The sequence below is a fragment of the Aedes albopictus genome, chromosome 3 (genome assembly GCF_035046485.1).
Source record: "Aedes albopictus strain Foshan chromosome 3, AalbF5, whole genome shotgun sequence".
Lineage (NCBI taxonomy): Eukaryota > Metazoa > Arthropoda > Insecta > Diptera > Culicidae > Aedes > Aedes albopictus.
In genome coordinates, this window is record NC_085138.1 from 47,876,672 (window position 1) to 47,948,760 (window position 72,089).

At 39.0% G+C, this 72,089-nt stretch overlaps 3 protein-coding genes and 1 long non-coding RNA gene across 6 annotated transcripts; 2 read left to right on the forward strand and 2 right to left on the reverse strand.

The window, feature by feature from the left end:
* The first annotated feature begins 1,220 nt into the window (after positions 1-1,220).
* Positions 1,221-33,311, forward strand: LOC109405857 (glycine receptor subunit alpha-3). Of its 2 annotated transcripts, none has more exons than XM_019678916.3 (6): positions 1,221-1,741; positions 18,185-18,267; positions 18,316-18,791; positions 18,852-19,087; positions 32,502-32,867; positions 32,930-33,311. In XM_019678916.3, exons 2-6 carry the CDS (start codon positions 18,188-18,190, stop codon positions 33,137-33,139), a joined length of 1,368 nt encoding a protein of 455 aa, XP_019534461.1. In that variant the 5' UTR covers positions 1,221-1,741; positions 18,185-18,187; the 3' UTR covers positions 33,140-33,311. The 2 variants fall into 2 exon arrangements, with proteins under 2 accessions (XP_019534461.1, XP_029725558.1); XM_029869698.2 differs by having other exon boundaries at positions 1,226-1,741; positions 18,337-18,791; positions 32,930-33,310.
* A 9,023-nt stretch (positions 33,312-42,334) lies between these two features.
* Positions 42,335-46,154, forward strand: LOC109405847 (ribosomal protein S6 kinase delta-1). 2 transcript variants are annotated; one of them, XM_062858604.1, is made up of 7 exons: positions 42,335-42,593; positions 42,658-43,187; positions 43,245-43,492; positions 43,557-44,244; positions 44,309-45,365; positions 45,424-45,751; positions 45,819-46,154. In XM_062858604.1, exons 3-7 carry the CDS (start codon positions 43,394-43,396, stop codon positions 45,924-45,926), a joined length of 2,280 nt encoding a protein of 759 aa, XP_062714588.1. In that variant the 5' UTR covers positions 42,335-42,593; positions 42,658-43,187; positions 43,245-43,393; the 3' UTR covers positions 45,927-46,154. The 2 variants fall into 2 exon arrangements, with proteins under 2 accessions (XP_062714588.1, XP_062714587.1); XM_062858603.1 differs by having other exon boundaries at positions 42,658-43,492.
* A 1-nt stretch (position 46,155) lies between these two features.
* Positions 46,156-57,651, reverse strand: LOC109405848 (small ribosomal subunit protein uS3). The gene is made up of 3 exons (XM_019678909.3): positions 57,493-57,651; positions 56,829-57,025; positions 46,156-46,750 (listed from the first exon to the last, which is right to left on the reverse strand). Exons 1-3 carry the CDS (start codon positions 57,520-57,522, stop codon positions 46,246-46,248), a joined length of 732 nt encoding a protein of 243 aa, XP_019534454.1. The 5' UTR covers positions 57,523-57,651; the 3' UTR covers positions 46,156-46,245.
* Positions 49,623-56,822, reverse strand: LOC134291170 (uncharacterized). The gene is made up of 2 exons (XR_009998947.1): positions 54,741-56,822; positions 49,623-54,489 (listed from the first exon to the last, which is right to left on the reverse strand). It is a non-coding gene; the product is annotated as an uncharacterized LOC134291170 (long non-coding RNA).
* Positions 57,652-72,089: the final 14,438 nt, after the last annotated feature.

Consider the following 72,089-nt stretch of genomic DNA (forward strand, 5'->3'; position numbering starts at 1 on the left):
TTTCAAATTAAATGCTTTATTATTTTTATCCCCAGTCGACCAGTCGAAGAGGGGTGGGACAAAAAGTGAAATAAATATTTGTAACGGCCTAATGCAGTTTTTTTTTTCAAATGCAGGCAATCAATGCATTTGCATAACAACTCAATGAAAATGAGAGCGATACTAATTTAGATACATTGTTTTTACTATTTGAATACCGGTTTTGCCACAGTAGTGTCAAATAATAGGCTTTTAAAGTCTTCCGCTAAGCATATTTTAGCTTTTAAAATGTTTTTTTTTTCAAGCTCCAAGGGTACGATACCTCCTAAAAATTTGGGAACACTGTGTTAACCTAAGAGTCTTCGTCGCTAGTAAAAAAAGAGGTGAGTTAGTGAACGGGTAGGTTGGCGATTAAGTTAAATGAATGAGTCAATAAGTGAGAAAGTTTATGAGTAAATTAGACAGTAAGGTTATCAATAAATAAATAAATTGGGAAGTTTGTTAGTTAATGAATAAGTGTGTTAATAAATGAGCTAAAACGCGAATAATAAAAACTCATTTTTGTAATTTTGATGCAAAGTGGTTATTTAACTTTGTACACTTCACACTTTCACAGTACCCCAATTTTTAGTTTGGCAAAGCTTTAAATCCCACCCTGTCCAGTTGATGACCATCGACAACCAGCATAAACTTCATCATTATCAAATTTGCAGGTGGCAGTTCGTTTCCTGCACCAATTTTTGTAACAAGTCCTTTCCTTTACAAACCACCCTTCAGAAAAAATGAGCTCCTGTTGTTCCTCTGCGGATTTTTCAAACCAAACCAAACCAACCAAACCGTCTCTCTGTGTCATCATCGTCATAATTTTTTTTTTCCGAACCCACAACCAACAACGGCAGTTACTATTCCTGATAGACCGTCGTCACGTGGTCTATCAGTTGGTCCATTTTTTCGCTATTGATGTCCCACTTGAACGATGCATTGAAACTGTACCTATTTATGGGCCATACTCAGGCCGTTTCTCCACTTATCCCATCTCATTATCCTCACTGTCGAGTTCTACAGGAAAAGAAAAGCTCGCGAGTCGCGGTTACGACAAGGAGCAGTTGAAGGTGGGGTGACAAAGAACGTTCTTGGATTGCCTTGCCTCCACCCATCGAAACCCCCACTTCGAGAGGTTGGATTGGGTGGCGGTGGTGGTGGTGGGTTTGCTTCTTTGAGCCATCATCAACAGCAGCAGTGGCACTCCGGGAACAACAATGAGGATCAAGGACGCGTCGCATCAACCTCAGCATCATCATCGTCTTCGTCGTTGTCGTCGTCATCGGGAAGCCGCTACCGGCAACGCATTTGGCCACCGAAGATGCGCAACCAGAATCTATTTAAACCCACTCGGTGCCGCCCAGCTGCTTAGTTATAATTTTAAACTCGCGCGCGTCGGATCGGGAACAACGGGAACACAAGACACGAACCTTGTTTGGAGCAATATGGAAGAAGCGGTGTGAGTTTTTGTGTTTGGAAAAGTTCAGTGGAGTAGTGGCGCACAAGAAGGATATTTAGGAATTATAATGAGCTGCAACACTAATTGGAATTGAGAAATTTTAGTGAGGATGTTCAAAAATTACTGAAGGGTAATTTATACATGACAGTGGATAAATCAATGAATGCTCGAAGCATTAGTTAGTGGAACACATTACAGCCCTTAGTCTGGATTAACTGGCATATCAATTGTTCAAATATCAACGGGAAAATTTAACAATTTGTAAGTAACTGTCACATGACGTTGAAAAAATCCATAATTGTGCAAATCGAGATACTGTCATATGTCAAGACTCGAAATACCGTGATAAAAAAACTCATGGAATACCGTGACCAGAAAAAAAGTGGGAACTCCTTATTTTTAACATCTGGTTCTCAGCCTATGAACCGATTTTCTATTATTACCCAACTTCTGTACTTGATTTTATACAAAATTCATGTTTTAAGACTGCTCAATAACCTGGGACACGGTTATATGGAACAAATTAGAAATGGGAAAACTCTCGTCCCTGTATACTTCCAGTTCCATTTTGCCCCCATATTAAATGTGCAAAATTTCAGCTCGATCAAAGACACTATAAGGACTGTTCAATTTATAAAACGGACAACTTTCTTGTGCGATATCTTTTTTATTTTTCAATAAAATCTTTATCAGTTTTTTGCATAACTTTCTATAGCTATTCTCAAATGTAGGAAAAATGTAACATTAAGCAAAATGTTCTTTATTGTGTAACTGAAACGGTTTTCTTGAAGCATCAATAAAAACTCATTACTCAAAATTCGACATAACTTTCCAGATACTTAACATGCACATTTTCATGAAGTTTTCAATGCATTGGAATCTTATACTATCCTACTAAAGGTAAAGCTGAATAGTTGGTCAGTAACAATGCACCAAGCAGTTTCCAGCTTGATATAGTGAGTTGCCTTGTTTTCATAGAAATTATTGAAAAATGTTCATTTAAGTCCTGTGTTGCAATAGCATCACGGATTCGACTAAAAAATTGTCCAGAGTAGTAGAATATTGTGCTCTGAATGATACAGAAGAAAAATTGACTTTTTATTGCATTTTTCATCAAAATTTTAATCCATAAAGATGGTCTTATTAAAAAACTACATACTTTTTGCTCCATTGATGCAGATTTTCGACTCTAGCGAATCTTGTTGTTATTTATTTTCAACAAAGTTGGTCCTATGCTATTGTACACCTTATTTAATAATAGTCGGATGCAAAGTTTTTATTTCCAACATCATTGTTATGCAAAATTTGCATTAGGTTGCATTGTTATTTGGAAGAACCTTCAAAGAATGAAACTGTTTTGATTACTGTGTCTGTAATAGTTCACAGTAACCAAACCAGCAATGCTATTAAGAAGCAGTTTTCTGCATTTAAAACCACATCATTCCCACTTTCGACTGGATGCATAAAAAAATTGATTATTTAATATTTTCATGCCCTTTTTGCTTTACAATTGAATTTTAGTCAAAAAATCGAATCTCACTTGAGACTTTGATAACTCAAAACTTAATTTTCCAATTGAGTTTAAATTTTGCCAGAATGTTTATTATTCATGCTGCTACAGCATGGCACATACTTTTCTAGTATTAAAAACGATATATCATATGTGAACAGTGATTTTATATATATTTTCAATTTTCAGCAATCGAAAAATTCACCTCATTTAACACGTGGCCGATTTTCTATAAAATAGAACAAGTTTTATTCGATTCAAAAATGATTACTATAATGAAAAATGATGTACTGAACAACGAAGCAAGGGTGGTTAAATTTGAACAACGCGTCTTCTTTTTATAGCCTTGTAAAGTTGTCCGTTTTATAAATTGAACAGTCCTTATTTTAGCGCCCGCTTTTTCAAATTTCCATGCGAATTAGTATGGGGAAAATTTCCTTCTGCAAAGAAAAACCGCTAGGAATCACCCCTAGATCCCTAAATATAAGTCGATGAATGATTTCTGTAGAAAACTTCATGAGGAATCGAACCTTCGAAGATCGCAAACCGAAGCGACATTCGTGGAAAAAGTTGTTAAACCTCACCCGATCGATAAAATGACGAGATTTTATTATTTATTGTAATTCCTTACATTTTAAACAGCGTTGTCATGACATTCGGTTTTCAGTCAACAAATTTTTCCACATGCTTCCACATTGGGCTGCTTCTTATTTTTCAAAAGTTGTTGAAACCTGGAATTCGTAAGCTCTTCTGGATTCAAATGACACAAAAAGAGAAACCTCTGAGTTTGAGCCAAAAATATTGAGATTTAGAGGTCGCGCAATCACCTCAAAGTTGAATTTTCGAGCAATAAAAAGGTGTTTTCACTTCAAGTGCCATAACTTTCTCAATTTTCAACCGATTTTCCATTTTTTTATGAATTTCTCACAAATTAAATTTCAAATAAACTCGTAGAACATTTTTTTTCCAAAGTCACGCAAAATATGAGTTTTTAAAGATTTAATTTATTAAAAATTGCAAAAAATCGTCAATAACTCCAATGTTGCATGAAAAAAAAAACAAGTTTTAAGGCATGTTTTGGCAGTTTTTGGTAAAAAGTATCAAAATCAAAAGTATCAAATCATAAATGACTTCTTTGATGAATAGTTTGTTTGGGACAAAGATAGGCAACAGAAATATCTACAAAAGCAAGCTAAAAAAATTGAAATCGGTCAAATGGTTGAAAAGTTATAGGACTCTAATGTCAATTTTTTTTGTAAAAAAGAAGAAAAAAATAAATTAGATCTTTTTTGCGTGACTTTGGAAAAAAAAATGTTCTACGAGTTTATTCGAAATTTAATTTGTGAGAAATTCATAGAAAAAGATTGAAAATCGGTTGCAAATTGAGAAAGCTATTGCACTTGAAGTGAAACCACTTTTTTATTACTCGAAAATTCAACTTTGAGGTGATTGCACGTCCTCTAAATCGCAATATTTTTGGCTTAAGGCGAAACTGGAAGCATTTTCTCATTTTTTCGGTTTTTGATTTTTTATTAAATAACGAAGCAATATTTTCTAAATCGGTTTTCGTGCACATGTAGAGTATGGATCAAGGTATCTTCTGAATTTTTTTGAGGTGGAAAATGTTTTCCATTTTTGCAGAAACCATTTTTATGTGAAATTTTGTTCAAAAATGGTTTCTGCAAAAACGAAAAACATTTTCCACTACAAAAAAAATCAGACGATACCTTGATCCATACTCTACATGTGCACGAAAACCGATTTTGAAAATATTGCTTCGTTATTTAAAAAAAAATCAAAAACCAAAAAGTGAGGAAATGCTTCCAGTTTCGCCTTAAATTCAGAGGTTTTTCTTTTTCTGTCATCTGAATCCAGAAGAGCTTACGAATTCCAGGTTTCAACAACTTTTGAAAAATAAGCCGCAGCCTATTCCACATGCTGCTCGTGAAATGTCCAACAGCAATCATTCATCGATTTATTTTTAGGGATTAAGGGGCAACCTGTGGCGATTTTTCCTTGAAAAAGTGATTTTCCACATAGTAAATCGTATAAAAACTTAAAAGGGCTGGCGTTAAAATATAGTTTCTCCGATCGAGCTGAAATTTAGCACAGTTGATATGGGGCCAAAATGGAACTCAAAAAGTGTACAGGAATAAAATGTGTTTTTGTGTCTCACGCTACTGCTCAGTTATGCTCCAGAAGAGCGTGAGTAATGTTCTTTGAGCGTTCTGCCAAAAACGCTTTTTAAACTCATTAGAACTCCAACATTTCTACATTTTATCGGCTGAAAGCTTCTTTCAAAAAGATCCAGAGCAATTATTAATAGTTAAGACATTTTATTTCAATGGAATGAAACACCAGTCATTGCTCAAGAATTTCTTTCGATTTGAGTTTAGAATTTTTCACCAGTATTAAAAAAACTCACGGACACCGTCTTCAGTCAGAGGCTGCCCAAGTAACCAAAAGTTCAGATAAAAGGGTATTTTATAAGCTAAGCAGCTTGTTCGAGGTCGCTCATTAGCCTTCTAAGCAGCTTCATTTTTAAGTAATTTTGGAACTTGAAAGTTCACATAAGCATGCTGGATAGCCTTCTAAGCAGCTTCTGACAGAACTTTGTCAAAATTCATGCAGAAACAAAAATGTGTTTTTCAGAATCACACCCTGTTGGTGGGGGTTTGTGATTCACGTCTGGATATTGCTACTGATAATTATATTTTCGCATATGTCGCTGCTATTGTAGATTTGAACTGGATTCTCCTGCGTGATAGCCTACCGACTTACCGCTGCGCTGCTGAAGACACTTGACAAAGTCAAGCTAACTTCACTACTGTACAAATGTGCAAAACTAGCTGCCGACAGAAAATCGATTCAAGTTAGACTTTACCTGCTGTCCACTCAATCGTAGCTGTAGTACTGTGGTAGAGAATAGGGCTCTCACGCAGCGACTGTCGGTTCGAATCCGATGAGCGGCAATTTTTTTTTTGCTCAAGCTCAGAGATGTCCATATCCTCAGTGTGGGAAAGAGAAATAGAAAATACACCACTCACGCTGTGCATCTGAACAGGAGCCCTTCTCTTATATGTGGATCCACCACTGCGATTCGGATGCGCGCAAGCTTGGTGGGTAGAAATAAATCTCTTAGCTCCCTGAGCACTAGGCCACACAACAGTGCGGCGAGAGCGATTTCAAATTCTCTTCGGTGAAAGTGTAAAAAATCACCCGGGTGCGCGCTCCAGTGAGGTTTTTGCGCCAGAGTGCGCGCTGCGGTGAAACGCCGGAGAGCTCTCGCCCCGGCGTCACCATGGTGATAATTCGGTGACTGCTGGGTGAAAACACGGGAGAGCGCCGGAGAGCGATGCGCGCGAAAGAGTGAGCCACACTCGATCCAAGGCGGACGAGCAAGAGCACACACTAGCGCTTGGTCTACCTACCACCCAAAACAAGAGAAACTGGCTTCTTGGTGTGGTGAAAAATGTTCCTATCCCCAGTGTGGTCGATAAACTGACGCCGCAGTGAATCGCTACGGTGAAATGCCATCTCTGCTCAAGCTTAGTATTCATTGATTTGATAAATGCATGTTTGTCTTTTATTTGTGTACGCTTAAACAGTTGTTTTCTGTAAAAGAAATAAATTTAATCTTCATTGAAACACAATGCTACTGAACTGAACTTCTATGAACTTGAAAGTTCCGACAAAGTTCCGACATAGCATCTTAAGCAGCTTTAAAGTTCCGCGAAGTTCAGATAAAGTTCCGAATGGAACTTTCTGGCTGCTTAAGAGGCTAACAATTAGCCTTGCCGGAACTTGTGACCGAAGTTCCAGCAAGGCTCATCGTTAGCCTCTTAAGCAGCCAGAAAGTTCCGTTCGGAACTTTATCTGAACTTCGCGGAACTTGAAAGTGCATTTTGTCATGGGAAGCGGAACTTTTGGTTACTTGGGTGTACAGACTAAACGAAACGTAGTACTAGACAACGGACCCGACACACATTACGAGCACCAGTGGATAAAAATAAAAATAAAACATTTCTTGCGATAAGTTTCATCACTCGGAACGAGAACCGAACCCGTGCGTTTTTTGACATCCTGTTCTGTAGAGAAGTCCCCCACAATATACAAAATCTGAATTTCTTTTTTGTAAATTTTGGGTCGAAAGTATGTAAAAATGGATACTTTGAAACTAATATTCTGCCCAACAACAACTCAGCAGTGCGAGATTCGGACGTAGTCATAGGGTCGGCGCGCTACCGGGCAACCGGAGGGGCTTCGCGGATCTATTAGGACGCTCAAATTTTCAAATAAACTACACTAAAGCGGTTCGGAATTTACGGTGTATTTAGTTATCTGCGGTTCTGTAGTACAGATCTGGTTCACGGCACGTAAAAAGGAAAAAGTTCGTATTGAAGGACATTACAGGGTCAGTTATGATCCATCAGGATTTTCGAGGGCTTAGTTACCTGAATGCTGGGTAACTCTGCCACACCTCACTTCTAGTACAATTATTTCAAACACTCCACAGTTACTCTAGCACATCCGATCTTGACGCTTACCTGTTTCAAAGTGGACTATGGCCGCCCACCGAAAGTCCTTTGAACCCTTCAGCCATCTCCTGTGTTCCGAGACGCACTTAATCATCTGTGACTTGATTCACGCCATGTTTAGCCATGTGTAGATTTTGGTTTTCTAATCGCTGAAATTCGGTAACGTATCTGAATTCTCGACTAACATGGCACATATTTAAAACAGAGTTGAACTCTTGAATCAACGGTTACAATTCCATGAAAATCTGTTCTAGACATCAAGAAAAAAATAAAAATAGCTCAAGGCCCCACAATAGAACATTTCCCTCTTAGTACTAAATCAAAGAGGGCCCTTAGACCGTTCGCAATGCTGTTTTATTTTGTATGGCGAGTTTTAAAATTTTTAAAACTCGCCATACAAAATAAAACAGCATTGCGAACGGCCTTAGCTTTCAAAGCGATAGGGTAAGTGTACCAGTTATCGCCATAGTGGTTCCCTATTTGGCCATAGTGGGAACATAGACAAACAGACGTCTCACTCTACTCACTTCTCATCGTTGCCCTTTTTAACGGTTATTTCAAATATTTTGTAGTTCGCAAATCGTTCGGTCACGACGCTCGCATCGTTTTTGCTCCTGTTTGACGTTTGCTCACTACCGCCACCTACTGAGTGGTTTGCGTAACACAGCTTGGTTTGCATTGGGCGATTATGTTTTCGTAACGATGACTTTTATCGCAATTTGTTCCAAGTGATACGTCTGTTTGTCTGTGGTGGGAATTAAGAAAGATTTGAAGCTTTTCCCTATTATAAAAGTTTTAGTAGCAAGAATTTAAAAGTATCTTGTTATTAAATATCTTGAAATGAAGCAAAATTTTGAAATATCTCATATAAACACTGGCCAAATATGGAACTACTATGGCGATAACTGATACACTCAGCCTTTTAGAGTATGTTTTGACCGCAGACACCGTGACAAACACCACTGCATTTTTATTTTAGAGCATCTCCAGCTCAGAGACCATTTCAATTAAAATGAAAATGTTCTCTTGTATTTGTTTTGCAATATTCTTCATCTAATTTTTAAAAACGGCGCACTATGGGCCAGAAATCAAAATTTCGCAACAAAACTCAAAAAAGTTGTTTTTCTGAAATCAATCAATTTTCATATATGTATGATTGTAGGCTATGTTGGATTGTATACCGACTGAATTTTTGGATTTGTAACAAAATTATATCGTTTTTTGTATGGAGAAACTTCTTTTAAGCGAAAATTCTCGATTAACCAATATTAAGAAAAATGTGATGAAAGATTATTGATGAATATTAAGAAAAATACGATTTTAACCAATATTAAGAAAAATGTGCCCAACAAATATAACTCATACATTTCCTAACAGTGTTTTAGTCTTCAAGTTTAAATTAAAATCTTAAAATATTCATTCAAATTTTATGGTTTATTATTGTTTATATATGTGTTAAAAAAGTAGTAGTATTCGACCGTATTTGACATGCAACCGGTCTAGAAGGCTAGTTTAGACTCTTCTTTTCCAGATGCTACCGGACTTTTTTGCGGGAATTTGCGGGAAACTAAGATAGAGTGATTTTAGTGCATGGGTTTTTTTTCTCATCTGTAGAGCCTTTTAACCACTGCGTCCATTATTTAGGAATATTGTGGTATGACCCATATTTAATTTGGTGCTAGTCTAATATCCTGTCACAATAGTGCATGGGTTAATATTACAATGTTTTACGCTGTGCTTCAATAACAATCCACTCCAAGATCCACTTTTGCCATTACGATGCAATCTCTTTATGGCTTGCGAAACAATACACATAGCAACAAACAACTATTATTCTGGAAGGTTTCCTCAAGACTGTGATTGTAGGCTTTTAAATCAATACCACACACTTACTTAAAGCGCAAAGTTTCGGTATATCAATTCGTGTAGTCAATTATGATTTTAAATTATCTCAATTTATATATGGATGGATAAGTTTTGGGTGGAAAAATTCGCTAGTCAGGTGCTTCACTCGTCCAGCATTTGATAGTCATTATTTTTTTCCTTTTTCCTTCCTCCAGTCATTGACTATTCTTTCCAGTTTTACAATTCAGGGATCATTTGGCGTTGGAATCAATTGACCGTTTGGCCAATTGACCCTTTCGGCCAAACGGCGTTCGGCCAAGTGGCAATCAGCCAAATGACACTCGGTAAAATGACTAGGAGCCGGAATTTGAACAATTTGAACGGAATTTGAAAGTTATAAATTGCGCTCGTTCTTCGTACATATGTACAAGTGGGATGGATATATTTGCAATTAGGAGAAAGATCTGATTTTCCTTATAACAAGTACATAAAATGCCGTGCCATGCATGTAGGGGTCACGAGTTAAAATCTCACATGAACTGTAGACTTGTTCCTAATTTCACTTATAATATGTTAATCTGTACATATGTACGTTGAGTTAATTTAAAATTCTAATTGATCACATGGATTGCTATACCGTAACTTTGCACATTAAGTAAGAGTGTGGTCCTGATTTAAAAGCTTATAATCAAATTTATACCTCAAACAAAACCTTCCAGAATAATAGTTGTTTGTTGCTATTGTTTCGCAAGCCATAAAGTGATTGCGTCGTAATGGCAAGAGTGGATGATTATTGATGCACAGCGTAAAATATTGTAAAATTGAAGCATGCACTAAAATCACTCAAACTTGGTTTCCCGCAAAAAAAGTTCGATTGCATTTGAAAAATAAGAGTCAATACTAGCTTCCTAGACCGGCTGCATGTCGAATACGATCGAATACCCCTGCTTTTTTAACGCTTCGGTAAATAAACCGTAAAACTTGAGTAAATATAGTAAAATTTATTTTTAAAAGCATCGCAATTTGTGCATCAAATATGCAAAATGTACCAAATTTACCAAAAATCAAATTTTACTTAATATTGGTTAAAATCGATAATTTTCGATTATAAGAAGTTTCTTCATACAAAAAACACAGCCGGTACACAATCAATTTCTGGCCCATAGTGCGGCGTATGAAAAAAAAAACTTAATTATCTTCAAAAAGTTATAACACGAAAACGGTTTCTTGGATTGAAATTATTTCTTCGAAGATTACACTGAGAGTAATATTCATCGCGGATTTTTCTGCTACATTCAACCATACTTAAGTCACAACAAATTTTAAAAAATGAAAAAAATGATCGGAAACATTTTTTTTAATTTTACTGATTTTTTAAATTCGTTGTTACTTAGGTATGATTGGATGTACGAACATATTGTGCATAGTTTTTTTCACTGAATCCTGTACGTAGAATCTATCTTTGATATCAAAAATCATAAAAAAATGTGTTGCTTGTTTTAAAAATCGATAAAAAATTAAAATTACTGAAAAAAATGTTAGAAGCATTTGACCATCCTGAGTGACTAATATATGCGTACATGGTCATTTTTCACAAAATTGACCATAACTCAGGAAAAAAGTGCATTCCAAAAATTTCAGCGATCAAAGCTTATGAAATTAGCTTCTCAAAAATATTTTTTTGAAAATTTACCGCGAGTTCGGGCATAGTTTTTCCTTATTTTGTTTATAAATTTTCTCAACGGTGTAAAATTTTGTGGAAAACTTTGTCCACATCATATTTTTTTTTTGGTTTGTTGCTTTCATTTTCATGAAAAACTTTGTTTCTACGTTGCTCCGTTCTTGAGTTATGATTTTTCGAAGAAAAGGCTTATATGACACATTTGGACATTTCTCAACAAAATTGGCCATAACTCAAAAACGAAAAAAAAGTGCATTCCAAAAATTTAAAAGCATTTAAAGCATATTTTTTTGAAAATTTCCCACGAGTTCGGGCATTGTTTTTCCGGCTTTTCTTTACGAATTTTCTCAACTGTGGAAAATGTTTTTGAAACATTTTTCCAATCCACATTTTTTTGGATTTCTGAGAAATTTTGGTTTTATTTTCTAAAACAAAACTTTGTTTCTATGATACTTCGTTCTTGAGTTATGATTTTTCAAAGTGTGTCAGGGGAAAACAAAAAACTTCCACCTGAGTTTTCCGGAAAAAATATGTGACCCTGAATTTTTCTGCCTGAGAAAAAAGTTTCATGGAAATCTGAGACCCTTCGGCCCAATTTGTACGATAATAAAAAAAAAATCACAGCTATTTGAACATTTTTTTTGAAAAGTGAAAATTTTACCGGTCCGATCATTTTGTCTATTCCCTGTATGTCCCTAACCCCTCACAGGCTTCTTTCAGAGGAGTTTCACAAGATTTTTTTTCGATAATTCTGTTTTACCTCAAATGTATTCAAAGATACTGCAACATAACCGAGTTTTTACTTTTTTTTCTCACTTTTTCTTCTTAATGAACACGTGAAAGAGCGGGATAAAAGAGAGGACAACTGCACTCAGACATAAAAGTATACACGAAATTACTATTATTTATGCATTTTGTATCCGCATCTCTCTCACTCTCTTTCTATTTTCATGTTATCTGCCGTTTAGCGAAGTGATTTATCAACCCAGGCGAAGCAGCAGATAGCATGAAAACAAAAAGAGAATAAGAGAGATGCGGATACAAAATGCATAAATAATAGTAATTCCGGGTATACTTTTATTTCTGAGTGTGCCTGCTCTTCCATCCTTGTCTTTCGCCAGCAAAGAAGCAGAAGAAAAAGTCTTCATAAATTTCTGTTAGAGATTCTGATCTGGAATCTGACATCTATTATTTCATTAAATGTGTCATAGCTTCATACAAGAAATGCACAAAGTTTGTTCAAACATTCAACTGTAACGCATCCCCGAAGACCCTTCAAACCTTCAAATTCAATCTCAGTTCTAAAGTATAAAATTATACTATAACGGCAGCTGGTTCGAAAGTCCTTCTTCTTTCCAGACTGCCTTAACTCAAAACAGACAAAAACAAGTAGCTCATAAAATAGCTAGATCGTGATGGAAAATTTTATCGAATATAAATATTTTTCCACTGTTTTAAATTGCTCGGTTTTCGATGAAGCTCATTCCAGCCTATACTCCACCACTTTCTCCGAAAGCCAAGCATCGTTTTGTGTAAAGACATCCGCCAATTACAAAGCCTAGAAGAATGTCTTTCACGTCCACTACAGCGGTCTTCATCAGACAGCTTTTTGCCCGCCGATCCACAGACCATTGCGAATGAATACAGTAGCTATTTATGTACATATAGCGAAAGAGACAAGTACCAGCCATCATGACACACCCCCTCGATGTAATCGTTAATGCGGTGGGAAACATGCAGAAGATTATGTTGCCCTCATCGGCAGAAGTGGGCAAAAGAATAGCCCTATCATTAGAGAAGGAAACTGCGCTTTGTACCTACGTAGTACCTACCCACTAACCGCACCTTCCAGCTTCCAGCATCCAACAATCGTGGAAAAATGGTTTAAGATTTGACTCAGCAAAAACACTGAATCGGATACTTGACTTAGCATATAGAGGCTAACCATTCTATGTAGCTTCACCTTAACATGATAACATCGAAAGGATCGTAAGGGAAAGAAATATACAGAATGTACATAATATTTAATACAGTTGTATGAAAAAAAAAACAATTGTGGTTCATATGAATTTGAAATTAAGAAAATAACAATCTACCATGCGCCTCCATCGGTCCAATTTTGCCGGGTAATGGGTAGTACGCAATTGAATAGTAAATATTCGGAAAAAGGATAGAAAAAGAAACGCGAATGGGGGTGTAAGAGGTGTAAGTGACCTTTTTGTCGATTTTAGCTGAGTACCTATATCGAAACAATCTTAAAAGTTTGAGGAACTTTTCTTATTTTTCCGGTACATTTCTATAAATTATCGAACATTTTCACTTAATTAGGAATTTTTTTGCATACTCCCATGGAAAATTGTGGAGCCTCGTAGCCGTGCGACTAGGGTCATCAAGCTTCTAATCGCATCAGGCTGTGGGGTGAGGGTTCGATTCCCGCTCCGGGCGATGAAACTTTTGAGAATAGTGTCTTCTCCGTATCCACTGGTGCAAGCTCAGTGTACTGCTTAATTTCCATTCCTTAGAAAATCAATGTAGTGGAACTCAGAATATTGTAATTGCTTGATGGATTTGTAGTAAATAGAAAATAATTAAACCCGTTTTTTATTTCGGCACTAGAATAACCAATTTAAAGATAGTGGTCCAAAGAATCGGGTTTATCAATACAAAAAATTCTTAAAATTGTTTGGTGCCATTTGGTCGAACGCCATTTGGTCGAATGCCATTTGGTCGAATGCCGTTTGGCCGTTACTTAAGTGACCACGTCACTAATCTCCGTATCAGTATAACTCGAAAAAACTATCAAAAAGGTAGTACGCAGATCGCAAGAAATTTCTTAGGCAATCTCGATGCGTGTAAAATTCAGTCAAGAAATCGCTCAAGAAATGAGCAAGCGTAGTCGCCTATTTCGGATCCTAGTACGGAGCTGAAACGAAACGTCAAACCAAATTGGGCTTGCTGTGTTAGATTTCTTGACCACTGAACAAAAATTACTCGAACGACTCCGTTTGAAGTGCATACATCGCATAAATAATGATAAAACTTTGATAATTATTGTCAATTTCAACGCCAACTAATCCCTGAATGGCATAACTAGAAAGAATAGCCTATGATTAATGTCAAAAACATTCTCTGAATTCTTTTGGTCATAATTGGGCCAAACAGTATTCAGCCTAATGCCCCATTCGGCCAGATGGCATTCGGCCAAATGGTGCTTAGACCTCTGCGCAGACAAAATTTTGTACTGTGACGATGTGAGGGCCACTTTTGGTCGGTGGTAGTGTCTTCGGCGTCACGCCGGTGGTAGCTTTCGGTGACGGCAGTGTGGCGGTGTGAATTGGCGTGATCGAAATTTGATCATAAAGTTAACATTGACAAAGCAAAGTAGTTGTAATCTGAGCTTTTTCATGACCGTTGATCAATTTAAAAAAAATATAACATTTGAATACCCATTTTTTTTTCATTCCTATTCGGGTCCGTCACTGCGATCAGTTATTACTCTTGTTGTTACATTACCCGTATCCTAAGTGTAGTGCATATCCCATTACTTCATTATTATTGAAGAGCGGTTTACCGAGGTGAACCAGCCCTGGGCTGAAAATCTCGTTAATAAAGATTAAAAAAAATAAAAAGAGCGATCTTGGCAAAAATTTGGGTAGGTATCTGGAGCAATCCTTGAAGAAATCTCTAGCGGAGTGTTGGGAACCACTGCGCTGATCAGCAGTCTCTCCCTATACTGCTCACTCACCGAAGGCAACCAGTCCGCCTTTCGGTTGATGCACAAAGCAGACAATTAGATTTAGAAGTTTTGTAACCGCCGTGCTGTAAACGTGTCGCGTCTATTATGTAGTACTTTAAGTGTAAATAAAGTCTACGTTTTAATGTGTTCTTGTTTACTCCTGGGAGTTTAAATACACGACGATGTGTCACGATCACCCCGAGGCCCGAACTCCAGGACGTAACACGGAGTCACAGAAGTAATTTATGGAGAAATTATTTGGGAAAATTACTGAATACATTTTTAGAGAAATTCCATCAGGCGTTTCTGGAGGAATTCCAGGAAGAATTCTGGGAAGAATCCATGGTGAAATTCTTTGAGGAGTCACAAGCAGTATTTATGTAAGAATTTCAGAAGATGTCCCTGGAGCAGTTTTTTAAAATCTCCCAAGAGAAATTGCAGCAAAAATTTCTGGAAGACTCTCTAGATGAAGATCATGAAAAAATCCATGAAAAATCTCAGGATGATTCATTTGAGAGATTTTTGGAGGAATCCCAACAATCCTGGAGGAGCTTGAAAATGATTCCCCAGAGGAACGCCAGGACGGAATCCTGGAGAGTTCCAAGGAGATATATCTGCTGTATTTGCGGCGAACGTTCATAGAGCAATTGAAATCTTTGCAAAAATCCTCTTGGTATTTCTCCATTTATTTTGCTGTGATTTCTTCCTGGATATCTCCAATGATTTCTATAGATACATCCACAAATTTCTACATGAATTCCTTCTGGAGCTCCAACTAAGATTTTTCCAGTATTTGGGTATGGACGTCTCCCAGTAGAAACTCCTCGGATCTAATTTACTCATAAAAGAACTTTCAATCGCAGCAAGAAAAAATCCTGTGGGTTCCCCCAGAAATTTCCAGAGAGATCCCAGCAGCATTTCGGGAGAAACTCTAAGAGAAATCTCTGGAGAAATCGCAGGAGGAATTTTGGGAGATCCTTGGAGAAATCTCTAAAGAATCACGGAAGGAATTTCTGGAGGAATCTCAGCAGGTATTACTGGAGGATTGCATTGAGTGACTTCTTGAGAAGTTGCCAGATATATTTTTTAAGAAATTCCAACAGGCATTTTAAGAAGAATTTAGAGAAGAATTCCTGAAGGAATCATTGGAGAAATCTCTGGAGAAAGTATAGCGAAAATTTATGGGAGAACTTCTGGCGGAAACACAGCCTTGGAGGCATTTCTGAAGATATTCATGAACTATATTGACGACGACTGCATTGAAGACTTTCGAATAGTTTTTGGCGTTTCAGACTGAAATGCCAAAAACTATTCGAAAGATATTTATGAAGAAATCCTTCATGAGGAATTCCTGGCGAAATCCTCTTGCACGGGAACATTTTTCGTTCATTTGAAACATTAACATTTATGTTTATTAGGTAAACTGATAAAATGTTTAAAATCAAAATTTTAGTTTTTTTAAACTAACTCAATTATACATATATTGATTTGTACAATACCCAAGAATGACGAAGATTTCCTCCTGCGAAATTTTTTAATTCTTCGGAAGTTTCTAAAAATCTCTTAAAATAGCTTATGTGATCTACATGATGTTGGCATTGGAAGTGCCATAAGGAGAAGCGGATGACGAAAAATTAAACTAAATGCGAGAGAAAATTACGTTACTTGGGCGTTTAAATTTACGTCATATGTGCCGCTTGCATATGTGCATCCAACCCAAGTAACTTTGTGATGACCAATTAGTCTTGTAGAGGTTTTGAGAACCTTAATAAAGCCTTATACCTTTTATTTTGGTTAAATTATGGTTCTAAAAACCTTCCATAGTATATTTGACTAAAAAATGTTACTTGGGAAGTGACGCAAATTTACATGATTTTTTCTAAGTGTGTAGAGGTTTTTCCAACGATTTATCGAGGAATTCCTTTTGGGATGCTTTCTGAAATTACCAAAAAAAAAATGCTCCTGTGGCATTGTTATGGATTTCTCCACGGATTACTCTAGTAATCACAGAAAAAAATAGCCGGCATTTCTGGAGGAATTCATAGAGGAGGTGAAATTTTTGGATGTATCCCTGCAGATACTTCTAGAGGAGTTCTAGAAGTATGTATTTCATGGATACACTCTAGATGCCATTCCAATAAGAACTTTGGGAGGAATCGCTGCAAAATTTACTGGAGGAAAAACTTTGGGAAATTTTAAAGTTATCTTCGGAGGAAATTTATGGGGGAATCCAGAAGCTTCTCCTGTGATCCCTTCAAGAGTTTTTTCGAACATTCTCCCAGGTTCCAGCTGGGGCGTAATGTCAAGAATAAAGTAAAGATTTAAAAAGATAAACTTAAGTATACAAATGGCTTACGAATGTAAGCCCCAGGATACAGTATGTAGCAAGTTTCTTCGGAGATCACACTACATATGTCTTCTTCCCCGAAAGCGCCATAGTTCTCTCAATACCACTGGGAGTGGCCAATTCGGTCAAATAGTCCCTAAACAGCTTCCAGTATTTTCAACTTGTTAAGCTGTCAAGAGGTTTTTAAAGGAGAAAACTATGTAACTGAAAATAATAAAATTCAAAAGTTACCTTCCTTCTTGACATTTTATATAATATAAGAGATGAAACAGCCTATAGGCTGATAATCTCTATAATTTAATAATAATCCCTATAGGGCTGATAATCTCTATAATAAAGTAATAGTAGTAGTAGTAGTAGTAGTAGTAGTAGTAGTAGTAGTAGTAGTAGTAGTAGTAGTAGTAGTAGTAGTAGTAGTAGTAGTTCATATAATATTAACGAAAGCATAATAAATTAATGATTGCTACCCATTTCAATGTAATTGAACTAAACTAGTTTTTTAAACATCATGATTCATCCTTGGTAAACCGTAAACACATACTTCTATCTATGCCATTTTCGCATACCTTCCTCGTTCCCCATCTCACTGTTCTACATTCAAAATATCCTTGCATAATTCATCACGCTTGAAGGAAACACCCCTGTAAAGGGCGTTCCACTCTGAAATTCCCTCCTCACCCCGACACTCACTCTGACTCGACGTAGCCACCGATTTGATGAGCCGCCCTAATAGACTTCGAGAGCCTTTTGAATTATGACGTTAATCGCTGTTCGTCTTTTCCTATCCCCATTATTGTTTGCCTTCGACGTACTCATTATGTCTCACGTTATACGGTGCTACGTACACGGTTCTACGTTTTGCCACATCAGCAGTTTCTATATTTGACCTTTTGATCTCTAGGGGTGGTTGGGGACGGCTTGAGAATGAGCTCTTAAGAGCTACGCCATGTATCTCGATCTGCACATCTGCCAGGACCTTTATCCGTCTATCTAATTGAGTTTGCGAACCCCTTTCTCCATTTCTGTGCATCGATATCTCCCAATCAGGTCATGCTCTTAGATTATGGTATATCGCTATTGTTAACACTACTGACAGTATGTATCACAGGCATCGCCGGAGAGAGCTACCAGTAAGTCTTGAAGTAGAAAGCTGAACGAGTTTCTTGTAATAAATTTAGACCTTCTTCATCTCCCGGCAGAACCAGCCTCACCTTCAATGACATCCTTCCGGAAGACCCAAAGCTGTACGACAAAATGCGCCCGCCCAAGAAGGACGGTCAGCCCACAACGGTACTGTTCCACGTGACGGTCATGGGTCTTGACTCGATCGACGAGACGTCGATGACGTACGCGGCGGACATATTCTTCGCACAGACCTGGAAGGACCACCGGCTGAGGCTGCCGGAGAACATGACCTCCGAGTACCGGCTGCTGGAGGTCGAGTGGCTCAAGAACATGTGGCGGCCGGACTCGTTCTTCAAGAACGCCAAATCGGTCACGTTCCAAACGATGACCATCCCCAACCACTACATGTGGCTGTACAAGGACAAAACGATCCTGTACATGGTCAAGCTGACCCTGAGGCTGTCCTGTGCGATGAACTTTCTCATCTATCCACACGACACGCAGGAATGTAAGCTGCAGATGGAGAGCTGTGAGTAGTTTCGAGGTTGTACATTATGTTTAACGTAAATCTAAATTCCATACTTTACAGTATCTCACACAACGGACGACATGATCTTCCAATGGGACCCGGAAGTCCCCCTGGTGGTAGACGAGCACATCGAGTTGCCTCAGCTGGCACTGGTGAAGAACAACACGGCGGACTGTACCCAGGTCTACTCGACAGGGAACTTCACCTGCCTTGAGGTGATTTTTGTCCTGAAGCGACGTCTGGGCTACTACCTCTTCCATACGTACATTCCAACCTGTTTAATCGTCATCATGTCGGTAAGAGATTTAATTGGTTATAACGTTAAAATTTTATAGAAAATTTTAATCCAGATACGTATTTCGCATAGATTTACACCTATGTATAATATACATATCTTTATACCTATATACTAGGCCTGTCCACCTTTTCAAAAATGTTCTCTGATTCTCAAGTCCACCCCCACATTTTGATTGGCATCCTAAAAGAAGTAACTGGTCAAAATTTCAGCCAAATCAATTGAAATTTAGAGGTGCATCAAATCAATTTTGCGTTTTTCCCCTATTTTTGAACTTCAAAAAATCATAACTACACTACATCTTGTCAAACTTTAATTCTTTCGGCACAAATTGAAAGCTATACTTGTTTGCCACAACTTCTCCAAACAACGTGTGCCAATAAAATTGAAGGAAACATGTGTAATTATCACATTTGTAATCGGAAAAACCTTTGAAAGTTGATTTTTTGATAGATTTTGTTCTGGCATCATATTCTTTAATGTTTTTTGTTTATTTGCTTCTTTGATACCAATGCCCCCTAAAAGTGAGAAACGATTTCTATCTTTTCTATTTGTAAACTAAAATAATATGTTTGTTCAGAGAACTTGTAGACAGTTTTACTAGAAACAACTTTGCCGAACACACAAAATTTCTATCTTTTGATTTGTATGCACATTTGAGACGTTTTTTACGAAGCACCCCTAAAAATCAGTTTTTTGCTTACAACTTTTTCTATGCATTATTTTCACAATTCCCAAATGTTCTAGCCTTATGTTTTGCCTTATTAAAACGCGTAACTTTCGCGAAGAAAGTATATATCTATCTCTCTCATATTTATCATGTTATTGGAAATTTCACTTCAAAAAATGCTTATGTTTGACATACCCATTTGTAAACTTTCGCACGTTTTCGCAGGACAGGATTTTCACATTTGAAAATATGGAACGAGTTTTATCTATTGCAAATATAGCCAGTTTTAGCCTGATTTCGCCTGTATATTAAAATTCACATACTAGAAATGACTATCATTATAAAATGTGTCATTGTAAAATAATCAACATATCAAAAAATGTACTCAGTGCTTTTCTTACATGATTTTCCTACATGATCTAGCAAAAACGTTTTCACAGAATCACTTGGAACTGCATCAGATGACTTTCCCATAAAATTTAGGTTTTTTTTTTTCAGATAAACAGTGATTCTCAAAGTAACACGATAAGTCTCTTCCACAAAATAAACGATATTGTTAAATGCTCTTGCTAATGCTCATAAAATGTTTCGTGTTCATGTACACTTTGCGAAAATGTTAATTTTCAGAAGGTTCAAATAACAGCAACTGATTTTTTTTTACTTATTCGTTTATTTGGAAGGCTCGGGCGCCATATGGGCATAACTGAGCCGAAATCTTTTGTTTTTACAATGATTTTACATTTTACAATTTATTACTGCCTTAAAACTATGTTAGTTTGGGAAGCCAAAGTACTCGCGGCTGTTTCGAGGTTAAGGATTGAAGAAAAAAAAAATTGGGAAGGACGGATTTATGGGTTTAAAACTAAATTATTTGCTTTACTTACCTTACCGGTCAGGCTAAGGCCGGGGTGGCCTCTGCTGTACATAGTAGCCGCCTCCATTCCACTCGGTCCATGGCTGTATGTCTCCAGTTCCGCACTCTGCGTAGGGTCCGCAGATCGTCCTCCACTTGGTCGACCCACCTAGCTCGCTGCGCTCCACGTCTTCTTGTACCGGTCGGATGACTCTCGAGAACCATTTTAGTCGGGTTGCTATCCGACATCCTGATGACGTGACCCGCCCACCGTAGCCTCCCGATTTTCGCGGTATGGACGATGGTTGGTTCTCTCAGCAGCTGATGCAGCTCGTGGTTCATTCGCCTTCTCCAAGTCCCGTCTTCCATCTGCACTCCGCCGTAGATGGTGCGCAACACCTTCCGTTCGAAAACTCCAAGGGCGCGTTGGTCCTCTGCACGTAGGGTCCATGTTTCGTGCCCATAGAGGACCACCGGTCTAATCAGCGTTTTGTAGATGGTTAACTTCGTGTTACGGCGAACTTTATTCGATCGTAGAGTTCTGCGGAGTCCAAAGTAGGCACGACTTCCTGCCACAATGCGCCTCTGGATTTCTCTGCTGGTGTCGTTGTCGTCGGTCACCAGTGAGCCCAAGTACACGAATTCTTCAACCGCCTCGATTTCATCACCGTCGATATGAATTCGGGGTGGCGGGCGCGGTAATTCCTCCCTGGAGCCCTTTGCCATCATGTACTTTGTCTTCGACACATTAATGACTAATCCGATTCGCCTGGCTTCACTTTTTAGTCGGATGTACGTTTCCGCCATCGTCTCAAATTTACGAGCAATAATGTCAATATCATCGGCGAAACCAAGCAGCTGAACGGACTTCGTGAAAATCGTCCCACTCGTGTTTATCCCCGCTCTTCTTATTACACCCTCCAAAGCAATGTTGAACAGCAAGCACGAAAGACCATCACCTTGTCGCAACCCTCTGCGAGATTCGAAGGGACTCGAGAGTGTCCCTGATACTCGAACTACGCACATCACTCGATCCATCGTCGCCTTGATCAACCGTATCAGTTTATCCGGGAATCCGTATTCGTGCATAATCTGCCATAGCTGTTCTCGATCGATTGTATCATACGCCGATTTGAAATCGATGAACAAGTGATGTGTGGGTACGTTGTATTCGCGGCATTTCTGCAACACCTGGCGGATGGCGAACATCTGGTCCGTTGTAGCGCGTTCACCCATGAATCCAGCCTGATATTGCCCCACGAACTCTCTTGCAATCGGTGATAGACGGCGGCATAAAATTTGGGAGAGTACCTTGTAGGCAGCGCTCAGTAGTGTGATCGCGCGATAGTTCCCGCAATCCAACTTGTCGCCCTTTTTGTAGATGGGACACACGATACCTTCCATCCATTCCTCCGGTAATACTTCCTCCTCCCAAATCTTGGTCATGACCCAGTGTAGTGCTCTCACCAGTGCTTCTCCACCGTATTTTAGAAGCTCGCTTGGTAGTTGATCTGCTCCAGCGGCTTTGTTGTTTTTCAACCGGCCAACCTCCTCCTCAATCTCTTGAAGGTCAGGGGCCGGAAGTCTTTCGTCCTGTGCACATACTCCTAGATCTGTTACCACGCCACCTTCGGTACTTGCAACGTCGCCATTGAGGTGCTCATCGTAATGCTGCCGCCACCTCTCGACCACCTCACGCTCGCTCGTGAGAATATTCCCGTGATTATCTCGGCACATGTCGGCTTGTGGCACAAAGCCTCTGCGCGAGCGGTTCAGCTTCTCGTAGAACTTTCGTGTGTCCTTAGCGCGGTACAGCTCTTCCATCGCTTCGCGATCTCGTTCTTCCTGCTGGCGCTTCTTCATCCGGAAGACTGAGTTCTGCCTGTTCCGCGCCTGTTTGTAACGTGCCTCATTCGCTCTCGTACGGTGTTGCAGCATTCTCGCCCATGCTGCATTCTTCTCGTTTTTCAACTGTTCACATTCGCCGTCGTACCAGTCGTTTCTGTGATTCGGAGTCGCGAAGCCTAGTGCTGTAGCCGAGGTACTACCTATGGCGGATCGGATGTCCCTCCAGCCATCTTCAAGTGTAGCTGCGCCAAGCTGCTCTTCCGTAGGTAGGGCCACTGCTAACTGCTGCGCGTAGTCTTGAGCCACTTCTACGTTACGAAGTTGCTCGATGTTGAGCCGCGGCGTTCGACTTCGACGCGTGGTGATAACTGTCGAAAGTTTTGAGCGCATGCATACAGCGACTAAGTAGTGATCCGAATCTATATTCGCACTGCGGTGTGTGCGGACGTTGGTTATATCCGAGAAGAATTTCCCGTCGATTAGAACGTGGTCGATTTGGTTTTCTGTTTGATGGTCGGGTGATCTCCAGGTGGCTTTGTGGATATCTTTGCGGGGGAAGAAGGTGCTTCGGACTACCATACCACGGGAGGCTGCAAAGTTTACGCATCGCTGGCCGTTATCATTCGATACGGCGTGCAGGCTGTTTCGCCCGATTACCGGTCTGTACAATTCCTCCCTTCCTACCTGCGCGTTCATGTCGCCGACAACGATTTTCACGTCACGCGGCGAGCAACCATCGTATGTTTGCTCTAACTGCGCGTAGAACGCTTCTTTCTCGTCATCGGGTCTCCCTTCGTGTGGGCAGTGGACGTTGATGATGCTGTAGTTGAAGAAACGGCCCTTAACTCTCAACATGCACATCCTTGCGTTGATCGGCTGCCACCCGATAACACGTTGTCGCATCTTGCCCAACACTATAAATCCTGTTCCCAGTTCATTGGTGGTGCCACAGCTTTGGTAGAAGGTAGCCGCTCGATGCCCGCTTTTCCACACTTTCTGTCCAGTCCAACAAAGTTCCTGCAACGCCACGATGTCGAAGTTGCGGGGATGTAGTTCGTCGTAGATTATCCTGTCACATCCTGCGAAACCTAGTGACTTGCAATTCCATGTTCCAAGTTTCCAATCGTAGTCCTTATTTCGTCGCGTGGGTCTTTGCCGATTGTATCGAGTCGTATTTTCTCCTATGTTATTCGCAATGGGGATTTTTACGGGTGGCTTATTGGGCCTACGCCAACACTCCTGTCTCGCCGGAGGGCCATCGTGCCAGTTCTGTTTAACGTCCCAACCAACACTGGGACGACCACGCTGATGGGGCTACCACCTTGGATCTAGCTGGGCGTGGTGCAGCGTTTCTTACTCAGCCGCTGGATGCCAGAACAGACGCTGTTTGAGCCGCACCTCCTTGGTGAACAGACACTCGCTAACGACACTGCTAACTTATACTAAAACTTTGATGGGACAAATTGTCCATATCTGTAACGGGACCAAAAAGAAAGGACTTTATCGGTAGAAAACGACAAGAAGAGGACAAATGGAAGGGGGTGACGACAGAAGGGGCGAACAACAAAACCAAAAGGCGGTCAAACAAGGAACGTACTACATCAAACTCTGATATCAACACGTTTCAAAAACTGGTAAATCAGGTTCATGTATTCCAAATCAAGTACTGCCAACACTTCTCTAACGGGTTTCTGTTGTTTTCCTCGGACCCGGAGAATTTCATGCAGCTCAGATCTGACCTCACGATACTCATTGCATCCCCACACGACATGTTCGATATCTTGGTAAGCCACGCCACAGACACAGAGATTACTTTCTGAGAGCCCAACACGGAAGGTATGTGCGTTCAACAAATAGTGGTTGGACATCAACCGACACATTACACGAATGAAATCGCGGCTCAAATCCAATTCTTTGAACCATGGCTTCTTCGACACCTGTGGAATGATGGAGTGCAACCATCTACCCATCTCTCCATCTCTCCATTTGTGTTGCCAGTTGATCAAGGTCTCCTGACGGGCCAATGCAAAAAAATCGTCGAAGGCGATTTGACGCTCGTTACAGCAACTGATGTTTCGATTAAAATTGATTCTTAATTTGATTACTTGAAAAATAAAACTTATCTGTTAATATTAACACATATCATTGATTACTGTCATCATTGAATGTATTCCTTTAGTTACTGTATAGGTATATGTTTTTTCTGCCCGAGGAAGCACAATAGTCACGCAACAAAGGCATCAGGAATTACAGAGAGGATCATACACGTAAGTTTTCAAGAATCCAAACTAACTAATATTTGATCCCATAACAAGGAAAATTGGACTATTTCCGAAAAAAATAACTATAACATCATAAACGTAGGATGCCAAAAACCGTTTGCTCTAAACATATGACGAGATAGTAACTGAAAGCAATGTAATTAGCGATGACGTTAATCAATGATATGTGTTAATAATAACAGATAAGTTATATTTTCCAGGTAAACAAATTGAAAACCAATTTTAATCGAATAGGTATGTCAAACATAAGCATTTTTCAAAGTGAAATTTCCAATAACATCATAAATATCATAGATAGATATATACTTTCTTCACGAAAGTTATGCGTTTTCATAAGGCAAAACATTTGCTAGAACATTTGAAAATTGTTAAAAATGCATAGAAAAAGTTATAAGCAAAAAACTGATTTTCAGGGGTGCTTCATAAAAACGCCTCAAATGTGCATACAAATCAAAAGATAGAAATTTTGTGTGTTTGGCAAAGTTGTTTCTAGTAAAATTGTCTACAACTTCTCTGAACAAACATATTTGTTTAGTTTACAAATAAAAAAGATAGAAATCGTTTCTCTCTTTTAGGGGGATTTATCACAAAATTGATGTTTCCATAAATTAGCGCTTAATTTATAAAAAAAAAACTTTGCCGAAGACACCAAAGATCAAAAATCATGTTTTCATAGTCAAAACAATTTCGATCACGTTTTTATGCCATCTGCAACAGTGTGCGGAGGTCACAACATTTTCTAAAAAATATAATATAGGGTGACAATGGGTATTGTCGGCAGGTTTGTTCTCTTCGTCATGGATGGTTTTTGTCAGCCAAATTGCCTGAAACTTGGCCATGTAATTCAGCTTAGTGAGGAAGGATGTGAGACCAACTCTGAGTTCAATAGGTTTCAAAAAAAACCAAAGACGAAGAGAACAAAACGGCCGAGAATAGGTAATTTCCCCTATAACTAAATGCAGTGTCGGTAGAAAGTGGGTTTACTAAATTTTTTGAAGCAAACAAAAAATTATCTATTCTATATAAACTTTCATCGCCTTTTTATAAAACTAAACAAAAAATCCAGTTAAAAAAGATGATTTCCTCCACCAAAAGTTTCTTCATCCACTAATAAGGTGCAGCAACCAAAAATCGCGTACATGGAAAAATGATATAATAATATCTTCATCATTTTCTGTTCGACATTAGTTCTTTTTGGTGCAAAAAAATGGTGGTTTCTGTTAATTCACTTTTGCGGATTTTACTCGATTTTTTTGCAAAGCTAGTGCCCCACAAAATCCACCCCGCCCCTTGTTTGTGATGAATATTATGTGTAGGGTGCGTGTACCAATTATTTCACTACATAAGGAAAACTATTTGTACAAAAATAACGAGAAGACCAACGAATGTCATCAATATGTTAAAAGACAGCTTAGTTTCATAACTTTACAGGAAAAATATAGAAACGGAGCCAAAACTACTTTTAGTATTTATTACTGCGTTTTCCAATGATAGGAACCCTGTACTAGTCATGGATACATTTTTTAACTTCGGTTCCCTTTCGAACTATTTGCATGCATTCCTCATGTGGTTAACCATAAGTGGTACACTACCCAAGCAGAAGAAAATAGCTGTAGAATACTAAACTCAGGTATGGAAACCCGAATACCTACAACCTGAATGAAGTATTAAGGCGAAACTGGAAGCATTTCCTCATTTTTTTGGTTTTTGATTTTTAATAAAATAACGAAGCAATATTTTCAAAATCGGTTTTCGTACACATTTGTGCAATTTTGTTTAAAAATGGTTTCTGCAAAAACGAAAAGCTTTTTCCACCAGGAAAAAATTCAGGGGATACCTTGATCCATACTCTACATGCGTACGAAAACCGATTTTGAAAACATTGTTTCGTTATTTTATTAAAAACCAAAACCCAAAAAGTGAAGAGATGGATCCACTTTCGCCTTAAGAAGCCCTGCATAAGAGGTAAAATACCTAAAATAATAATTAGTGTATATTCTGCGCATAACACATGAATAATGACATCAGGTATTACAATACCTAAATAATAATAAGCGATTTTTCCATACAAATAGCGATTTTTCCATAATTGAATAATACCTCAAGTAGTCCTCAACACCAAATCAATAACTTGTTGAGGTATTTTATCAATACCGACAAAATACCAAAATAAGCTATTTTCAATACCTGGGTAACCGACCAATACCTTATCTTGGTATGATACCTGACTTTGGTGTGCTGCAGTTATGTGCCAGTTATTCATTCCTGCTCGGGTATGGGGGAAAAAGGGTGCAAGGGAGCCGAAATTTTAAGGAAAATGATTTATTTATATCATGATTTGAGCAAAATGTGGAGTTTAAATGAGTGTGACCATCTTTTGTGAACGTGATCTGTTGTTCACATTTTTTTTCTTGTTGATTTACATCATTGAAGGGTGAAAATCAACTATGGGGAATAATTGGTACTATAGCCATAATTGATACACTTACCCTATAAAAACTCGTTTTAGGTCAAAAACGCAGTAGCCAGGCAGTACAACGTATGCTGGGACAGCTAGTAGATCATGCAATTTGACGATTGTTTGGAGAAATTAAAGACATTTTAAAAAACTTTTTTTTTTCCTAAAACATGAAAATGAGTATTAGGGAACAGAAGTAATGTAAAAGTTCTTACATTTCACAGAAATATAAAAAAACAGTGAAAGCAGTGTCTGTAATATTTCTTGAACATCGTCGAAAAAGATTATCAGAGTTCTGAAGAAACAGGGAGTGCTTAATAAAATAATTGTAGCGAGTGACATCCTTGAAATTTTTTAAATGTTGAATATGCCTTAGTTAAAATATTACGAAACACCTCAGGAAAACGAACTTTTGTAAAGATGGAACTACTGTGCCATTAACCCTCTAATACCCAAATTTTTGATTTTGATCTAAATTTCATTTTTCGTCATCTAAAATCGATTTAAACATGTTTTGGAAGATGATTCTTCTAAATTCTCGATTTCGTGAATTTCAGTTTTCGATTTTTCTAATTTTTATTTTTGAACATCCCCACAGTTTTATATTTTTCCTGCAAGCCTATTTGAGGTACGGATTTCTTGAGATGAAAACATTTTGAGATTTTATGATTATTGTTAAAATATTTTTATTTTAAATTTTTTTCATAGAAAATTTTATTTTCCGTGTAATTTTAAGGAAAATAATTTTAGAGTGTATTCGATTCCCTTAAACTATAAAACTAAGATAGAATGATTTGGGGAAAATTAAAAATATGTTATTTGTAGCGATTCAATACAAAATAAACAATAACTTCTAAAGGATGACTAAAACATCAATTTTTCAATGATTTTTTTAAAATGTAAATACGCTTTAAATTATTCCAAAAACTATTTTGAGATATACAAAACAGTCCTAAATATCAGCCAAAAATATAAAAATTTTGGTTTTCCACGAAACAAAAATTACAAAAATGCTCAAACTATACCCCGTCTAAAGGTGGGGTTGGGTATTAGAGGGTTAAGTATAAACATTTTACCAATTTTAGAATTTGGATTATGCACCAATCTAACTCTTATTGCCAAAGAATGAAATTATATTGATTTAACGTACCATCCATCCCTGATAAAAATTTCCAATAAAATTATCATAAACTACCATTGAATTATGATAAATTTGACTGGTCAACAACAAATTATATAGTGTACGTATTTTCCTGCTGAAAATGCTGTATTGGAACCAGGCTTGACGGAAACTCCCTCGCGAGAAAATGAGGAAGCGATTTTGGCGATTTTCTGAGGAGTGAAAATAAAACTCAGAAATCACAACGCAAATCCTCAACAGCACCGAGCGCGAGCTTGCCGCGCAGCGAGGAGTTCGTCCAACACTCATAATTGCTTGTTGTGTTTCTCACGTCCACTCACACTCAAAAAGCTCTCGCGAGTTCCACTCCCATACAAAGAAACACTCTCGAGGCGAAAATCGCACTCAAAAACCCGAAATAATCATCGGCTCTTTTTTCGTTCCTCTCTTCCTCGCTCAGTTTTTATTGCCTCTCTGTTTGGGGTTCGTTCGCTCCCTCGCGACGAGGCAAAAGCAAAACACCGCTCTAGAGCATGTTGCAAAACTCTTTTGATTTCGAGGAGGATTATCAAGCCTGATTGGAACAACAATACATGCACAATAAAATCAATGGCACTAGAGATTTCAATAATACAAATACCATAAATTGAATGGTAGTTGACTTGAATTTGCTCCAGAAAATTAGGATTTTTTATGGTAAAGATACCGAACAACTATAGACACTATAGATTCCATAGACTCGCGGAGACGCGGAGACGAAGACAACTGTAGCTAAACGAACTGTCAAATTCACGGCAAAACACACCAAAAACGCATTTCTCAACCATGTCTCCGCGAGTCTATGGAATCTATAGTGTCTATAATAACAAGAACAACCCCCATATGCTATTGTAAAAGTCCCAAATCTTTTGCTCGGGAGCGTCGATAACCAACTACCTTCTGTGAAAATTCCATGCAAATTGACAGAAACATTCAAAAAATGTAAAAAACGAACATTGAAAATATGAAAAATTGCTACCCAAAGCTATCAGCGTGAGCTTTCAAACCAGTTGATCAAAATTGTTGATATTTTTCAAGAAGTATTTATATCTATCATAAGCGCATACAAAATTTCATCATTTGGGTTCTCTTGGCACCAAATAAAAGCTACAGCATCCTAGTAGATCGCTCAGACATTTTATTTCGATTGGACATTTGGTTACAGAGATATCTTTCGAAGAGTACTTAGGATTTATACAACTAAACCTTTTGAGATTTTTGACCAAGTGTATCATAATAAATATCTTAGCCGTCTGTCAACCGATTTCGGTTCTCCTGGCATCAAATGAAAGCTACAACATTCTAGTAGAACCCTATACAATTGCATTAGGATTGGACATTTGGTTACCGAGATTACTTGGGAGTAATACAGGTTAACTTTTTGAGAGATTTTTGACCAAGGATACCATAATAAATATCTCAGCCGTCTGTCAACCGATTTAGGTTTTCTAAGCACCAAATGAAAGCTACAATATCCTTGTATAAGGCCCTGAAATTTTATTTCTATTCGACATTTGATTACTGAGATATCTCACGAAGAGTATTTCAATAAATTCTTTTTTTATTATTATTATATTCACTTGTTATCTTGCATTAGTTTTTGACCAGTCTATGGGACAAGGTTGCGACCATTCATTTGCAAAAATTTACATTCATTTGCTATTATCTCAGTTCAGAAGCATGCTATCGAAAAACAATGTATGGATGAATTTAACCTTGTAATTTTATCTGAAAGTTTGCCGAATAACATTGGGGTCGCAAACGTACACCAAAGTCGTGAGCGAGCTGTGAAGGAAACTCTCCACGCGGTGAATGTAAATTACATTCACGCTGTGGAAAGTTGCCTTCACAGCTCGCTCACGACTTTGGTATGCGTGTGCGACCCCAATGTTATTCGGCAAACTTTCAGATAAAACTACAAGGTTAAATTCATCCATACATTGTTTTTCGATAGCATGCTTCTGAACTGAGATAATAGCAAATGAATGTAATTTTTTGCAAATGAATGGTTGCAACCTTGCTATGGGAAATCATTTTTCAATAAATAATGCTGACCTCATACAAAGTGTATATTTACTAGCAGGTTATTGTTTTCAACAAAATTATAAATAACAAATTACAAATACACAGGAATTTTATGAAAACTAACAATACTAACAATGCTATGCAGAACTTCATTTATTAAAATACGTTGCCACCTAAACAGGAGGTGTGAAATACATGCTTGTTGCAAGTTACCCCATCTGTGGGGTAACTTGCAACATATGACATGAAGCTAAGTTAGCTACCATTAAACTGCACTAATATTTTAGTTCTTGATCATACTATAAGTTTTTGAAGTAATGCATGAAAAATGCTTTGAAAAGATGTAAACTAACCAATTAAATTATTTTTTTTCCTTTAAGGGTTGGTAGTTATTATAAGCGAGAGTATATCGTTTCATAGCAGGTCTTACGTCCCTCAAATATAAAATATTTATGAATCTCATGACTCAGTACTAGTTACAAAATGTCAACAATGCTCAATGTAATTTGTTGGAAAGGTAAAGTGAGTCATCATTTTCAGTATGAAGTGGTGTTTGGCTACTTCTTATTCGATAAGTTTATCAAACTTTAATCGTTCAGCTAAGCTTACTATTAGGTACCCTAACTGCAAGCAAGGTCATCAACCGTTTTAACAGTGTAGCTGAACAATAAACAAAGAAACCAAACTGATTTTTTCACTAAAATGATCTTTGGTACACATAATTTTGATAACCGAAACGGTGAAGCATACTAGCTTTCAATATTATGAAAAAATAGTTCACATTTAATGTATGTCATAGTGTTGCAAGTTACACCGCTGTTGCAAGTAACCCCGTTTGACGGTATGTTAAATGAAATCTTTGGATTTGTGGGAAAAATGCAAGAACCGGACAGCCAAAATAACTAGCTAATGCCAAAACTGTTCAACTTAGTAGATATATCATTTTTGTCCTTTCTACACCATAACCATGAATACCAAGTACTTCGGAGCTAATTTATTCGACTGATTAAGAGATATTAGACAAAGTGTATATCGCTGATTTCACTAGTTTACAGCATTTTTGAACTCGGTAAGCTGATGATCATTTTTGGTGTAGAATCATGCCCTGAGTTCGAAAACGAGAAGGAAAAAAATTACAGTAGAGCGGAAATTTTTTCGACTTTCCATACAAGGTTGATGATTTGAAATCGATTTTTGTTCTATTTTCAAGCAAAGTCGCTCACTTCAAACATCTCATTCTCCATCTTCAACGCTCCGATTGAGCTGAAATTTTTACTGTAACTCGGCTACATATGATATGTCAAATAAACGTCGAGAAAGAATTTTTAAATTGTTTTTTTCTTACTGAAAAAAATACATTTCTTCAAAAATGTTTGGGAATTTTGCTAAAATTTAAGGAGATCGTCCCTAAAACATGCCAATATCTTGGAATTCATCAATCTGACGCAAAACCTGCATTCAGATGATCGAATGGTATTGTATTCAGCTTTTAATTTATGGAAAAAGATTTAAAATAGGTTGAACAAAACGCAATATATTTGAATTTCATATTTTGAAAAGTTGTAAAACTCGATATTGAGCTAAAACTCAAAAACTGTTCTACTTAAAATTTTTTGAAGGTCGGTTTCGAAATCAGCGCTAAATTGTGCTGTGCAAAAATTTTGGTCGTAGACAGAAGTTCACGACTTTCGTTTTATTTTGTAAACTAGTGTTTTCTTACCCATTTGTTAATCGATTCAAGATCTTTTGGCAGTTAACAAAAGATACAATATTCCAGAATATGTAAAGCTATTTTTTAAACATTCCATACATGATTCTAGGAGGTGTCTGGCATTTCTGGTAGTTTAGTCCATGGTCCATGATGCTATTTTGGAAACCAATCCACTAGATTCCAAATCCACAATATTTTCTAGAACTATTTATCAATTATAATTGTTTCTTGTATACACAAAATAAATATGTTAAATACAAATAATACAACAATAATTTTAATAAGTGTAAGAAGGGTTCTGTTCACCATAGGTGCAATAAATTGGGTTTTGGTATAGAAATAGTCGTTCAAAATCGTGATCAGAAAAAGGTTAGCAGATACTTACATTCCGTATTTTTTCCCCTTTCAGTGGGTCTCATTTTGGATCAAACCGGAAGCGGCCCCAGCCCGCGTAACGCTCGGAGTTACTTCGCTCCTAACCCTCTCGACGCAGCATGCCAAATCTCAAGCATCCCTCCCGCCGGTGTCCTACCTGAAAGCCGTGGACGCCTTCATGTCCGTCTGCACGGTGTTCGTGTTCATGGCCCTGATGGAGTACTGCCTGGTGAACATCGTCCTCGGAGACTCCGACCCTCCGAAGCCGAACCCGAAACCTCACCCCCCACCCAAGATGGATCGCTTTTTTGACTTCAATGCCCCGGGGAAAAACGGAAAACGTGGTAGCAAATCGTTGGAGAACAGCGAAACTACAACCGTGAACACGTTTCAGAGACAGGTAAAGATATTGACTTTTCGTAGGAACAACATGCATATTCATTCAATCTTCCAACATTACAGGAAAGTACCCTGCTGCTATCACCGGTTCCGCACATACAGACCATCCCTCCGCCACCATGTAAGCCGGCATCGGCCATTCCGAAGCTCACCCCGGCACAAATACGGCTGAGGCGTGCGATCAACATCGATCGGTTTTCGCGGGTTTTCTTCCCGCTGCTCTTCACGCTTCTGAACACCGCCTACTGGATCATGTTCTATGAATACATCTAAGAAACATCGCGCTTGTTAGTGGTATTTAAAACAAGAAAGTACCGTAGACGTATCAAACTGTTTCAATTATAGCAAAATCATTTCTCATGAAAATACAGCAATTTTAAGGTGAATATAGAACGAAGCCAAACCTTGAATTTTGGAAAGCACAAATCTGAGGAACCATACATCGCACCGAGCTGAAAAGTTGATCGATTGGTCACCCGCTGGTGGTGACCAATCGATCAACTTTTCAGCTTAGTGCGATACTTGGTTCTTCAGATTTGTGCTTTCGAAAATTCAAGGTGTGGCTTCGTTCTATATTCACCTTAAAGTTAGTTGATACATACATAATGCAGCAGAGATGTTCGTAGATCATAAACTAAGCTGTAAATTATTGACACACCATGCGCCTCCACGTGACGATTTCAAATATACTGATAGTTTGTAAGGTGATAAAACACAATTAAAAATAAATAGCCGGCAAATGGCACAAAGTAAACAACGATATCGATTCTTAAACACACTTGTCAATGAATCCACTCCACCAGGTTAAACTTAATACATTTAGATAAAAATGTACACGAACTAATACACAAAATATGTAAATGTTAAATTAGTCTGTAGTGAATATTTTACTGATCGTGATTGAAGCCTACAGCTGCTCTCGATGCTTAGCAATTCAAACATTCAAAATCTATATCAAGTTATACTGACGTTTCTTGTTAATTGTAAATCATAACTATGTATCGTGAATTTTGTAAATAGAACTACAGATCGGCCAATAAACACTTAATTGAAAATTCTCGAGTCGTCTATCTATTTGAACATTTCAGCGCGTAGTCTTTCTCAAATCGCCTCTCATGATGCCTGAAACGGGAGAAATTCTGAATAATTCTGAACAACTTTTTTAAAATAGGTATTTCGAATTTAAGGTGATACGGGACACCGGGTTAATTTTGCTATCTTCCGTCTCTTTCATCATCATTCCCCTCAAAAATTTGACAACACAATTCTTCAGTTCCAGTGGACTGATCTAACTGAAAACTTAGTCAAAGTTTGAAAGTAATGATTGATGATTCTGATGATGCCCCGTAAAGCCTTCATTGTTTTTCTTCAGCACATGCAACATTTTTGAAAAACTGATGCCAGATTACACTTCGGTGCAAGCGGGAGAAAACCCATGATTGATGATTGATGATTGATAATTGATGATTGATGATTGATGATTGATGATTGATGATTGATGATTGATGATTGATGATTGATGATTGATGATTGATGATTGATGATTGATGATTGATGATTGATGATTGATGATTGATGATTGATGATTGATGATTGATGATTGATGATTGATGATTGATGATTGATGATTGATGATTGATGATTGATGATTGATGATTGATGATTGATGATTGATGATTGATGATTGATGATTGATGATTGATGATTGATGATTGATGATTGATGATTGATGATTGATGATTGATGATTGATGATTGATGATTGATGATTGATGATTGATGATTGATGATTGATGATTGATGATTGATGATTGATGATTGATGATTGATGATTGATGATTGATGATTGATGATTGATGATTGATGATTGATGATTGATGATTGATGATTGATGATTGATGATTGATGATTGATGATTGATGATTGATGATTGATGATTGATGATTGATGATTGATGATTGATGATTGATGATTGATGATTGATGATTGATGATTGATGATTGATGATTGATGATTGATGATTGATGATTGATGATTGATGATTGATGATTGATGATTGATGATTGATGATTGATGATTGATGATTGATGGTTGATTGTTGAAGAGAACGCTCCAGACATCGCCATTAAGCACATCAAGCACATCCTTTGGAGATGGCCTAACTTTGATTGGATCGTTCTCATTTCGCCTTTTTGCCACCACACAAGACATCCATAGGCCAATATTGGCCGAACAACAGTTGTATTGATCCATTTGATATACTTGAGTTTTAGACCCCAAGTTGTACCAAAGGTTCGCCGGCATTGCCAAAAGGCCATACAAGCTTTCTTGATTCTGAACTCAATGTGAGGTGTCCAGGAAAGCTTGGAATAAAGAATGACTCCATTTACAGTCTGTTTATAACACAGTCCCGAAAAGAGTGAAACCAAATCTACCTATCGAACTGTCTAACTCCAACGCACTACCTGTTCAGTCACATCGATTTCAGAATCAAAGAGACGCAAAGGTCGAACGCCATTACGGTTTCCCAAAAAGAACAATACTGCATTAACATGTTTATAGGGTCTAACTTGTTTTGTAAACAAACTGTCGCTGTAGGGTCTATCTCGATCCACCCACGCATCTGGGGGCCGTTATCAGAAAAATCTATCTTCGCTCTTTCTGTTAAGGGTGTCGACATGCGTGGGTGGATCGAGATAGGCCCTACAGCGACAGAAACAATGTTTGTTTATAAAACGAGTTAGACCCTTTAGACATGTTAATGCAGATGTAGATGTTTTACTCGGATTAACCGAAAGGCCACATTGGCGACACCAATCCTCAACTACCTGAAGGGCGCATTGCATCAGGTCGAAAAGGGTGGTGACCCAACTAACATTTTTGCTGTATAATAGCTTCACGGAGAAAAATAATTAGTGAACACAACCAAATTTCAGTTTGATTCAACCGGAATTCAGCATTGAATTTGACACTAACGTAATAATAGGTTGATTTAACTATCTGCATTAGTTGAAACTAACGGCAACATCAAACAAGGCATTCCAGTTGCATTTAATAAACATCCGGTTGATTCTACCATCATGTTGATTATACGTTCTTTACGTTTCTCAAAACAAACCACAATGTTTGTTGATATAAACCAAATGGTCTGATTTGGATCAATTGGAATTTAGTTCAAAACAAACAAATGATGCAGTTCAAATCAATCGACACTTTGGTTGAAATTACATTAGGTAATAATCGATTCCATACTTTTATTTAAAAATCTAGGGGCAAGACACTGTGCAAACGAGAGCAACTCTGAGAATTTCTGAGTAACTCTCTTTGTCGATGATCGACGAAATTTGTTGAAAGACATCCCCAAAACTGCAATTTTCATTCAGCACACGCAACACTTTGCAGTTTGACATTGGTGCCAGATCACACTTTGGCATAAATGGGAGAAATTCTGAGGAACTGTGAGGAATTCTGAACAACACCTCGAACACAGATTTGCTCTCGTTAGATCTGTCCTGCCCCTAGTTAAAAATAATAACAAAAAATCGAAAAAGATATTTGTATTTTGGTTTAGTTATGAAAAATGTTTTCGAACATATATTTCTAGTGTGAACTTATGCTCAATTAACAAATTCTAAACTTAGGTTTACTCAATACTGTTTTTTATCATTTGCGGCTGCTTCTCTGATCCCTTGTTCCGAGCCCGGCTTATTCATCGTAGATGCAGGTCTTCCTGACTGCTGGCTGACGAAACCTCGGATATTTGTATCACCTTATAAGACCTAATGTTTGTCAGGACATGTCCGCTCTGACGAATGGCATCAGCGTTATCAACCGCAAGAGAATGTTCATAAAAGTCGATTGAGAAATTGTTCTTCTTCACGTCTAGCATCTTGTCCGTAATATCCTCATAAGATCCCGATATCGAAGGAAGGGCAATTCCATTTTGGATGTAGATAAATCACAAGACTTCCCTGCTCCACTGATGTTTTGCCAATTCAAATGCGTACTGTGCTTCGGCTGTGCTGGTGTTAAAAAAAAAACAATTTGCTATTCAATGTAGAACCTATCAAAAGATTAAAACTTACCAATTTGCCACTGAAACCCTTTTGTGCTTTCTATAAATAACATTGTTATTGTGATTTGAAAACGACTGTTACTTTCATTGAAAGAGGCTTAGCGAAATGAATTAAATAATCGATTCGGTAACGAACAGCAATGGCGATAACAGCAGAGCACAAAGCTGGCGGCGATGGCGGCATGTAATCTTTGTAACAAACCACAATGTTGGTTTGTTTTGAAACGAATTTCCGGTTGTTTTTTCTCTAACCGACCGGGTCGTTTATTTTAATCGGCACTTTTGGTTGAAGTGATCTAGAATTTTGGTTTCATTTATTGACGTCTGGTTGAAAATGAATAACCTGAAATCCGGTAAAAACAAACTATACTTTTTGGTTTGAAGTTACCGTACTTGTGTTTGTTTTGGAAAAAATACTTAGTAGTAGAAATAACTAATTCCGACGGTTATTTCAAATGACTGAAATTGGTTTAAATCAACAAAAAACAGTTTGTTAACAACTATTTTTCATGTTTGTACTTCAACAACCATGCTTGTTGTTTCAAACTAAAGCGTTCTTGCTCCGTGATGCGAGCTTTGTTGCAAGAGCGTTTGCTCCATAAGCTATTATGCAGCTACTTTTGTTAGTAAGGGATACACATACCAACTATGCTAGGTAGTCGTCGGCGAAATCATAAGTAGGAAAACCGCTATTATTGAGTTGCCTCAATAGGGTCCTAAAATTAAAGACGAAATCTCGCTTATATTGAATAATACGATCAAGCATGGTATTCTAATCGGAATTGTACTTTACTCGAACTTGAAAAACAAAGGAATAAATGAGAAAATTCGAAATAAGTAAAATGGTAAATAGTTCTACTTTGACACTTGAGGTCAACCTTGTGTGACGGAGCTCGACATTTTTCGCACTGGGAATTAAAAAAAATGTTCCTATCTGACATACACGGTGAAAAAAATCACTCAAACTATGTGTTATAAGCTAGGAACGAGACAAAAGACTAAAACAATAAAAATTATATATTTTCAACTACGGTTAATAAAAACGTCAAAAAATTAGTAAATATGTACTCTTGTACCATATATTGTGGTTTAAAACAAGAATCCAGATAGGACTTTAGGAGCCTATGGCGTATCTGCTACGAGATTCCTCAAAAGCGGTGACAAGACTCCCCCTTGGGGGGATCCACAAACACTCAATTTCCTAATCCCTGCTAGATGCAATGCCGAGAAGAGATATCGGTTTTTGAGCATTTGAATCCGATTGGGTTTTTAAATTTTGAAAAATGTACTGATATTTTGATTTTATACGAAAGAGCACCTTTTTCTCAGCCACTATGATTTTTTCAGATTTTTTAGAACTTTATTTTGGTGCCTAAACGCAATTTCAAAGAAATTTTTTTAAATCACCTTTTGACAGCTGGGCAACTGTTTGACAGCTCCGCCCAGTACAAAATGCAACGAGGAGTGATTCGACAAACCGCTCCCATACAAACTTCAAACTGATTTTAAAATAGGCATCAAAATTCATGAAAATTTGGATTTCGGCTCAGTTTGAAATGTAGATTTAGAACAAGATTCAGAATATGGAATTATCTCAACACCGCTAAATGAGAAAATTCGAAATAAGTAAAATGGTAAATAGTTCTACTTTGACACTTGAGGTCAACCTTGTGTGACGGAGCTCGACATTTTTCGCACTGGGAATTAAAAAAATGTTCCTATCTGACATACACAGTGAAAAAAATCACTCAAACTATGTGTTATAAGCTAGGGACGAGACAAAAGACTAAAAAAATAAAAATTATATATTTTCAACCACAGAGAATTTCAACTACGGTTAATAAAAACGTCAAAAAATGAGTAAATATGTACTCTTGTACCATATATTGTGGTTTAAAACAAGAATCCAGATAGGACTTTAGGAGCCTATAGCGTATCTGCTACGAGATTCCACAAAAGCGGTGACAAGACTCGAGTCCCCCTTGGGGGCATCCACAAACACTCAATTTCCTAATCCCTGCTAGATGCAACACGCTTAAACATTTCTGCACACCGCATGTGTAACCCTTACACACTTTGAGGCAACGCATGCAACATGGCCTGAATGTGTGAAAATTATGTGTAAGTCATACTCACAACGTGAGTTGATGACCAGTTACACATTTTTGTGCAGGCTGCTCGGTGCCAAACACTTGAGCGTTTGTCAACATTTCAACGAAAAAAAAAAATAAATAAAAAATAGATTGCGGTGTTTGCGACCTTGTGTTGTTTCCCAGCAGTGAGTATTAAACGATAAAATATTTGAAGAATATAATTATTTTATGATCTTTTCTTATATTTTGATTGAAAAGCGATAAAGGAGCATCCAACCAAATGTTCCGTGGAGGGGAAGAGACAGTTGCTCGGGTGAGCGAACTTCGGATCGACAACCTTTACCAGAAGAAAGCATCCTGCTCAGAATCACCTCGAGTTGGACACTGGACTGGAGTTTTTTTTAACCAAATTTGTTTGGTATCCATGTAGGTTATACACATTTTATAATTTAAAAAGTAGTAATAAACTCATGGGAAAATGATTGTTTTCTTTTACAAACTAAAATCAGAAAAATAAAATTTATTCGAATGTATAACATTCACGCATTTTCCAAGCAAGGGAAGCGTTTTCGCAATGTGTGACATTCACATCATTCTTCAAATCAGTCTGCAAACGCTTCAATGTGTGACAGTTACACAGACTGTTTTGATTCTCAGGCATCAACACAAACATGTGTAAGGCCACTTTGCACAGATTTAGTGTGGTCTGGAAAATATGCACAAATGAGTGATCCTTACACATTTTTGAGTGGACTGATCTGAGCGTGAACAAGATTCAGCATATGGAATTATCTAATAGAGTTAATAAACTATAGAGGACGAATGTCGCTGCTGTTCCCTTTGTTCTCGTTCGCAAACATCCCGGGTATCTATCTGTCAAACTGCATACTTTTTCGCTTTGACACTTATATCCCTCCCTATCTTCGCCAGCAAGAGATGTTGCGGCGGCGACGCCAGCGACATTCTCCCTCTATAGTTTATTGTTGAATGGTAGGTACATCCTTGGAGGTGCATCACACAGCTCAGTGGAGAGCTAGGTATCAACTGGTAGGTAAATGGAAATAAATTGTAAATATGTTATACCTAGATTGAATAAAGGAGAGGCACTGAGCTGGTAGCGATATCAGTCAGTGCCTGCCCAAGTAACCAAAAGTTCCGCTTCCCTTGACAAAATACACTTTCAAGTTCCGCGAAGTTCAGATGAAGTTCCAAATGGAACTTTCTGGCTGCTTAAGAGGCTAACGATGAGCCTTGCTGGAACTTCGGTCACAAGTTCCGGCAAGGCTCATTGTTAGCCTTTTAAGCAGCCAGAAAGTTCCATTCGGAACTTTATCTGAACTTCGCGGAACTTTAAAGCTGCTTAAGATGCTACTCGGAACTTTGTCGGAACTTTCAAGTTCATAGAAGTTCAGTTCAGTAGCATTGTGTTACAATGAAGATTAAATTTATTTCTTTTACAGAAAATAACTGTTTAAGCATAAACGAAAAAAAGACAAATATGAATTTATCAAATCAATGAATACTAAGTTTTAGCAAAAAAAAAAAAAAGAATTACCGCCCATCGGATTCGAACCGATAGTCGCTGCTTGAGAACCCTACGCTCTACCACAGTACTACAGTTGCGATTGAGTGAGCAGCAGGTAAAATCTAACTTGAATCGATTTTCTGTCGGCAGCTAGTTTTGCACATTTGTACAGTAGTGAAGTTAGCTTGACTTTGTCAAGTGTCTTCAGCAGCTCAGCGGTAAGTCGGCAGGCTATCACGCAGGAGGATCCAGTTCAAATCTACATAGCAGCGATATGTGCGAAAATATAATTATCAGAAGCAATTTCCAGATACATATAAATCATAAACCCACCACCAACAGGGGGTGGGGTTGTGATTCTGAAAAACACATTTTTGTTTTTGCATGAATTTTGTCAAAGTTCTATTGGAAGCTGCTTAGAAGGCTATCCAGCGTGCTTATGTGAACTTTCAAGTTCCAAAATTACTTAAAAATGAAGCTGCTTAGAAGGCTAATGAGCAACCTCGAACAAGCTGCTTAGCTTATAAAGTACCCTTTTATCTGAACTTTTGGTTACTTGGGTGGGTTTGGAGAACAAAGCCTCGCCTGTGTTTTTATTTCCAACAGGTTATGGGCCCAGGGACGCCCTGGTGGTGGTTCGGGAAGCGAGGAGACCGAGGTGCGGTATCCAAGATACGATGAGGAGGCCAATACCCGATGAGGTGTCAAGATGCGATGAGGCCTGGTGCCAATATTCGTTGAGACACCAAGATGCGGTGAGGGGACCAATACTCGATGAGGATTGATAGCCGTGTGGGACCTGCGCTGGAACCAAGAGGCAGAGGGTGCTGGCTGATCGATGGACGCTGGAGCTGGATGGCAGAAGGTACTTGAGGCGGAAGACGCTTCGAGCCAGGAGGAGCTTGGTAGCCTCTTAGTAGCAGACGTAGCTTGGAGCCAGGGCCTGGTAGCAGAGTCTGCTTGGAGCCAGGAGGAGTCTGGTAGCTCGGTTGCTAAGGAGGAGCTCGGTAGGCTGGAGGAGTACGTGGCCAGGTGAAGCTCGGGACGCGTCGGATCTGAGAGTGTGTGATGAGGAGGAGTGTTGAATGGTAGGTACATCCTTGGAGGTGCATCACACAGCTCAGTGGAGAGCTAGGTATCAACTGGTAGGTAAATGGAAATAAATTGTAAATATGTTATACCTAGATTGAATAAAGGAGAGGCACTGAGCTGGTAGCGATATCAGTCAGTGCCTGGGTTTGGAGAACAAAGCCTCGCCTGTGTTTTTATTTCCTATTAATTATCTCAACACCGCTAAAGAAGCCAATGTGCAATCATTGGAGATATTCTGGAGCTCGATTTGAATAGGTCGTATGTACATTTTTCGATATAAAATTCGATCAGTTTATTTAAGGTATTGTAGCAATATGGAAGATATTTTGGAGACTTTTAATGATGGAACGGAAAGCCTGTTTTGTGATGATTCTGCTGTATGTATCAACTTTGTTCAATTTCAACGGTTTTTGCTATAATAAGCGAATCCAACTGATCGAATTTTTAATCGACAAAAGCACATACGACCTTTTCAAATCGAGCTCCAGATATGTATCCCTAATCTGGATGTGTCGTCCCCCTTCATTCAAATCGATCACCGCAGAAATTTTTCACTCTCTGCCGGGTTGCCAAGACTTGAAATATTTGTCTACGTCAGAATCCAACTCCATGCTGAGCTGTCATAACAAAGTGCAACTGCACTTTGCGTTGTTGACATTTCAATGCAATTTGCATTGATTTCGCGACATCAAAACACACGCTTAAACATTTCTGCACACCGCATGTGTAACCCTTACACACTTTGAGGCAACGCATGCAAAATGGCCTGAATGTGTGAAAATTATGTGTAAGTCATACTCACAACGTGAGTTGATGACCAGTTACACATTTTTGTGCAGGCTGCTCGGTGCCAAACGCTTGAGCGTTTGTCAACATTTCAACGAAAAAAAAAATAAAAAAAAAATAGATTGCGGTGTTTGCGAACTTGCGTTGTTTCCCAGCAGTGAGTATTAAACGATAAAATATTTGAAGTATATAATTATTTTATGATCTTTTCTTAAATTTAGATTGAAAAGCGATGAAGGAGCATCCAACCAAATGTTCCGTGGAGAGGAGGAGACAGTTGCTCGGGTGAGCGAACTTCGGATCGACAACCATTGCCGGAAGAAAGCATCCTGCTCAGAAACACCTCGAGTTGGACACTGGATTGGTTTTTTTTAACAAAATTTGCTTGGTATCCATGTAGGTTATACACATTTATAATTTAAAAAGTAGTAATAAACTCATGTGAAAATGATTGTTTTCTTTTTCAAACTAAAATCAGAAAAATAATAAAATTTGTTCGAATGTGTAACATTCACGCATTTTCCAAGCAAGGGAAGCGTTTTCGCAATGTGTGACATTCACACATTCTTCAAATCAGTCTGCAAACGCTTCAATGTGTGACAGCTACACAGACTGTTTTAATTCTCAGGCATCAACACAAAAATGTGTAAGGCCACTTTGCACAGATTTAGTGTGGTCTGGAAAATATGCACAAATGAGTGATCCTTACACATTTTTGAGTGGACCGATCTGAGCGTGCAGATTTGCAGAGGTATTTTTTATGCAAAATTATTCAAAATATTGTAACAATTTATGGCGAATTTTGTAGAATTTTTTGAGTGAAACTAGTGAAAAAGTGTAGCTCAATGTATTCAGCAAGGGAAGTGTGTTGCTGAGCTTCGCTTTGGTGTGTAATTAAGGTGCAATAGAATTTTCGTCCCGCCCTCCTCCGCAACGTCAGAGGAATTTTCGGTGCAAATGGAGCCGAGTAAAAAACCGCAGGACTGGGTCCACAAGTTTAACATCTCCGAAACGCGGAAGCATAAAGGCTATACTATCTACAGGATTAGTTCTATCGTGAGTTGTATTGGAAGTTAGGGTGTTTGCTGTTAATGTGTTAATTTGAATTTTTTGCTTCAAGGTTTTTCCACGATTTCTTCCGGAGGCCTTGTCCACCGTTACGCTGTGGAAGCGCTTCAGCGACGTCAAAACATTGTACAAAGAGCTCGTCCGGAGACACCGGGAGCGGCACCTGTCCGGGACGGTTCCCCAGCTGACGGAAAAGACCTACTTCAAGCGGTTTGATCCACGAGTCATCGAGGAGCGCAAACGGTACATACTGGATTTGCTGGAATTCGCTGGAGCGGAACCGATCCTGTACCAGTCGTATGCATTTGTGAAATTCTTCGAACGTGGCATTTCGCCGGAGGGATCACCGTTGAAGGGTGGCAATATAGCGGCCATTTGCGAGGATCTGGCCATTCCGGTGCCGAAAGAGTTTGAGCTGATCGATCCGAGGAGATGCGGGGAGGATGGAAGTGGCGATGGCGAGAGCGAGGAAGGACGAGACGACGTCAGTAGCAGTGCGGGGGAATCGGTGCTGACCGGCAATGTTTCGATGGGGGGATCGATGTTTTCACAGGAGGAAATCGGTGGTACGAATGGGGATGATGGTGATGAGGTGGACGAAGTGGATGCCTCGATGGATTACATTGTTGAAGCAGCGATGGTGTTTAGCAGAGCGGTGCAAGCGGAAGCCAACGGGTGCTATAAGGAGGCGTTCGATAGATACAAGGCCGGGATCGATAAACTGCTGAGTGGAGCTAAAGGTGAGCAGAAAACGGGGTTTGGGGGACCGGGTCAAGGATTATAAGTTTTTTTTTTTTGTTTCAGACGACACGAATCCCACGAGGAAGAAGATTGCCAAAGAGAAGACCTGCAAGTACGTGTCCCGAGCCGAAGAGATCTACGAGCGGTTCCTCCTGTATCAGGAGGACGACCAGGTGCTTCAGTTGAGTCAAATTTCCTTGGATGACCCCAGTTCGCCGATACTGTTGCTAGAGCGACCCCTAAACTACTTGTCGCGTTACAAGGTGGTACGGGTGCTGGACGGACGCGTCATGCAAGTTCAGGATGTCACCGATAAGAAGTTCTACATTATGAAGGGAATACGGAAACCACCCGGCTTTTGCCATGCGATGTTCTTTCCTAGCGATGTTCCTTACATGGTGCCTCTGGTGGCTTACTTCCAATCGGAGTCCAGTGTCTTCCTTCTACTGAAGCTGATTTGTGGCGGGAAGTTGTGGGACTTCATATCTAGCTATCGGAAGAAGGACGATTTCGAGTTTGAAGAATCTCCATCTCCACTTGGAATCGAACAGAGCGAAACCGAAGCGGACACGAAAGTTCAAGAACTTTCCAACCAGTCCGATTCGAGTCAAGGGGTGGGGTACGATTCCGGGTTTATTGATCTCGTTAACGATTATAATGGTAAAAATGCGACAGCGGGAGATAAGACTGAACCAAAGGTGCTGGATGAGGAAGCCCTTGAAGCGTGGGATGAGGTAGATGACCGCCGATTGGAGCCGGAAGGCCAGGAGAGCACCCAGGAGTACATTCCATCGTTCGATGTTCTCTCGAGGGACATGGACGTTCAAGATCTGGTCAGCTGCAGCCAGCAGCTGTTAAAGTCAGTTTCACAGACTTTGGCACAATCTCACAATGAACCGAATCCGGACGAACTAGATCCGGTCTTGGAGGAACGCCAGGAAGTGCGTGCTGAGGTCCCGAAGAGACCTCACATTGAAACTAGTCAATTAGAATTAAGGATCACTGAAGACGAAAATGGGACAACGGGATTCGATCCCATCCCCGAGGGATGCATAAAACAGTGGATCAGTGAGCTGGTCATTGCCGTGGATAATCTGCACTTTAATGGAATCACTTGCAGGTGAGTGTCTAAAACCTGTAAAATACCGGATGGAAATCATGTTGCTCTCCTCTTGCAGCGATCTCACCATGGAAAACCTCCTGCTCGGCTCGGAGGGTCAACTGATGCTGACGTACTTCTACCGGAGGGAACAATTCCCCAGCACCGGTGGCAATGCACTCGCGACGACCGAACTGCGCCAAGAAGCGGTCCAGCGGTTGTACGTTGCACCGGAGCGCCCACTGCAGGCCAAATCCGACTTTTGGTCGGTGGGGGTAATTCTGTTCGAGATGCTGACGCGCAAGAGTTTCCTGTCTTGCCATCCGGCGGGCGTTCTGTGCTACCATGACATCCAGTATCCGGAAGGGGTGGAAATATCGGATGAAGCCAGGGAGTTGCTCGAAGGGGTGAGTGATCGATTCACGTAAGATCTCCATTCCCCTGTGAACAAACAACTACTTTCTCTCATTCAAGCTCTTACAACCTCTCCCGGAGAACCGATTCGACTTCAAGGAGATAATCGCCAGCGCATTCTTCCACACAATAGACTGGAGCGAGGTGAAACGACGAGGCCAGATCTGATCTGCTGTGGCTGCAATAATTCAAGACGACGTACTACAACTACTATCCGTATAGACACGAAGTGGAGTTCAACCGAGACAGACTATACCTAAATACTATGGAACAAAGTTTAGTGCATTAGAGTGTTGTTCAACGTGTTAGTATAAACCTACTTATACGGAAATTTCGAATATTTTTTGTGTTTATCGAATGTACCTATAGACGGAAATAAATGTTGACACCAGGCGAGTTAAGCTTATTTTTTAGTTTTTTATCTCACATTTTCCAGTATATTTCCTCCCCTTCAAGTAATATATTGTAGACGATTACAATTAAGCGCTTAGCTAGCCACTGGCTCCACGACCTCGGCCAATTCCATCGTTGGCTTGTTCTTGGGTTCGCTGCGCGGTGTGCTGTACATGATTTCGTCCTTTGGCTCCACCACGGACACATTATCCGGCAGGGGCTTCTTGGGGCCAATCTTGCCATTGGGGTCCCATGGCAACATGATCTTGACCTTGATGCCGAGCACTCCCTGGCGCAGCAGGACGTGACGGGTGGCCGTATCGACGTACTCGTTGCACGGATCTCCGGAATGGATCATCAGACCGTCGACGAACTTCATCGACTTGGCACGCTGACCACGCAGCTTGCCGGACACGACGACCTCGCAACCCTTGGCGCCGGATTCCATGATGAAACGCAGCACACCGTAGCAGGCACGACGGACGGCCAGACCTCCGATCAGCTTGTAGCGGAGAGATTCAGCCTGGGCGATGGCGCACAGACCACGGGTGGCGACCTTCTCGGCGTACAGCTCGACGGTTCCCGGGGCAAATCCGAATCTGGAAAATAGAAGAAAACACGATCGGTTATTAATTCTGTTGATGAATCAGTCGATTATATTTGTATTCGAGTAATAACTGTGGTTGTCTGTTTATGATCCAAGGATGGAAACACTCACTTGTAATGTAAAGAGTTACACTCACTTGTTGTTTCAGCAGCTCAGAAGCTTGCTATCAAAAACAGTTTGTAGAACACATTTAGCTTAAGATCCCAGTACACATGATCAAATAGTTGTCCAAAAAGAAACCAATGCTCAAACATCTTTCCGAGGTTCCTCCGTAAGCCCTTTGTGAAAGTCTTCGAATGTTTCTGGGGTTGCTTCAGGAGTTCCTCCTGAAATTCCACTGAGAGCTCTATCTACGATTCTTTCAAGGGTATATTCAGAATTCCTACCTAGAAGCTGTTACGTTTGTAATATAGTTGATACGTTGTAAAATAGTTTTAACTTCACAACTATTTACAAACGTAACAAAGCTTATTTTGAGAATCCTAAAGAGATCCCCCCTGGGATTTTTCCAGGAATTCCTTCCGTGTTTTCTCTAGAATTTTTTTCCAAGACTCATCCAGGAGTTCCTCTAGGTCTCCTCAGGGATCTTCTTCTGAGATTCGGGTGTTTGCTCAGGATTCCTTTAGAAGTTGTTTCTGAGATTTTGTGCAATTAAGTAAACCTTTTTAGATTTCAGAAGAGATTCCATCTGAGATGGCATCTAGAATTCTCTCTGAAGTTCTTCTGAAATTCCGTTTAAGATTTTCTTGGGAATATTTGCAGGAGGGTGCTAAAAACTCAGTAATTCCTCCAGGAATTATTCCGAGGTTCCTGCAGGAATTCCTTCCGAGAATCCTCAACAAGTTCTATGTTCTTTCTGAGATTTATCTAAAGAAAAACTAGAGAATAGAAATTTCTCCAAAGATCCTTTTTTTTTTTTTTTTTTTTTTCCTTCTAAACCATAGGGGGATTATCTGCTCAACAGACACCCTAACAGAAGGTTAGGGTAGTGTAGGTCTGACAGGACGTCTTCTACAACAAAAGTAAAATCCAGGACTACTTTCTCCTCGTACCCACTAAACCATTCCTATGGTCGCCAAACCCTACGTCTCTCCGGAACCACCAAGAAGGTATTGCTTCAGAGACCAAAGATCCCTTTAAGGATATTCTTCAGCTATTCCAAAAAAAAAACATCTGGGGGAATCCCAGAAAGAGCTCCTGAAGAAAACTTAGAAAATGTAACCCTAAAATGGAGGAATCGTGGAAGGAACTCCGATGTCACATTTGCTCCTCTGGTCACCGGATCAAAGGCCCTCCGAGAAAAATCAAATATCAACAGATTTCACTCAAGAATACCGTCAGAATCATTGATGTGCTGCTGGACAGAAAGCTTACCTTTCAGCAGCATTTTGATACGATTAAGAACAGTTGTCGGACCCGGATAAGCCTAAACCATACTATTTCAACCAGTCGGGGAATCGGAAATGGAATTTCCGGAATTGTTTCGTTCAGCTAGGGCTGCAAAACGGTGAATCGAAAAGGAGAGCGTCCAACATAGCTCTGGTCCTCACAAGATCCTACGCCCATGCTTCCACGGATCAAGCGATGACAAAGACCGCCAGCTAAGAGTTGTGTTCTTAGATGCTAGTGCAGTTGTGGGCACTAATGTCTTTCTGACTTCAGCTATGATGAGATACGTCTAGAGAGCGTCTGTTCACCAAGGAGGTGCGGCTAAAACAGCGTCTGTTCTGGCATCCAGCCAAGGGGACGGCAACCTATTTTTTCACTATGGAGTTTGACAGGTTGGATTGTGCCTCCTTACGTGGAGCATAAATTTATGCTCCAGCCAAAATATTCACCAACACAGTCGTGAAATTTGAATGTTTACCTTTTTACGAGGAATATCGGTGCAAAACGCTTACATCACATTAGATCTAATAAAAGTGTTGATCTTGAAAAAGCGGCATTGATTGATAATTTTCAATTTCAGAGTGTAGATGTTTAGGTAAAGTTCCTACAGAGAGTGAGAATTGCTTGTGAAAAGACACACAACACCTCTTTTCGCAAACTTTGTTCGCCAAAGTGCGTTTTTCCTTATTTTCTCCCGCTGCTGTATTGAGTGAATGTTGGTATTAGTGAGCACTGGTTGCGCATGATAAGCGGCAACAATATCAGATCACCTTAGCATCCCCGTGCATCCAGCGGCTGAACATAAAATGCTCCTCCACCGGAAGCTATACTTAAGGTGGCATCCCCACCACGGTGGATAGGTGACCTTAGGCCAACAACCTACTGTTTCCGAAACCCAAAAAAAAAACGTTACAGAAATTGATTCAACGGCAACGACTTTTAGCGCGAAACACACAAGAATTGGAACTTGGAATGTATTAACCCTAGCCCAGCAGGGTGAACTGGCACAACTGGCCAATGAGGCATGCCGTAGATATCCTAGGACTGAGCGAAGTCCGTTGGTCGAACCTTGCAGAACACAGATTGGCGTCGGGTCAAACTCTGCTACATATACTCTGGTCTACGAGGTGAACACGCTCCTCGCCACTGCGCCTAAAGTGAGAGCCTATTAATGAGAGGATAATTGTAGCAAGATTCAGAACACGGGTTCGAAACCTTTCCATGATCCAATGTTACGCGCCAACCGATGCTGCCGAAATGCGAGACAAAGAGAACTTTTACAGCTAACTGAATGCTGTCATGGACAAGATTCCGAAAGGTGATATCAAGACGGGCGACTTGAACCTGAATTCGCTGAAACTTTCAATCAATTTTTGGTGTGTAATACTCCGCAAAAAGTTCCCATTTCTCCGAGATCGTGGCGTCCCATGACGTGCTCATAGTCGTGCTCATGACGTGCTCGGACTCTGAATTAACACAGAGAACAGACATCCAGGCTAGAACAAATTTTATTTGGAGAGTTGTGTAAGGATTTGAATCTTTACTTGAGTAAGGTGGCAAACCAATACACGATGACAACACTAACGCCACCAAACACAAAATTGCCACAGTCAGTGGTGAATTGAAACATTTCAAGTGGTGAATTAAATTAGTATGGGAAATTAACCGATTGCAGCGCCACGCTATTGCCACTTGTGTAGCCGATTTCAAATGGCCGCTAAATTCTTTACACAGTTTCGGGACTGGACTTGGATGTCTGTTCTCTGTGACATTACTGAAGTTCGGTATCTCTTCAAACAAAAATGCTGATTTGTCGCCAAATCATTGTTTAACAGTTCGAGCCCAGTAAAAATAGTTACCGAACTCGTAATTCTTAAATAAGTGTGTACATTGACTATTTGCACATAAAAGCAAAAACTTATTTGATTGCCGCAGTTTTATTGGTTTATTCAAAATAATAAAATATGCTATTTGTGAAAGTTGAGTCAGCTTGTCGGTTGTAAATAAAAGCTGCTGCTTCAGAAGATGCCGTCTATTCCACAGATGCTTGGACTGTGTTCATCACCTAAAATAAGTAATCTTCTGAAATAATGATAGGGTATCGCACCACTTGGTCGGTGGCTTCTATATTCGTCTGTTTTCCGGTATAACCCAGTTAATTTTGAACCAATTGACTTGAAATGTTGTACACGGGTAGATACTATACCTATCTCACCACATTCCAAAAGTTGTGTCAATTAATTCAAATTTGACTGAGTTATAGTGGAAAACAGACGAATATAGAAGCCACCGTCCAATGGCGCGATTCCCTATTGTTATTTATTTAAACTATCATACATACCTGTTTAAAAGTGCAAAATTGTTTAGTGATGTGTATTTTTTCAGTAAAATGCGTATTTGCTGGTTGTACTTCAGCAAACGAGTTTTTTAATTCACCACTTGAAATGTTTCAATTCACCACTGACTGTGGCAATAATGGTTTTTGCTTTTAGTAGTGTTGCGTGTACGTACACGCTGCATTACACGAACACCACTTGAGTTACTGGTTGAAAATAGTAAACAAAGATCAGCTGTTCCCAGCAAAATCAAATGGGCATATTTTCAACCAGTAGATTTGCATTAGTGTTCGTGAAACCGCGCTGCGAAACCACTATATGGTGTTTGGTGGCGTTAGTGTTGTCATCGTGTATTGGTTTGCAACCTTACTCAAGTTAAGATTCAAATCCTTACACAACTTTCCAAATGAAATTTGTTCTAGCCTGGATGTCTGTTCTCTGTGGTAATGTGTTCTACATTTTACTGAGTTCGGTTATTTGAGTCGCTCGTTACCCGGTAATTTTCATATTACACCGAAAAGGGGGAAAAAGTCAGTGAAATCAACTACCGATTTTCAGTAATCATTGCTCCTGTACCGAGTTTTCGCCAATGTAAACGAAAACAAACTGCTGCTCTCACGGGCAGCTGTCAAACATCCATTCACCATCATTTTCCAGGAGCAGCAGCAGCAGAATTCTTATCGAACTCGATTTTGCCGTCCATAGGAGCAGAAGACTTGATCTTTTTATCATCCCGTCAACTCACAGGTAAGGAATACAGATTCTGCGACGAATTCATGGAGAAGGTTATTATGCGGGACTAGATCAGGGAAGATACTGCAATGTGAGGCTTCTCCCGTGTGGTTCAAAGATTGATTTCCTTACACACTTAAGCACCAGCAGCATCGCGGATCTAGTTTTGTTCAACCACTTTCGCAAATCCGTCGCAGATTCTGTACTGTCCTCCCAAGAACTGACAAAGATTTAAAAAGACGATCATTTTGCCGGCATTCATGACTATCCGCAATGTACCTATGCAAAAATGATTAAATAACACAAAATGCGAGGGAGTGCGAGGTATGGGCAAGTATTATGAAACTGGGAAACTCGGTAGTCAGCTGTAAACAAATGAATAACTGAAAGTCAGTAAATTTCCCCAACAAAAATTACTGACTAGCTCAGTTATTATTTGACAGATGATCAACTTTTCAATTTACGTACTCTTCGATAATTGAAAAAAATACTGAATAGTCAGCAGTTCAAAAACCCAGTAAAATTTTACCGAAGTCGGTAATCTAAACTAGCTGTGTATATCAAAGGATTTATTTTATTTTGATTTTATTTGCTGAAATCCACCAGCAATGTGCTGCTAAACCCCACGCCGGTCGAAATCACTGAATTTTCAGCAATCCGCAAAAAATTGCTGATTTTTTCAGTTTACTTCTGTCATTCACGATGACAGTCGATATTGCTGAAATCTTTATTGCTGAACGGATTGCTGAAATTTCAGCTCGGCAAAATTCAGCAAAACTTTGCTGATTTTCAGCGAAAAAAGTTTGGTGTGTAGGTGGCTGTGGCAGCCCATTACCATGGAGCGCCTAAATGACTTCGAACTGGCTGATGACGTTGCTCTCCTAGCTCAACGACGCTCTGATATGCAGAGCAAGCTCGATGATCTTGCCAATCGCTCCTCAGCGGCAGATCTTACCATCAACGTCAACAAGACCAAATCGTTGAATGTAAATACGATCAACCCGGCTACTTTTACGGTAGCTTGGCAAGCAGTGGTGAATGTTGAAAGCTTCCAATATCTTAGTAGCCAAATGGCGAACGATGGTGGAAAATATAAATCAAAGTCAATCAAACCAACGCTTGTTCAAAGTGTCCTATTATTTCAGACATTCCTTTCGACGTATTCAAAGTTCTTTCCAGGTAGTACACAACATCCTAAAATGACACCTCTAATGACTTGCGTTGACATCGCAGCGTCTGTTGAAATGTTTTAAAACTGATTGATCTAGTACTGCGATCCTTACTTCCACTGGTTAAAGAAATTAGGCTTTTTCTATTGTGAAAAGTAATATAATATACATATTCTCAAGTTAATTTTAAGTGTTTCAAGTTATTTATCATAATAAAATTCCTTCTAATTTACTATTTTCTGGTATTATGCCCAAACTGGGATCTTATCACAGTACCGTGACTGTACCTAATTCCGTTCACTTAAGGCGATGAACTAAGTCTAATAGCTGTAGAAAATACATGTTCTGCATTTAGTGACTGTAATTGTGCAACGCTGTTCCATTATGTCTCTATACTGCTAGAAAAATATAATCAAGGTTGCAAGCACTCCACTTTTTTTGAAAATGGCCGCTATTTAGAACAAGTTGTTGTTCCTTATTCCAATCAGTATGATCCTAATTCCGTTCACTTGTGTTCCTAATTCCGGTCACTCCAAGTAAATATCAAGTTGACAAAATAATCATATTATCATAGGTTGTTATAGTTATATTTATATTTTATATGTCGAAATACATTTATTTACTTATCAAAACATGTTAGTTCTATAATAATTTGAAGTAATAACATTGGATTGTTTTAATGTTGTTGCGTTTTTGAGAGCTTTCTGGGAAAACTACAAAATTCCACCAGACTGAAACAGTGTCGAATGTCGCGTCAAAGTCGGGTCAAATTTTATCGAATGTTGGGCCAATGTTGGGCCCACATCGCATAACTGTTGGGTCTATGTTGGGTTTGGAGACCAAAATAAAAACAGGTCAATGATAGGTTTATGTCGGGTTTGACGTCATCTATAAATTTTAAACCTACGACACCAAAATTTATGCTTGCTAGCTGGGGTTACCAATAAATGATATGAACCAAACATCAATCGTCTGGGAGCCTTGACTGATGCTTCTTCGAAAAGTTGATTTGATGTTAAATTTATAAAAACATGTCCTTTATTGTTCTGCTTTGGTGCTATTTTGATTGATTTTGTTAATATTTCAATGAAAATACATTAAATGTATGAATTGATGCAATTCACAGGTCCGCAAAAGAAAAAAAAGTTGAATGGCGGCCGATTGAATAATTAATGGCATTTAATGTATTTTCACATTAATACTCAAGAAACCCTTTAACTTTTTGATTATATTCTGGCGTGGACATACTTATTGAAAATTACAAAAATCAATTTGCTAAAGATTTGCGACAATTTCGACAAATACTCGGTGTTGTGATTCGTGTGAACGGAATTAGGAGCTGATTGGAATTAGGCGCGGTCACGGTATTCTCATAGCTACTTTTGCTAACGACTAATTTTACATTTGCATATCGTGGGACAGGCACGATAACATGTACTCTATCCTACAAGCAACTTACGTTGAGCACATAGTGGCTGAGGTGCGATGCAAAGAGATAAGAGATCGGATTAGCGTCGAAGCACACTCTGTGGAAACTATATGTAGAACGCATGAACCGTACATAGTAGATGAGTTGCGATAAGTGCGGATATGCGATGGAGCTGCTTCGACGCATGTGATCGCAAGAGAACGCAAGAGAATGCTTGTCGGGTATGGATTTTATGATTGCGCTCGTTGTGTATGTAAAGCAATGCGGATTTAATGTGTTGGGAATGCTAGTAGGTAATATAAAATGCGTTAGTATGTTGTTGTTTTGTAACATAACTCAATGCTTTTTCACATGACATGCATTTTGATGGACCAGACGTAATAAAAATTTATCATACTGTCTATCGATCACCATGTAAAATAACATATTTCATTGCATATAAAATAGTATTCCATCAAATCGTTTAAGTTTTTGCAGCATAATTTTGTTATTATATGTGTATAAGAAAATATTTTATTTTCTCTGTTCGGGATTTGAATCAAGTGACCAGTGTTTGATATGGTCGTTTGTTCAGTGCATGTTATTCATGTGCAAGTTAAAACGTATTCAACTTAATTGCTAAAAGGATTCTGATTGAAAAGTTCTGCTTTTTTCTTTGTCAGGCAAAACTAGATCCCTTAAGGGCGGACGGGACGGTCGAGAAAATATCCGCCATTGCTCTGTTGCTACTAAGATCGTAATCTCAGATTCTACTTCATATTTTGCAACAAAAACCTATCATTGTGTATGCTCACTTGCAGTGCATATGCTGATTGGTTTTCAGCATCTTCAGTGCGATAGGTCTCGAGATTACCATCTTCAAAATCGCGAGGCAAATTGTTAGAAAGAGAGGCAAGATAGGAAAAATAACACGGCGTCCCGTTTCACCTTAACGAAAAGAGTGTGACATCAATTTCAATTGATACTCTTTTACCTAATATAAGGACTGTATCGTTAATTATGAGTACACCTGAAAATTGCTGTATCTGAAAATGTTTTATTTGTTTTGTAAATTAAATTCAACATTGTTTATTGACCATCAGAAAAGCCCATGGTATCATTTTATATTTAATTTTTCGTGGATCTTGCCAGCTCTCGCACCTTCTTCTTGGTGTTCTTCATAAGGTTTTGGACAACCGTTCCGTCGATGGTTTTGCTTGGGTTGGCCCAGTTTTTCTTGAATTTGATGACGCCCAGTTTATCTTGAATTTGACTGCTCCTCTATCCTTTTGCCGTAGTTTCCCTTTCATCAAAGCCAAATACTTCTAATGTGCCTAATTTGCGGGCAATTTGAAGGACATTGCCTTTTCCACAAATTGGACATTGTTTTCTTCATACCAGTCAAAGGTGTCACGCGCATAGTGGCAGGATGCCAAATCCGATCAAAATAATGTAGGACCTTTGTGCTTTCAGATGAGTATCAGAATTGGTTTCTGGAGGAATTCCTTCCGGTATGTTTCGACGTTCATACTTGGGACGGCGAAGAAAGGTGACGATTTCATACCACTTTGACAAATTGCTTGCCAAACTAATACATTTTCCCAACTTTTTTGCAAAAAATCAATTTTGGAACATCAGTGCCATGCTTCACAGTGAAAAACTGTGCTCCTGGAAGTGCCTTGTTGTCCAATATGACATACGTTTCATCATCCATAATTATGCACATGTAATTTTTGCTCAAAACATCGTCGTACAGTTTCCGAGCCCGAGTTTTCACATAATCCGCCAGAATTTGACTGTTTTTTGGAAATTTCTGTTTTGGGTAAGTCTTCAGGGAATTACGTTTCTTGGCGCGCTGAACCATACCAATAGTCGTTCCACACTTTTTTGCGCAATCTATGATGAATACCTCCTTTTTCATTTGAAGATTTTGCAAATTTTTCTGTACAAATTTGGCTTGGACGCACCTGGTTTTCTGTCGCATCCGGGTGAGTCTATCAGTGTGTTATGCATACCGAATCGTTTGACAGCATTTTGGACAGAAAAAAACGCTAACACCTCCAACCTAATTTTCTTCTTAGCGATAATCATTTTCCATAGCAGTACCTGGTCACAATCGATTTTCGCTTCTCATCCGTAAACACTCGCGTTGCTCCACTTGACGAAAACTTTAACTTTCAATGAAGGTTATCTTTTGTTTACAACGCTAGCAACACATAAACACACAGCAGTTGTCAAAATAAGACTAAGTGAAGTCTTTTCAACACAGGGCCTCAAAGGTGTACTCTTAATTAATGATACAGTCCTTATGATGAATATTGTGTACTTATTAGAGACATCTTTTCTAGTAGATATCGAATAACTGTCTCATATTAATTAAAATTGAAATCAACACTGAGATAGCCCAGTTCGGAAAGTAAAATATGTGTATACATAAAGACATCGCTCACGCGGATATAATTACATTTTATACATTCTTTTCTCAAATAATTAATTCAATAATCTCAATCTTGTACAGTTACACCAGATTTTTTTTGAATTGGTCGGTTTTTGCTATTGCAACAGGATCAAAACTGACTAAGTTATAGCAAATAAAAAACGGCCCGCGCAAAACAAAAAGCGGGTGCATTTTATCTTTCCGCTCTTAAAGATAAAACGATCATTAAATTTTCACTACCCACATCCAAAGAAGATGCTTCAACATACAAGCGACTTCATCGATCAAATCACACGAGTCGTTGATGCGCACGAAATAGGCGAAAAAGGATGTGAAAACAACATGCGCACCCTTATTGAAAACCTCATGCACTATGGCCTATCTAACATCCCTCTTCTCATCTCATAACTTATCGCATCCGATCGCATCTCACCTTACCCACTATGGTCACAGCCTTAGTATTACAAAAAGATCCTAGACCAAACGGGTATCCCTCTCGTCACCCCCAGAACAACGCTTGCATCAGCTGATCCATAACTCTGGGGAGCTGGCTTGTAGAATTTTGAGAAACTCTTCCATCACCGCTTCCCGAAACTCACCTCTTCTGGACGACAGCGGTCAGCTCACGGATGCGACGTCCCTTCTCTCCCAGCACGTTCTGGGTGCGGGTGGCCATGATGATGATTTCGGTACGAGTCGGGGTGACACGAACCTCCACACCGGAGTAGCCATCCTCGGCCAGTTCACGAGTCAGGAACTCGTTCAATTCAGCACGGAACATGCCATTGGCAACGAACTGTCGGAAGAAAGCGAAACATCCGGAAATTAGAATCCTCTTGCTTATTGTTTACCTCTTCACTCTTCTGATGACACAGTGCAGGGTCCCGTTTCGAGGTTATGTTTCGGCCAGTAAACACTGTCAACTTCTTCGGATCAATCACTTCGGAATGCAGACGATCAAACTAATCTACACGGTCCATCACGCATCCGGAATTTCACACCACTCTGTCCGTATTCCCGGTGCATCACAATTCCAGTGCACCAAAACACTCACTCAATCCGCCATCCCCGCAAAAGCTCCACAATCCCAATCCACCACTGTCACCCGATCACCGTCGTCTACCCTGGACGAAAGTCGCCCATCGTCAACCACGGATTTTTCGCAATTTCCCGTCTCGAACCGAACCGCATCCGCACTCAGCACCTTCCGACGGGTCCCTGCACTGTTCAGCACTCCCCAAAACACCAAAAAGTGGCCATTACCCGGCGTTTTTTCGACACAGCGTTGTACATTTTGTACGGACCACAACTTTAGCAAAACGTGGTAGAAGCAGAAAAGAAAGATGTCAGGCCGAACGAGAACCGATCGCGGGCGAAAAAGAGCAAAAAACCTGGGAAGAAACTCTGCGTTCGGGTCGAACGCAATAAATGACAGCTGTCAGCTGTCAAAGAGCGGCCGGAAAACGCGTGTCATCGTGAGCTGCAAGAAAAGTGGGTTCGGGTAAGTGAGTCCGACCGGAGACAGCAAGAGGAAATTTTGTTCAGAACAAAATTTGCTATTAAAAGCACGAGGGCATTACACCAAGCGATTTCCATAGGGCTTGTTCACCTGAGACGAGACCGGACAACTGGCTTCTTATTGATCTTCTTTTCTTCCAAAATGTTTGTTGTTTATTTACATTTTGCTTCGATCCTCATTCGGGCTAGTGTTGCCAAACATTTTATGTTTCTTCAAGATCAAAGTTTTTTTACGGTAAATATCATTGTAATATTTTATTTAAGCAATGTGGAATATAAGACGGATGAAACACCCATAAATTTTGTCATGAGTAAAGGAGGACGGGCAAAGGGAGATAACTCCCATAATTTGACTGATTGCCCATAGCGTATTCGTAAATCAAAACTAATGAAGGATTAGTTCCAAATGATATTTGGTATTGTCTATCCGGTTGGAATCAAGACCGACATTCAAACAAAAATTGGGTTGTTTAATGAATAAAATATTGCTGTTTTCTATAACCTAATCGAAAGAGCTCATTTTTCTGAGTATTACGTAATTTTATTGGATTCCAATACCTTTGTTTTGATGGTCAAATTAACAAAACAGTTTTAATTTTTGTGGATAGAATGACAGTTCAATCGATAAAATGACAGTTCGACCCGAACAAAAAAATTTCCCCATACAAATTTTAAATGCATTTTAAAAATGGTTCCCGGACTCCAAAAATTATAAAATTTTGGAATTAGACTAATTTTGGGGCGGAGAATCCGATTATGAAATAATCCGGATACCCCTAAAGAACCCAATTGCAATTTTCTTGGTCCACAAGTGTCGCAACTGTTTCGCATCTAGTGCGCTGTGTTGCTGATAACAACGGGAAGGATGCGCACTACTTTTCACGTGATTAAAAAACGTCGCGAGTTGGGTCGCGTCGCAACTTGATTGTGCGAAGTCCGGTTTGGTGGCGGCCCGACAATAAAAATACCTTAAAGCTAAAGCCAGATTTTCTTCAAAATTGATCACGTTTCACGATTTACATACAAAATAGCCATCGTTGAGATGCTGTAACTCTGCTTCCTGGGCCTACATTGGGTCTACATAAATGTCTTCAGTTTTGATTAAAGTTAAATATTATTTTTGTCGCATTTTGTAGGGCCACTCCCAAATTCATCATCGAAAACAAGCAATGAAGGCACCGATTCATTTCCTTCTTTTGGAGTTATTATAAGTGCTCAATTCTAACAAAAATACAAAAAACAAAAAGAACAAAACAAGCCGCGCTTCAATCCTTCATTTTGAGTAGGGTTAAATTGGTAAAGCACCCTCGAAAGCACCCTCCCCAGCAGTTGAAACAATCTCCGTAATAACAGTTTTTGAATGTTGAATTTCTTGTTAAATTCTCAATACATTTAATTTATTATTACGAATGGAAAAAATAATCCGCTACATTATTATAATGCACTTATATCATAATGAAAATGTATGAGGACCGTATTTTCAATCGCTTTTGACAACACTGCCAATACGCGGTCGGCAACGGTCGGATAGTTTTTGCTTTTTTCTGATAGCATAAAATCAACCAATCAGCAGCTGGTCCGTTTTGGCCCCATATCGAGCTACGTATTGACCGGTCTCGTTTCAGGTTCACAAATGTCATAACGCTGGAGGAGGTGGGTGGGTGTCCTTCATGGAGTTACAGCTCGAACAAAATAAAATTTTCCCCATATAAACAGTGTTACGAAGGGGTGGGTGGGTGTTGAAAACGACCAATTTTAGCGTTATGACATTTGTGAATGAACCCATAACTACCGAGGATTTCGACATATACAGTGCTTTTTATTTGGGCTTTGTCCCAGTCAGCGAACATCCAAAAAGTGTTGAAAATGTAATTTTGACATATCTAAATTCAACCACATTCAGTAGTTCATTTTAGATGGAAATTATAGTCGCTTATTTTTAATTATCACGCAGAAAAATAAATTGTAAAAACAATTGAACTATAGTTCAAATCAACCAATTTTTCAGTTTGTTATAGCGACAAACTGATTTCTAGTTTAAACTGAACTGTTCCATTGTTTGATAATACAAATATTTTCATTTGCCGAAATTTTCGACAGTTTGTTAGAACAAACAGATAATTGATAGTTCCAACATAAAATAACAGATTGTTTTAAACGACTGCACTTTTGCAACTAACAAAGCCGGAATGTGATTGTGTTGGTGACGGCAGCACCTGCGGCAGCACGGAAATCTATTTTTAGACACTCGGCAAGCGGATGGAAGCGAGAATGAATAAAATAAAACCTGAATTAATCCACCTATGGTGAATAGAACCCTTCTTACACTTATTCAAATTATTGTTGTATTATTCGTATGTATGATTGTGATTTTTGGTCATTCTAGAAATTATTGTAGATTTGGCATCAAGTTGATTGCTTTCCATAATAGAATCATCGACCATGTGCTCAACTATCAGAAATGCCAGCCAGAATCTCCTAGAATCTTGTATGGAATGTTCAAACAATAGTTTACATATTCTGGAATATTGTATTGTCGGGCCGCCGCCACCAAACCGGACTTCGCACAATCAAGTCGCGACGCGACCCAACTCGCGACGTTTTTCAATCATGTTAAAAGTAGTGCGCATCCTTCCCGTTGTTGTCAGCAACACAGCGCACTAGATGCGAAACAGTTGCGACACTTGTGGACCAAGAAAATGGCAATTTTTGATTGAATGTCGGTCTTGATTCCAACCGGATAGACAATATCTCTTGTTGACGCCAATCTATCTATTAATACATGGGTAAGAAAATCATCGAGATACAATTTGTCAAATATTCTTTATCAGTTGACTAAATTATCCAAAGTACTTGGGACCCATGGTTATGGCACAGAGAAACAGACGTCGCACTCCGCTCGCTTCCCATCGATCACCTTTTTAACGGTTGATTCAAATTTTCGGTAATAGGTCGATTGATCACTCGCTGTTCTGGCATCGTTTCTGCTTCTGTTTAACGTTCGCTCACTACTGCCACCTAGTAATTGCCCAGCCAAGCACAGTACGTTTAGCATTGGGCGGTTATGTTTTGAAGACGATGTTTTTCAATGAATGTTCTAAGAGTTAAGTCTGTTTCTATATGGTTATAGATCGAAACCAAGCGTCATTTATACAACTCTTATGGTATAAAAAGGATAAAAATAGCCGGGGCCCGTGGCGTAATGGTCACACATTCACTTCATAAGTGGATAGTCATGTCAAGAAAAGACTGTGGTATTTATATATTGTTGAATAATCTACAATTGGATCTGGAGCCATTTGCATTATCATTTGTAGCTCATGTAAGACAGCAAGCAAATCTATATATCTTTCTATATATTGCACAGTTCGTACCAAATTGGACTGCACAGTATGAAAGTGTGATGGTTGAAAAGTGTGACGATAAGTGCAAACGGGCTGTCTGACAGCAGTTTGACGTCCAGAAATGTCAAAGATTAGCACGTGGTGTGTGATTCGCCTGATTCTTCCCCGCTTTTGTTTTGATTCTCATCCATCTGACAACTCTCCGATTAGACTTTCTCTCTTTTTTCTCACCCAGAGTCGGAGCCGGGCGGCCAGTTTTGCAGATTTGTGCGTTTCTTCTCATTGAAGAAGTTTGTGAAATGTGGAATTCAAGATGTTGATGTCGGCAACCGTGCCCTTGACCGTGCCCGAGCACAAAAATAGTGTGATAGCTGAAGTGCATCAAAAATCCATCTTTGGAAGCAACCAGCAATATATAAAAATGAATTTCTGTCTGTCTGTCTGTCTGACTCTTAGAGCAACATTAACGGCGGCTACTATTCGAGCAACCCGCGCAGCGCTACCATTTTGACTTAACCACCCTTTTCCACACCGGTAGCAATCAAATTAGTCACCCTGATTCGTATCGGGAGGGCTGTCATATTCCCATAGAATTTTTAGCAGCGCAACTGTCTCGCTACTATATTTGGTCACCCACCCATAGCGCTACTATTTTGCGAGCGCATCCAGCAGCTACCGGTAAAGTTTGCTGCAATGATGGAGGGCTGCCAAACGGGGTATAGAAGCGCACCGTTAAGAGCCGATGCACACGAGCGTTAATTGACGCCGCGTGAATTCACGCTGCGTCGCCGCAGCGTTCCTGTGGGGCATGCACGGGGAAACGAAATAACTCAAAATCGAGTTAAAAAGTACGCAAAAAAAAGTATTGTTAAAACACTACATTTTTGGATACTTTCCTACTCTGGTTTTTAAATACATTTTACTCAAACTATAAGTCAACCGAAAAGACTGCCTTTTGAGTAATTTTATACTTTTGACATTTGCTTTGTTTTGCTTTTCATCTTAGAGAGTATCCAAAAGCAAGAGTTGATTAGGTACTCAATTTTGGATGAAAATTTTATTCGTTCGCCATATTCATTTTCGACCCGAGTCATTAACAACAGCAAGGCATAAAAGGTAAAGTTAATTATTCGTTTTTCATGTAATTTGTGTAAATTAATTTCCATAACTTATCAGGACAACCGTTTACTTACGAGCGACATCAATAGTGGCAGCGTGGCACTTACGGATCATCCCTTGGATCGGAGTGTTCAAGGATTCGGTGAAATGACGAAGTTTGAATGGTAAGTGAAACTGAATATGTACAATACGAAATGAAATTATTAGTGAATGTGTCCCAAATCTCCTTCATTACAGCAACTGCCAGATGACATCGAAAATGACGACGATACCGCGATACAGCAGGAGCAGCACCTAGAGCAGCACTCACGGGAACACCGTTTGGGATCCGGACAACAGTGTAAAGTGAATGAAATAATTGAAAATATGTGAGATGTATTGTAAGATTTGGAGATCAAATAAAAACACAGTATTTAATTTCATTACGTATTTTATCATTTATCTACAAAAATAACGAAAATCCACAATTCCGTAAAAAATCGAGCTTCGGCAAAAGACTCGCTTTTGAGTAATTTTAATTCAATGGTTACTGTTTGCGGAACAGTTAAATTTACGCAAAATGAAGTTAGAGTGAAACAACTCAAAATTGGGTTTTACGCAAAAAACTCAAATTTGACTGGTTTTACTTAGGTGTCAAGATGAGTGAAAAAGACCTAATTTTGAGTTATTTCGTTTCCCCGTGTGCGTTGACATTGCGTGCCGCACACGGTGCGGCGCGGTTGCGGTGCGGTAGCGTTGCGTTCTCGTGTGCATCACCCCATTTGATTGTGTGTAACTCAGGACGCATTTGCGTGCACGCTGCGTGGACGCGCCGCCCGTGTGCATCGGCTCTAAAGGTGCTCTTATGGATTCGGAAACTACTGAACCGATTAACCCGTATCCGCCCAACAGAAAGAAAAAAATTCAAATGGCTGCCATTTCGTCAATTTTCAACCGATTTTTTTCATTTTTTGGCCATTGCATTGTTTTGATGCCTAGTTTTAGGAAACCTATTGGTCATTTTTGAATTGTCCGGCTATCCGGAGTTATTCCGGTGAGTCACTGGGTCACATCCGGTAAAAATGACCCCAACTTCCTTTCGTCACTCAATTTCTTAGAGTAACTGCTGAAAATCCAGTTTCATTTTAACAAATTTTCATAATCTAGACCACAGTGATATTTTCAGAAGCAAATTAGGCGATGTAACCAGTTCCAGGCTGGATCCCTGCTTGGAATCTACTCCAGGGACCCTCAGGGAACCGGCCCAAGAGCGGTAAAATATTATTTTTCGTTCAAGTTTAGCAATATGGGTATCAAACTTCAACATTTTCTAATACCAGTTAGAAAACGATCACTAGAAGATGTTTTGCGCACATTGGCCACCGGGAGGACCGATCCGGTGATCCCACGCGGCACAAGATGTCGGCCATTTTGAAATCTGTTTGCATCCCACATTGGGCAGAACGCTATAGTGCTCTGGATAACCATCCTAGAGGTTTCGTATCTTCAGAGAAATGTCTTGTAACAGTTTTTACTATAATCTGGTTATCTAATACTTGATCTAGATAAGTTGAAACTGATCTAGATCAGTTCTATCTTTTCATAGAAGTGTCCTAGAAGAAAATTTTCTTCTGCAAAGATGTTCATATTGCTGTTTTTGACATTTCTTCCGAAGGCACCTGGACTGTAAAATGTAAACAAAAGGCACAGTGGGCCATTTCATGAAAAATGTAAAAAAAAATCATGTTTGATCAATTTTTCGTGAAAAAATATTCTAAAAGAATGCTTTTACTACACGTTTGCAACCGTATCCGCCCAACAGAAAACAAAATATTCAAATGGCTGCCTTTTCGTCAATTTTCAACCGCTTTCTTTCATCTTAGAACCATTTGAATCGTATTGATGCCTACCCGGATAAAAACTAACCATAGGGTATTTGGTGAAAACCATTCCTGTACCATACAGTGTACCAGCTACAATATAGTGTATTGTAATGGAATGGTTCGCTAAAAGCTTTGCACATTGGTAGCTACTATACATTAACATCCGATCTTTATGTAACAATATATTATACTGTTTTTCTTACGTTTGAACCACAGACAAACAGACGTAACACTTCGAACATTTTCCGAATCAAATCATAGTCACGGAAACATGTTCGCCCAATGCTAAAAGGACTGAGTTTGGCCGACCATTAACTAGGTGGCGGTAGTGGGCAAACGTCAAACTCGAGCAAAAACGATGCGAGCGCCACGGGTGGTCAGTTGGCCAACTATCAAATTTTCAAATAGACCGTTAAACCGGTGTACGATGCAAAACATCAGAGTGTTACGTCTGTTTGTCTGTGTTTGAACCATTCACTATTCCGAAACAATCTTTTTCCGTGCATTTTTAATTATTTATTCAGTTTATGATTTTTTCCGTGCTTTGTTGTGTTGATGTTCGTGACATTTTTGTTGCAAAGGAAATGAAAGAGAAAAAAGTGAATAAGTTGAAACATCTATTTGAAGTCAATAAAATGTTTAAATAAAGTGGTAAACCAGGTGTCCTAAGGACTGCATATCCAAGAGATATGGTGGGCTAGGTATGTAGAGTGCGATGAGAGGAATACGAATGTAGATCAACCCAGAAAGACGCAGTCCAGATTACCGTAAATCAGTGGATGAGTTTAACACTATTCTTTCTCTTCTTCTCTCATGTGAAATTGCCTTGTACCGAATTAAATGCGATTTATCTTTGACATTTTTAACATAAGGACTGGACACTGAAAAGACTTCTGATATAAGTTCGTCTTCGCTTTTTAACCTAACTTATAGTTGAATCGAACTTGACAGTTTTCTCATAAGTTGTTATGTACATATTTCATAGTTCAGTCATACTGGAGCCTCAATATTGCAATAACGGTTAAGCACGCTGTAATGATACTTATGTACCTCGTCACCCACTTCATGCAACTACATTAGTGGTCTAATAACACTTAGCGCGCTAGGCATAGTTCCATCATGCCGCTCAAAGTGTTGCCACAAATAATGCTTAGTTTGCAAAACCCAGTTATCTGGCTGGTGGGACATGGGAGCCTAAGCTTCAACTGTTAATGCAATCAGAGGCTACTCAGACTAAGACGAGTTTAGGTTAGTTTGGCTAGAACTGCCATTATCGAAGGAACATGACGAGATAATATAACATTATATGGTTTATCTAATGTAAAAAAATACAACATAACAAAAGAGAACCATTTCAAAACCATGATTAAATTTATAACCTGTAGTGAAATTACAATTAAAAACAATATATTTACGGTACATTTTATTGTTTGAAACCATACGTGTACCATACAATGTACGGTATATTAAAGCCCACGTATCAGTATTTCAAACAATTCATTTACAATAAAATGTATGGTTTTGTAAAAAAATATATATGGAGAAAAATATTTTTTTATATTGTTACGATACTTAACAACCCGTATAGTATATTGTAAAAATCTTATTTACAATTCACCATACAGTTGTCTACATTACATCTTATTGTTTTTGTATTTTTTATTTTTACAGTGGTGTTTATTGTAACAATATGGTTCTGAATAGTACTGTTACAATACAACATTTGGTTTTTCTACTGTATTTTTTATTCGGGTAGTTTTAGGAATCCTGCTGGTCATTTTTGGATTTTCCGCCTATCCGGAGTTCCCTTTGGGGCTAAATTTCTTAGTCTAAATGCTCAAATTTCAGTTATATTTCAACGAATTTTCACAGTTTAGCCTAGAATGACAATTTCAGAAGCAAATTAGGCTTCCCATACTTGGATTTTTCTCCAGAGCCCTCAGGGAACCGGTCCAAGTGTGGTCAAATATTATTATTCATCCGAGTTTAGCAATATGGGTATCAAACTGATTTGTCAACAAATTTTCTGATGCCAGATAGGAAATGGTCATTAGAAGTTTTTTTGGGCATATTGGTCTCAGGTAATTTTGTTCCGAAGATCCCCCGGGTAGCTAGATATCGGCTATTTTGAAAATTGCTTACGTCTCGATGGTATAAATGTCTAACTTCAGACTTCAGCATATGCAAAGTTCGTTTGATATACAGTTATGAGCAGATGTTTCTGTGATATTAGCCTCCCAGAGTACCGTTCCGAAGACCCCTGAGGAACTAGACAAGGGCCGTCCAAAAACCACGTAGACTTTTAGGGAGGGAGGTCTGGTCAATGTTCATGCTCCATTATTTCGAAATTTTGAATGAACGAAAGTCTAAAAGTGGGTAGGGGTAGGGTTTTGAGATGAAGAAAATTCGGTCTACGTGATTTATGAACGACCCCAAATAAAACAGTAGTATTACGGGAAAAGCACGATTGTCGACGTTTTCAACACGAAAATGTGAAAATAACGTTATACTTTGTTCTGCAAAGTTGTTACGTATTTGACACTATTCACACGGAAGACAGCCCAGGTGTTTCCCCGGGAAATCTGCATCCGGAGAAATTGAAGTATGCCGCACCACATCAGTATGGGCATTTTTTTTTCTAACCAATTGGTACTACGGTTTCGAAATGTCATCTATTGAAGGCATGGATTGTTTGAAGGAATGTTTCGGTGTTATCCCGTGGAAACTGTTTTCGGAGCCTGAGGGCTCTGGAGAAAAATCCAAGTATGGGAAGCCTAATTTGCTTCTGAAATTGTCATTCTGGGCTAAACTGTGAAAATTCGTTGAAATATAACTGAAATTTGAGCATTTAGACTAAGAAATTTAGCCCCAAAGGGAACTCCGGATAGGCGGAAAATCCAAAAATGACCAACAGGATTCCTAAAACTAGGCATCAATACGATTCAAATGGTTCTAAGATGAAAGAAAGCGGTTGAAAATTGACGAAAAGGCAGCCATTTGAATATTTTGTTTTCTATTGGGCGGATACGGTTGCAAACGTGTAGTAAAAGCATTCTTTTAGAATATTTTTTCACGAAAAATTGATCAAACATGATTTTTTTTTACATTTTTCATGAAATGGCCTTCTGTGCCTTTTGTTTACATTTTACAGTCCAGGTGCCTTCGGAAGAAATGTCAAAAACAGCAATATGAACATCTTTGCAGAAGAAAATTTTCTTCTAGGACACTTCTATGAAAAGATAGAACTGATCTAGATCAGTTTCAACTTATCTAGATCAAGTATTAGATAACCAGATTATAGTAAAAACTGTTACAAGACATTTCTCTGAAGATACGAAACCTCTAGGATGGTTATCCAGAGCACTAGCGTTCTGCCCAATGTGGGATGCAAACAGATTTCAAAATGGCCGACATCTTGTGCCGCGTGGGATCACCGGATCGGTCCTCCCCAAGGGGAATGACATATCCTTTTCTAACCGGAATATCCGCATTTATCCGTTTCTAACCGTCGCTAACCATTGCTAAACGAGCTGCTAAGTGAGCAGCGGTTAGACACGGTTAGCGACGGTTAGAAACGGATAAATGCGGATATTCCGGTTAGAAAAGGATATGTCATTCCCCTTGGTCCTCCCGGTGGCCAATGTGCGCAAAACATCTTCTAGTGATCGTTTTCTAACTGGTATTAGAAAATGTTGAAGTTTGATACCCATATTGCTAAACTTGAACGAAAAATAATATTTTACCGCTCTTGGGCCGGTTCCCTGAGGGTCCCTGGAGTAGATTCCAAGCAGGGATCCAGCCTGGAACTGGTTACATAGCCTAATTTGCTTCTGAAAATATCACTGTGGTCTAGATTATGAAAATTTGTTAATATGAAACTGGATTTTCAGCAGTTACTCTAAGAAATTGAGTGGCGAAAGGAAGTTGGGGTCATTTTTACCGGATGTGACCCAGTGACTCACCGGAATAGCTCCGGATAGCCGGACAATTCAAAAATGACCAATAGGTTTCCTAAAACTAGGCATCAAAACAATGCAATGGTCAAAAAATGAAAGAAATCGGTTTAAAATTGACGAAATGGCAGCCATTTGAATTTTTTTCTTTCTGTTGGGCGGATACGGGTTAAACTCATCCACTGATTTACGGTAATCTGGACTGCGTCTTTCTGGGTTGATCTACATTCGTATTCCTCTCATCGCACTCTACATACCTAGCCCACCATATCTCTTGGATATGCAGTCCTTAGGACACCTGGTTTACCACTTTATTTAAACATTTTATTGACTTCAAATAGATGTTTCAACTTATTCACTTTTTTCTCTTTCATTTCCTTTGCAACAAAAATGTCACGAACATCAACACAACAAAGCACGGAAAAAATCATAAACTGAATAAATAATTAAAAATGCACGGAAAAAGATTGTTTCGGAATAGTGAATGGTTCAAACACAGACAAACAGACGTAACACTCTGATGTTTTGCATCGTACACCGGTTTAACGGTCTATTTGAAAATTTGATAGTTGGCCAACTGACCACCCGTGGCGCTCGCATCGTTTTTGCTCGAGTTTGACGTTTGCCCACTACCGCCACCTAGTTAATGGTCGGCCAAACTCAGTCCTTTTAGCATTGGGCGAACATGTTTCCGTGACTATGATTTGATTCGGAAAATGTTCGAAGTGTTACGTCTGTTTGTCTGTGGTTCAAACGTAAGAAAAACAGTATAATATATTGTTACATAAAGATCGGATGTTAATGTATAGTAGCTACCAATGTGCAAAGCTTTTAGCGAACCATTCCATTACAATACACTATATTGTAGCTGGTACACTGTATGGTACAGGAATGGTTTTCACCAAATACCCTATGGTTAGTTTTTATCCGGGTAGGCATCAATACGATTCAAATGGTTCTAAGATGAAAGAAAGCGGTTGAAAATTGACGAAAAGGCAGCCATTTGAATATTTTGTTTTCTGTTGGGCGGATACGGTTGCAAACGTGTAGTAAAAGCATTCTTTTAGAATATTTTTTCACGAAAAATTGATCAAACATGATTTTTTTTTACATTTTTCATGAAATGGCCCACTGTGCCTTTTGTTTACATTTTACAGTCCAGGTGCCTTCGGAAGAAATGTCAAAAACAGCAATATGAACATCTTTGCAGAAGAAAATTTTCTTCTAGGACACTTCTATGAAAAGATAGAACTGATCTAGATCAGTTTCAACTTATCTAGATCAAGTATTAGATAACCAGATTATAGTAAAAACTGTTACAAGACATTTCTCTGAAGATACGAAACCTCTAGGATGGTTATCCAGAGCACTAGCGTTCTGCCCAATGTGGGATGCAAACAGATTTCAAAATGGCCGACATCTTGTGCCGCGTGGGATCACCGGATCGGTCCTCCCGGTGGCCAATGTGCGCAAAACATCTTCTAGTGATCGTTTTCTAACTGGTATTAGAAAATGTTGAAGTTTGATACCCATATTGCTAAACTTGAACGAAAAATAATATTTTACCGCTCTTGGGCCGGTTCCCTGAGGGTCCCTGGAGTAGATTCCAAGCAGGGATCCAGCCTGGAACTGGTTACATCGCCTAATTTGCTTCTGAAAATATCACTGTGGTCTAGATTATGAAAATTTGTTAAAATGAAACTGGATTTTCAGCAGTTACTCTAAGAAATTGAGTGACGAAAGGAAGTTGGGGTCATTTTTACCGGATGTGACCCAGTGACTCACCGGAATAACTCCGGATAGCCGGACAATTCAAAAATGACCAATAGGTTTCCTAAAACTAGGCATCAAAACAATGCAATGGCCAAAAAATGAAAAAAATCGGTTGAAAATTGACGAAATGGCAGCCATTTGAATTTTTTTCTTTCTGTTGGGCGGATACGGGTTAACACTATTCTTTCTCTTCTTCTCTCATGTGAAATTGCCTTGTACCGAATTAAATGCGATTTATCTTTGACATTTTTAACATAAGGACTGGACACTGAAAAGACTTCTGATATAAGTTCGTCTTCGCTTTTTAACCTAACTTATAGTTGAATCGAACTTGACAGTTTTCTCATAAGTTGTTATGTACATATTTCATAGTTCAGTCATACTGGAGCCTCAATATTGCAATAACGGTTAAGCACGCTGTAATGATACTTATGTACCTCGTCACCCACTTCATGCAACTACATTAGTGGTCTAATAACACTTAGCGCGCTAGGCATAGTTCCATCATGCCGCTCAAAGTGTTGCCACAAATAATGCTTAGTTTGCAAAACCCAGTTATCTGGCTGGTGGGACATGGGAGCCTAAGCTTCAACTGTTAATGCAATCAGAGGCTACTCAGACTAAGACGAGTTTAGGTTAGTTTGGCTAGAACTGCCATTATCGAAGGAACATGACGAGATAATATAACATTATATGGTTTATCTAATGTAAAAAAATACAACATAACAAAAGAGAACCATTTCAAAACCATGATTAAATTTATAACCTGTAGTGAAATTACAATTAAAAACAATATATTTACGGTACATTTTATTGTTTGAAACCATACGTGTACCATACAATGTACGGTATATTAAAGCCCACGTATCAGTATTTCAAACAATTCATTTACAATAAAATGTATGGTTTTGTAAAAAAATATATATGGAGAAAAATATTTTTTTATATTGTTACGATACTTAACAACCCGTATAGTATATTGTAAAAATCTTATTTACAATTCACCATACAGTTGTCTACATTACATCTTATTGTTTTTGTATTTTTTATTTTTACAGTGGTGTTTATTGTAACAATATGGTTCTGAATAGTACTGTTACAATACAACATTTGGTTTTTCTACTGTATTTTTTATTCGGGTAGTTTTAGGAATCCTGCTGGTCATTTTTGGATTTTCCGCCTATCCGGAGTTCCCTTTGGGGCTAAATTTCTTAGTCTAAATGCTCAAATTTCAGTTATATTTCAACGAATTTTCACAGTTTAGCCTAGAATGACAATTTCAGAAGCAAATTAGGCTTCCCATACTTGGATTTTTCTCCAGAGCCCTCAGGGAACCGGTCCAAGTGTGGTCAAATATTATTATTCATCCGAGTTTAGCAATATGGGTATCAAACTGATTTGTCAACAAATTTTCTGATGCCAGATAGGAAATGGTCATTAGAAGTTTTTTTGGGCATATTGGTCTCAGGTAATTTTGTTCCGAAGATCCCCCGGGTAGCTAGATATCGGCTATTTTGAAAATTGCTTACGTCTCGATGGTATAAATGTCTAACTTCAGACTTCAGCATATGCAAAGTTCGTTTGATATACAGTTATGAGCAGATGTTTCTGTGATATTAGCCTCCCAGAGTACCGTTCCGAAGACCCCTGAGGAACTAGACAAGGGCCGTCCAAAAACCACGTAGACTTTTAGGGAGGGAGGTCTGGTCAATGTTCATGCTCCATTATTTCGAAATTTTGAATGAACGAAAGTCTAAAAGTGGGTAGGGGTAGGGTTTTGAGATGAAGAAAATTCGGTCTACGTGATTTATGAACGACCCCAAATAAAACAGTAGTATTACGGGAAAAGCACGATTGTCGACGTTTTCAACACGAAAATGTGAAAATAACGTTATACTTTGTTCTGCAAAGTTGTTACGTATTTGACACTATTCACACGGAAGACAGCCCAGGTGTTTCCCCGGGAAATCTGCATCCGGAGAAATTGAAGTATGCCGCACCACATCAGTATGGGCATTTTTTTTTCTAACCAATTGGTACTACGGTTTCGAAATGTCATCTATTGAAGGCATGGATTGTTTGAAGGAATGTTTCGGTGTTATCCCGTGGAAACTGTTTTCGGAGCCTGAGGGCTCTGGAGAAAAATCCAAGTATGGGAAGCCTAATTTGCTTCTGAAATTGTCATTCTGGGCTAAACTGTGAAAATTCGTTGAAATATAACTGAAATTTGAGCATTTAGACTAAGAAATTTAGCCCCAAAGGGAACTCCGGATAGGCGGAAAATCCAAAAA

Coding starts and splice junctions, on each gene's coding strand:
- LOC109405857 (XM_019678916.3), top strand. CDS start 18,188: ATGCTCTTAGATTATGGTATATCGCTATTGTTAACACTACTGACAGTA. Junction 19,088..32,501: donor GTTTAATCGTCATCATGTCG/GTAAGAGATTTA, acceptor TTCCCCTTTCAG/TGGGTCTCATTTTGGATCAA. Junction 32,868..32,929: donor TGAACACGTTTCAGAGACAG/GTAAAGATATTG, acceptor CCAACATTACAG/GAAAGTACCCTGCTGCTATC.
- LOC109405847 (XM_062858603.1), top strand. CDS start 43,394: ATGGAGCCGAGTAAAAAACCGCAGGACTGGGTCCACAAGTTTAACATC. Junction 43,493..43,556: donor TCTACAGGATTAGTTCTATC/GTGAGTTGTATT, acceptor TTTTGCTTCAAG/GTTTTTCCACGATTTCTTCC. Junction 45,366..45,423: donor TTTAATGGAATCACTTGCAG/GTGAGTGTCTAA, acceptor CTCCTCTTGCAG/CGATCTCACCATGGAAAACC.
- LOC109405848 (XM_019678909.3), bottom strand. CDS start 57,522: ATGTACAACGCTGTGTCGAAAAAACGCCGG. Junction 57,026..57,492: donor CTGTGTCGAAAAAACGCCGG/GTAATGGCCACT, acceptor TTCTTCCGACAG/TTCGTTGCCAATGGCATGTT. Junction 46,751..56,828: donor ACCGCTGTCGTCCAGAAGAG/GTGAGTTTCGGG, acceptor TCTATTTTCCAG/ATTCGGATTTGCCCCGGGAA.